The following is a 72,089-nucleotide window of genomic DNA, read 5'->3' as shown; positions in this document are numbered from 1 at the left end:
TAAAAACACCAACTAGATAAGTGGCAGCTGCCTGCGTAGTCCAGGATATTCAGTGCTGGTGCCTGGACATGGCCTGGCATTGAATATCCAGGCATAATGCTGACAGTGACCCCCCAAAAATAAAAATACCCACTGAATGCTGTTGCCTGACTATTTCTATATAGATAGATAGATAGACAGATATAGATATTCTGTAGATATATAGACAAATACATTTCAGTGATTATTTAAAATACAACTTACTTTGTTTTCTTTCAGGCTCGTATTCCTTTCCCAGCATAATATAACATTTAGAGATCTTGAATGTTCTCCATTTTTAGTAGGTTCTTACCACACTATATCAAATGCATGCTTATAGATTAAGAAACTGAAGTGTAGCTGATGAAATGGAGTTCATTTTAATCAGGGGGTGGAGCTACAAGTGCAACAATACACATATAAGTTTTAAACAACAAAAAAGGAGAACCAGGCTTCATAAGAAAGGAAACCAAATAATTTGTTACTCATATTTTGAGGAAAACAGAATAGGTGTAGTTTAAAAATGCTTTTGAAACAGTTTTCATTTCTCTTTATCATGCACATTATAGATTACCTTGTTCAAATAAGGGGCGATAGCTAGTTTACAGCATTAAATTTAGGGTTAGTACACTACTTTTAATTTTCATTGTGTATGATTTCATTTTAATTATGAAATTCAAAATAATACAATCAAGTAACATAATTCTTACTTGCTTGTTACTACTGTATATCTTTTCTGAGATATAGCGACCACAATTGAATGCAATACTCAAGGTGAGGTCGCACCATGGAGCGATACAGAGGCATTATGATGTTCTTGGTCTTATTTACCATCCCTTTCCTAATAATGCCTAGCATTCTGAAGGCAATGTTCTGGTAGCGCATCAATGTTTCTGACCTGTACATTTCTCTTTGTAATCAACAGCCCATAGTATAAGTGCCAGGAAAGGAATCTTACCTTAAAACACAGTCTTATCAGTTTTAATAGCTGTTCTACAGCACACATGGCAGAAAAGAGCATTGGTTCAACAGCACAGGAGGGCATGAGGTCAGCGATTCTGTTGTTCTGAACCACAGGAAGGTGTGGGGTCGATGATTCCTGTTTGTGCCTGGGCTTAGGTTATTTACATGCATTCGTGTCCGGGCTTGGGTGAATTTGCATACATTGTGGCGGCAGCTTTGAGAAAGCTAAAAAGCGGAAGTAAGATTGGTGCTGCCAGGCTGCTGTGTTCATGCCTGAATACTGCTATGGTAGGGGCCGTAGGCATCTAAGCTAATGAGAGCCTTGGGCCCCTCCCCGGATGCGCCAGTGAGGGGCCTAAGGTTCTGATTGGAGCAGGATGTTTAAGGTCCCTCCTATGGCAGGGGTCATCATAACAACATAAGAATAGCCTTACTGGTTCAGACCAATGGTCAATCAAGCCCAGTAGCCCGTTCTCATGGTGGCTAAGCCAGGTCACTAGTACCTGGCCAAAACCTAAAGAGTAGCAACATTCCATGCTACCAATCAAGGTCAAGTAGTGGCTTGACCCATGTCTTTCTCAATAACAGACTATGGACTTTTCCTATAGGAGATTGTCCAAACCCTTCTTAAAATTAGCTACGCTATCTGCTCTTACCATAACCTCTGGCAATGTGTCCCAGAACTTAACTTTTTTCTGACTGAAAAAATATTTCCTCTCATTGTTTTTAAAAGTATTTCCCTGTAACTTCATCAAGTGTCCCCTAATCTTTGTAATTTTTGACAGTGAAAAATCGATCCATTTGTACCCGTTTCTATTCCACTCAGGTTTTTATAGACTTCAATCATATCTTCCCTCAGCTGTCTCTTTTCAAGCTGAAGAGCCCTATCCTTTTTAGTCTTTCCTCATACGAGAGGAGTACCATCCCCTTTATCATCTTTGAACCTTTTCTAGTGCCACTATGGGCTCCTTTTAAAAAGCTGTGCTAGTGGTTTTACCTCACGCACCAGATTAGCGCATGTTAGCCAGAAATCTACCGCCTGCTCAAAAGGAGGCGTAGCGACTAGCATGTGTGGCTATTTAGCGTGCGGTATTCTACGTGTTAAGGCCCTAGCGCAGCTTTGCAAAAGAATCCCTAATCCCTATATCTTTCTTGAGACCAGAATTGAACATAATACTCCGGGTGAGGTTGCAATACAGAGGCATTATAACATTCTTAGTCTTGTTAACCATCCCTTTTTGAATAATTCCTAGCATCTTGTTTGCTTTTTTGGCTGCCGCCACACATTGGGTGGAAGGTTTCATCATATTGCCTACAATGACACCCAGTTCCTTTTCTTGGGCGCTAACCCTCAAGATGGACCCTAGCAACTGGTAACTGTGATTTGGGTTATTCTTCCCAATGTGCATCACTTTGCATTTGTCCACATTAAATTTCATCTGCCACTTGGACGCCCAGTCTTCCAATTTCCTAAAATCTGCCTGCAATTTTTCACAATCTGCAAGCATTTTAACAGCTTTGAACAGCTCACTCATCATTCCAATTTCCAGATCATTTATAAATAAGTTAAATAGATCCCTGTGGCACTCCACTCTTTACTCTCCTCCATTGAGAAAAATGACCATTTAACCCTACTCTATGTTTTCTATACAATAACCAATTCCTAATCCACAGGTACCGGGGGTTGTCGAAGGAGGTTGCATGGTGGCAGGATGAAATGGGCATCTTTCCCACTTTCGGGGGGGTGGGGGTCGAGGACAGGTCACTTTATGGTGGTGGTGGGAAGCAGTGGGCATCTTTCCTACTGCCAGGGGGGTTGACAGGTTGTTGCTTGGCAAAAGAAGGGAGTAGGCATCTCTCTCGCTGTGGGTGGGGGGGGGGGGGGTTGGTTAGCAGTGTTGGGTGATTGTGCAATGTGGCAGCAAAGAGTGGGCATCTCTCCTGCCGATCTTCATTTTTAAAATTATTATTATTATTTTAATTTGCATGGGGGGTTAGCAGTGTCAGGTGATTATGTGATGCAGCAGTAGAGAGTGGGCATCTCTCCTGCCGATCTTCAATTAAAAAAAAATAAATTATTTTGATTTGCATGGGGGGGTGGGGTGACACGGGTCTGAGCTATCAAACTTTACTTTCCTGTCAGTGCCTAAGCCAATCAGTGCTAAGGCACTAATCGGAAAGTAAGGCAATGACAGCTCAGACCTGTCGGCAAATTTTGGCCGCAAATGTGACACAACGAGGTTAGAGAATCACTTGGCAATTATAGAGAATTGCTTGGAGTGATTATTGTAATATTAATGACCTGACTGTTCTACATTTGCACGGCAGTATCAGAGACTGCTAGAAAACTTGGAAAAGTCCATGGTAAGCTGTTTTGATAATCCACCGCTAAAATACATGCTTGCTACAGCAGCTGGAACCAGTTTAGTGAGCACGTTAAAGGCAGATTTTAGTTTTGAGAATCTATCCCTGAATCTTTGGGAAGGTTGTTCTAAAACCAGATAGAAATGGAAAGCTCTATTTGTGATTTATAAACAGTTGTATAGGATATTGTCCTTGTATATACTTTAATAAAAAAAATTTAAATATAAAATCATAAGTGTTCAAGGCATGTGCAAATGAGGTCAAAGGTGTTGGAGTTTGGAACGGGGACAGAGCTCACGGAGATGGGGCAGATTCGGAGATGGAGCCTGTGGGAGCATGGCGGGGATGGCGATGGATTCTGCGGAGATGGGATGGAGATGGGGACAGTGCCCATGGGAATGGGGGCAGAGCTTGCAGGGATGGGATGGGGGCAGGGATGGGGACAAACCTTGTCCCCATGCCATTCTCTAGACACCATAATCAGTGGCAAGGGGGGTCACTTTGGAAGGAGACCATGCAGACAATAAAACAGTGTGAGCACATGGAACCCTTGCAGATTTTGACATGCCTGCCTCATATGTGGTGCTGTACATCCAGCATCATAATGTAGAAACTCCAAAGACAGATGATTGCAAGGTTCCCAGAATAACCATTACACTGAGGGAGCTGGCACCATCCCCCGATTAAGCCATGATTAATTAGGTATCCCAAACGAGATCAGGCAAAGGCCATATGGTGTTTAAAATTCCATAGCTATATTTCAGTTGTTACCAAGCCAGGCAAAGGTAAATTTTACCTTATTTACAACCTTTCACAACCAATAGATAATTCAGTGAATGTTATGTTCCATGCAATATGCTTCTCTAGACCAGGCCATTCAACTAATAAAGCAGCATGGCAACCAGGCAAAAATTGCAAAAGCTGATATTGAGTTGGCACCGACTTCTCCTAGTACAATACATCCTGACTCTTTCCCACTGTTAGGATTCTCATTGGACAACCAGTTCTACTATGACAGGTGCATCCCAATGGGGTGTTCTATATTATGTGCTTACTTTGAACAGTTCAGCACCTTTGTCCACTGGGTAGTTGAGCAATTGGTTACCACGGGGAAGGTGGTGCACTATCTAGATGATTTTCTTTTCATTGGCAGCAGGCAACAAGAATGCGGGAACATACTACAGACATTTACCAATCTGGCAGCTAATTTTGGGATTCCCCTGGCAGCAGACAAGACAGCGGGGCCTGCTAGTGTGACCACATTCCTAGGCATTGAACTGGACATATTCAGTCAAGTCTCTTAATTACCTCAAGATAAACTTGATAGATTAATTAAGTTGATGCAGGAGAAGGGAATGTGCAATAAAGGCACCTTACAACAATTTCAGGAACTGTTGGGGTTATTATGTTTCGCTACAAAAATCATACTTATGGGGAGAGTTTTTTCCAGGAGGATGGTGAAGGCCAAAGTTCCCTCTAAGCTAAGCAGGAGTCTTCCAACTGCATTGCTTCCAGTAAGGGGTAGTGCTTCAATGTTTTGTTTTCAATTGCTAGAGATAGGCAGGTTCCCTGGAGTCCTGCAGAGCTCACTATGAAAATGTGATAATGAAACAGCACCTACCATTGGCAGGATTATAGGTGGAAAACTCCCTCAGCTTAGAGGGAACCATGGTGAAGGCCATGGTAGGGGTTGATAAGCCTCATCATAATATTAGAGTAACAAGGTCCCTCAAAAAAGAACTATCGGTGCCTAAAAAAATGCACCTTCATCACTGATATGTAGGTGCTTTACAACACCTAATGCCACTACAAGCTCGGTTAACGCCAGAACTGGCGTTAGACATCTTAAAGCGCCTCCATAACCATGATTCATGTGAAAGGTATGTGCCGAAAATGTAGGCCTGGAAAACTCTGGCCTACATTTCCGACACCTATCTTTCACAGAGACTTGATTGATTCTCTATAGGGTGCCATCGCATGATTGATATGTGATCAGCAGCTGCTTTTTAAGCGGCCACAGATATTGGCACCCTATAAAGAATCTGGGCCTATGTGTTTATCTCCAGTAACTAAGCATGAATGTTTATACCAGTTCCATGGCTGGCACAAGTGCTCATACCTAAACACATACACATGTATACACCTGCTTATGTTAGTATTTTATAAAGGAAACTAGGCATCTATTGGTGTATTATTAAAGAATTGCCCCTGAGCAATGGAACCCTTTACATATTTCTTGGTGGGGGAGAGTTCAAACTATTAAAATGATGATGTTGCCTGTAGTTTGTTACCAAATGAGTATGATACCTATTTATTTTCAGGGGTCCTTTTATAAAAAGCTTAATAGCATTTTAACAAAATTTCTTTGGCTTGGTAAAACACCTAGAATAGCTTTAGTAACTTTGCAAAAATCAATTAAGGAGGGAGGGGTAAATTTTCCAAATTTTTATAGGTACCATCAAGCCTATATTCTACGTCAGGATATGTATTGGATCCTCCCAGAACTTATAGATAATGCACCAGATTGGTTGTATTTGGAATGGCGCCTTATGTTTCCCCTAAATTTAGTTCATCTTCCAAGTATTAACATACCTAGAAGATACAGAGAAAATAAAATATTAATGGATACTTGGAAAACATTGAGGTTTATAAGTAAATTAACACCTATCCCAATAAACAAATCAACTAATCAATCTCTATGGATAAACTCCAAGATCAAAATTGGCGGAGCTCAAATCCTTTGGAAGAACTGGATTATTGCAGGCATTAGATCTCTAGATGATGTTATTTCAGAAGGTAAACTGCTGGAATTTTCACAATTGCAACATAGATTTGGTCTTAATAAAACACAAAGTTTTAAATGGTTGCAATTGAAGCAGGCCATCCAGGTTGGGTTCCCTGAATGGAAAACATTGAATAATCAATATAGTTTAAAGTTCTTATGTTTTCAAGCAGACTTCCTAGGACATCAAGCCGCATTGTGGTATAAATTAATATCTGGATATTTGAATAAAAAACCAAAAAATGGTCTAAGAGATATTTGGAGCATTGAGATTAAGCATCAAATTAATGCATCTCAATGGCCACTAATTTGGTCTTGGAGAATGAGATGTACAGTGTCAGCATCTATGAGACAAACTTGGTTCTTTTTATTACATAGAGCTTTTTGGACCCCTACACGTTTGCAAAAATTAGATAGTTCTAAGTCCAATAAATGCTGGCACTGTAATCTGGAACCAGGGACGTTAGATCACTTACTGTATCATTGTCCCTACATCAAAAGTTTTTGGAATGCAATTTGGCCACAAATTAATAAATTGATGGAAAATTATATAGCAATATCTTATGATACAGTGTTATTTGGAATGATGATGAGAAAAAAAAGTCAAATTTCACCAGAAAATAACAAGCTTTTATTAATCATGACAGGGGTTGCCATTCAGCATATAACCAACAATTGGAAGAATTATAAAAACCTAAATTATACATTTTGGTGGAATACAATATGTCATATATTCAAAATGGAAAGAACAATAGCAATACAAAGAGGGACATATACTAAATTTATAAAAATATGGGGGCCATTGACAAAATATTGTAATGAATAAATAATTGGATTTTTCTTCTTCTTTTCTTCTTTTCAATATCTTTTAGGTGACACATATAGAGGGGGGTAGTGAAAATAATTTTTACATAATATGATTTAATATAATATATAATATGTAATATATGATAGAAAAGTAATAGAAGGGTGGGGGGTGGGAGAGGGGATAAAAATATATTTAGAATATGATGTATTAGATATAAAAGTGATATTGTGTATTCATCAATTGTATTTTAATATTTTGTACACTTTATGTAAAACTTGAAAATAAAAAATAATAACATAAAGAATTGCCCCTGTTGTGACAGGAAGACATACATAAGTGACACTGTGAAATTTAGATATAAAGGGAAGGATTTTGAAGACGCTGATGAGCAAATAGTGGAATTTCTGTTCTTCATTTAGTACGGAAGGGTCTGAAGTAAGACCACAGAAAGTGTTTCAAAAAGGAATAGAAATAAAGATCCTCAAATAATTCTCAGAAGACTGTGTTTGTGATGAGCTAACTAAACAAAAAATAGAACTGTGGAAATGGATAAGATACACACGGTATATTATAGGAACTTAAGAAAAGTTATCTCAACTTCACTGTCTGACCTTTTCAACATATCTTTGAGTCAGGAGTGGTTTCTGAGGATTAAAGATGGGCAGATATAGTTCCTCTTCACAAAAGAGGAAATAAGCAAGATGCTTAATTTTGTTTTTACACTATGCTTGTCGTGGTGTTTAAAAATATGTATGGTATATTCAGTATCACTATCTGGACAAATGGCAGTACTGAACATAGATACATAGAAAGAGCTTGGGGCTGGCTCTATGTTTAGAAACTATCCCCCTGTTTTACTAAGGTACGCTAACTGATTAGCGCACGCTAAATACTAGCGCGTTAGCGCGCGCACAATAAATCGATTTTTGGCTAATTGGTTAGCGCACCTTAGTAAAAGAGGGTCTATAATTAAGCTATTCATACAGCTTGCTTTTTGCATGCCTAACTTGAACCACTACAGATAGGGGGTGAATATTACAATTATACATATAGCTAATAGCTAGTTGGAATGCCCTTGTTCTGTTCTAGCACTATCCAGATAGTGCTGTGATGTTTAGCAGGAATTTTTGACAGCACCCAGGTGAAGGGCAATTGTATAAAGAGTGCCTACATTTATACACCACTTGAATGCATAAATGTAAAGAATAATAGCCTTCGCACAAGTATGTTACACTTAAGTGGCTATGTAACTGGTGTGGAGGGGCATTTTCAATAGGACATCTGTCTGAGTTTGGACATTTTTGGGAAAGATGTCCTGAAATCCAGTAGAGAAAATGTTCATTTTCAAAACTGCAAAACATCTATCGTTTTTGTTTGAAAATAAATTATCTAGACCCTTAGTATGTCTATCTTTTTTGGCCATTCTCAAATATAAAGATGTCCACATGAAAAACGCACAAAATAAGTTTTTCTGACATCCAAGCAGTCAGCATTCATAGCAAACTGTTCACAGACATCTGAGCATTTCTGAGTATAGCAGAGGGGCACTCTAAGAATTACTGCAGTGAATGTCGTATTAAAAGTCTCAGATACAGATGTCACTATAACGTGCTTATATTATATGGTGATCTGTCCAAAACGCACCCAAAACTTACTGTACCCAGCTGTACACCACAACAATCCAGTTTCAGGAAATTTCATTCCACTGATATGACATTAGCATCTTTAATGAATGATTGTTATACTTCTCTAGACCAGGGTAAAATGGTACTGTTAATATTTCTAGACTTTACCACAGCTTTTGACTTAGGGGTCCTTTTACAAAGGCGTGATAGCGGTTTAACACGCGGAATACCGCGCGTTAAACCGCCTGCCGCGCTAGTACCTAACGCCTCCATTGACGAGGCATTAGTATTTTAGGCTGCCACGGGGGTTAACGCGTGATGACATGTCCGACGCGCTAACCCCCCGTAGCGCACCTTGATAAAAGGAGCCCTTAGTAAGTCACTCTCTTTTGTAATCTCAACTTGAATCTCGAGTTTATCTGGCACTCTGCTGATATGGTTTGAATCCTTCATAAATGACAGATCATTTAGAGCAGTGGTTCCCAAACCTGTCCTGGGGGTCCCCCAGCCAGTCAGGTTTTCAAGATATCCCTAATGAATATGCATGAGAGAGATTTGCATATAATGGAAGTGACAGGTATGCAAATCTCTCTCATGCATATTCATTAGGGATATCTTGAAAACCTGACTGGCTGGGGGTCCCCCAGGACAGGTTTGGGAACCACTGATTTAGAGTATCATTTTCATCTTCATTTTCTCATTCTAGTAAATTTACTAATGGTGTACCTCAGGGGCTGGTACGTTCCCCATTATTATTTAACATTTTTTTAGTCCCTTGGCAACTAGGGTTCAAGAATTCCAAATTAAGAGCTATTTCTACGCAGAGGATATCTTATTAGTGGTTCTCCAAAGATTAAATAATCATGATCTAGTACCCTTACAACAGTGTATCTCAAACTGTGTGCCGAGGCACACTAGTGTGCCTCCTGAGATTCCAAGTGTGCCACAGCACACTGAGGAGGAAGAGACGTGCCAGCCAGTTGTCTTCTCTATGTGGTACATAAAAACATAAGAATTGCCGCTGCTAGGTCAGACCAATGGTCCATCGTGCCCAGCAGTCCACTCCTGCGGCGGCCCTTTGATCAAAAACCAGTGCCCTAACTGAGTCTAGCCTTACCTGCGTAAATTCTGGTTCAGCAAGAACTTGTCTAACTTTGTCTTGAATCCCTGGAGGGTTTTTTCCCCTATAACAGCCTCTGGAAGAGCGTTCCAGATTTCTACCACTCTCTGGGTGAAGAAGAACTTCCTTACGTTTGTACGGAGTCTATCCCCTTTTAACTTTAGAGAGTGCCCTCTTGTTCTCTCTGCCTTGGAAAGTCTGAACAACCTGTCTTTATCTAATAAGTCTATTCCCTTCATTATCTTGAATGTTTTGATCATGTCCCCTCTCAGTCTCCTCTTTTCAAGAGAGATGAGGCCCAGTTTCTCTAAATCTCTCATTGTATGGCAACTCCTCCAGCCCCTTAACCATTTCATCCGCTCTTCTCTGGACCCTTTCGAGTAGTACTATGTCCTTCATGTATGGCGACCAGTACTGGATGCAGTATTCCAGGTGTGTGTGTGTGTGTGTGTGGGGGGGGGGTACTATGTCTCGGTACAGTGGCATGATTACCTTCAACGATCTGTTTGTGATCCCCTTCTTAATCATTCCTAACATTCTGTTTGCCCTTTTTGCCACCATCACGCATTGCGTAGACGGCTTCATTGACACCAGTGCTGCCGATTCGCTGAAGGCCTCCATGTTTCTCCCTTCTCTTTAGCATCCTCCGGCCTCTCCCCCTGGCCTCCCAGTCTCATCTTTAAAGCTTTAAAGGATCGCCGGTAGGTAAAATGATTTTATTTTCAATATAGTGATTGAAATGTGTCCGTTTTGAGAATTTATATCTGCTGTATATATTGTGTGTATATGAAAAATGAATGGAAAAAATTGCATTACAATTAGTAAAGGGGATGGGATCTGGGGCACAGCTTGGATGGGCCTAGGGAGGTCTGGTTGATATTTGTTAGACTTAGGGGGTACTTAGCTTGAAATAGATGAGAAACACTGCTGTAGGCAATCAGCTGGCACCAGTACCTCTCTTTCTCTCCAGCCCTTTTCCCAGCTTGCACCTCCTATTGGCGTCTCAGGGCCCATCTAGAGGACCTCTGCATATGCGCAGAAGTCAACGTGATGTCATCACAGCGACGTCCACACACTTCTGGGTGTCTCAAGTCGTGGCCACTACCTTTAGTGTACCCCGGCTCGAGAAAGTTTGAGAGACACTGCCGTACAGTCATGTCTCGACATGATTGATAAGTGGACTATAGACAATAAGCTTGTCTTGAATCCTCAAAAAACTACTGGAATCTGGATTACAAGTACTTCTAGCTCACCTACTATAGCTCCCACACTTCATGATCAACCAATTAAACTTTTAGATAATATGAGATATTTGAGTGTACAATTAGATATTTCTTCATCGTTCAAATTCTAATTAACTTCTGTGGTTAAGTCATACTTTGTATCGTTACATCAGATTTGATTGATACGTCCTTACATAGACAAAACTTACTGTGAGTCTTTGATACACACTTTGGTTATCTCAAAGTTTGATTACTGCAATATTATTTACTCTGGTCTTCCGAAAAGAGCTCTTTAAAAATTGCAGACTATCCAAAACACTGCCCTTAAAGTATTAACAAATACCCGAAGATAAGACCATGTCACTCCGCTCCTAAAAGATTTTCATTGGCTTCCGATAAAGTCAAGACTAATGCATAAAACTTTGACCCTAACTTTCAAAGCATTATGGGCAGAGCAACCAGAATATTTAGCAAAATTTTTTGATCCCATATAGATTAAGTAAAAATTTATGTTTTACTAATGGTCATCAATTATCCTTACCTTCAGTTCACTTAGTGAGATTAACCTTTACACATAATTGTGCTTTTTTTGCTTCTGTCTATGAAATTCGTTGCCATTAGAATTACATGGTGAACTCTCATATATTAAATTTAGAAGTCTGTTAAAATTCTTTTTCAGATTGGCATACTCTTAATTGCTTTTTTTTCAATCAGGGGATATTTAGTATCATATTGGTATGAACTTTGGGGGAGAGATTTGCTGTTGCTGCATTTATAATTGTATTTTATGTTTTAGAATCTTTTTTTCGATTTTCTATTTTAATTAGAATTTACTCTGTAATTTATTTATTTATTTAATTTTTTATTTTCCTATTGACGATGGAGTTCTTTTCTTTTTGTTTAGTACAATATAAACCACTATGATGATGTATCGAATAATGGTCTATAAATACTAATAAACATAAATAATAGCCCTTATGCCTGCAGGTGTCATCTTCACTCAACTATAAATTTATCCTACAACACAAACACTGCTCACAGCCAGCAGTCTTCACAGAAGTTTAATCCTTCATCAAGGATTACCTTTGGACTATTAAAGATTTTTCCACTCAGAACACCAGATACATCGTAGCCCAGTTCCCCTATTTTGAGGGTAGGTTTTCATATATTAAGCCCGGATTCTGTATAGAGCGCCCGGTCTCAGAAGCTGCCTAAGCGGCTTTTGAGAATCGAACACGGACAGCCTATACAGAATCTCCCTAAGCCGCCTAACCACTAGGACTCTCTAACTAGCACCCATGTTACAGGCGTCGGTTATAGAATCATATTGCCACAGAGCTGATTGAGACAAGGGAATCTACCTGCCATGATCAGTTTAGCGGCTGCAGCAACCCATCTTTCCCCCCCCATGAACCCCACCCCCGAAAGATCATAATAATAATAACTTTATTTTTCTATACCGCCGTAGTCAGGTGACTTCTAGGCGGTTTACATTGTAAGAAGGCTGGATATTCAGCGAATAACAAAAGGACTCAATACAATACAGTAGGTCAACATACAATACAATACAATGAGTCTGTATACAATACAGTACCGTACAATACTACTAGTTTAAATACAGTACAATATAATAAGTCTGAATACTATATGATACATAAGTCTAAGTACAATACAGTACCTGAGATTAAATACAGTACCATACAATAATTCTCAATATGATGCAATATGATGCAATCGTGTAGAAGGGGAAAGTTACATATAGATTGGGATCCATGGGTCATGAGTATCTGAGTATATCTTTAGAATTTCCATTTGAATTGGAGTTCTATGGGTAGCGAATAACTGAATATATGAGGAGCATCTTGAGAGAAGAAGAAAGGCGTTTACAGGGAGGGGAGTCCTAGTGAAGGGAGGGGACAGATTTATTCAGTGAATTTTGCGAATAGTGCGGTTTTGATCGATTTGCGGAATGCATTGTAAGACAGATTGGGTTTGTTTATGTAGTTTATCAGCCAAACTTGCTGTCTGTTCGCTTGGAACTTAAAGGTTCTGTCCAGGAATGATTTGTATCTGCAGCCAGACATCTTAGGGTATGCAAAGATGTTTTTGCTTCTGGTCGCTCTTGTGGGGTTGTGTAGGATGAAGTGAGACTGTAGGTATGAAGGTGCTAGACCCCAGGCTTGCCTGAAACAGGTGCAAGCAAATTTGAATAGTATTCGCGCTTCGACTGGAAGCCAATGCAGCTTTTTATAGTAGGGGCTGATGTGGTCGTTTTTTCTTAGTCCGAAAATTAGCCGAACGGCGGTGTTTTGTATTAATCTCAGTTTTTTTATTGTTTTTTGTGGGATGCCCAGGTAGATGATGTTGCAGTAGTCAAGAATGGATAAGATCAGTGCCTGTACCAGCAGCCTGAATGATGTTGGGTCAAAGTATTTTTTTATGGTCCTTAGTTTCCATAGCGTGTAAAAGCATTTTTTCACTAGTGAGTTTGTGTGGTCAGTCATAGTTAGGTGTGTGTCTAGAGTGATACCGAGTATTTTTATGTTTTTGGAAATTGGGTATTCGTGGTTGTTTATTGTTATCGATGTTCTCGTAATTTTGTCATTAGGACTAGCCAGAAAGACTTTTGTTTTCTCTGCGTTTAGTTTTAGTTTGAAATTAGTGGTCCATTTGTTGATTTCGGTCATTATGTTTGAGAGGTTGTCTACAATTTCTTTTGTGATATCGTTTAAGGGGATTAGAATGGATATGTCGTCAGCGTAAATGTAGTGTATTAAGTTTAGTTTTTGTAGAAGGTGACCTAAGGAGGCGATATAGATATTGAAAAGGGTGGGCGATAGGGGGGAACCTTGAGGCACGCCTGATGGGTTTTTCCATGGTTTGGAATAATTTCCATTGTTGATTACATTGGCAGGAGGGATGCCCAGTCCCTCCTCCCGGAATTCCCCCCCCTAAAAGATAGCCCACCCAGACCCCCCCCAAGGCCACCTCACCTGGAACCCCCCTACCTTATTGAGATGGCCAGCCAGAGGCATCTTTCCTGCCTCCAGCCGGCTGGCTCGCATTCACTAGAATGGCAGGCCTGCCCCTTTCCGGTGCATCATGCCTTAGGAGGGGCCTTAGGCACCTGGGCCAACAATAATCTTAGGCCTCTCTCGCAGTGCATTCTGGGATGCACTGGTTGTGGCCTAAGATTCTGATTGGCCAGATCCCTTAGGCCACTCCCATGGGGCTTGGTGGGGGGAGTACCAGGTGGGGGGTGGGCTTGGAGGGGGATGTACGGGCTATTTTTCAGGGTGGAGGGTTCCGGCAGGAGGGACTTGGAATCCCTTCTGCTGAAGATGTTGGATGGGGGGGGCTTCCGGCAGGAGGGACTGGGCATCCCTCCTGCCAGTGATCTTTGCGGGAGAAACGGGGAGGGTTCTGGCAGGAGGGGGGATGGGTTGCCACTAAAATTATCGCGATAGGGAGATCCCTTGCCGCAATAAGCTCAGAGGCCGCACCTGCTTTAAATGTAGGCCAGCATTTTGCTGGTCTACATTTCAGGCACCTACTGCAGGCTTAGGGAGGCACCTAGGGCCACCTAAGCTCACCTAAGGCCACTTCCGGGTGAAACCACACCCATGCCTAGCTTTAGGCGAGCTTAGGCAGCTCTATGCATTTCCCTAGGTTTACGGAGGAGCCTGCTTGGGATGATTTTTTTTTTTTTAAACATGCATCCTAATTGGTGGTTAGACAGCAGTAGGCTGCCTAAAATTGGGGTGCCATTTATAGAATTTGCCCCCAAATGTCAGTATTTTAAGTGGATTTTAAGTATTTGACTGGATTTAATATTTATTTACCTCAACTGTACAATTCAAAGCAGTTAACACATTATACATATATAATTAACATCCACATTATACATCTCCATGAGATAAAAACAAATAAATCAACGAAGATTTGAGAGGTATAGTACAAAAAGTGGGAAGGCTAAAGGATTTGTGACCCTAACTAAAATGTACATCAACATTCAATGCTCACAGAAGCATGAACACAGACTGTTCTCTTTTTCAACAGCAAACCAGCTATACATTTTTGTTCCTTTTAGTTGGGATTGCAAATGCTTTAGCCTTCCCACTTTTGTACTATACTCCTAAAGCAGCCCTAGAGTGGGTGAAACATGGACCAAGTCGGGTGATAGTTTTACTATAGAGATTTTGTTTTGGAGCAGTCCATCTGGGATCTGTTTCTTTTGAATCAATGCTATAGCAGATCTGAAGAGTCTCTCTATTGTTTTCTGATTTGTGATAGAACACAAAGAGGGAGATAGCACTGAATAATATGATACTACTGCGTGATGCACTGAGAGAAAAGTGAAGAACTTACTTAATATCACTTTAAAGTTGTGAAGCTAACTGATGGAGTTATCAATCCATTTGAAAAAGCTGGTGATTTCCATAAATTTTGGCTTTCGTTTACAACTCTTTGCAATAATTAATAACCTCATAATTATATTTCATCTTCCATCTTGAATCTTACTGTTTTCAGTCTTCTTAGAATTAGATTTGGTTTTCAGAGAAGATGCTTCCCATACTTCTTCAGAGAGAAAGTAATAACAGAAAATATCCAAAAAACAGTTACAATCAGATAAACATGTGGCCAGATGTACAAATGTATGAACATTTTGTATGACTGAAGAACACACATTAGCTGATTCCACAGCAAATTTAAGAAGGTATCCAAGATGGACAGGAAAAAAACAAATTATAAATACTAAAAGATTTGTAGAAATGATCTGGATAACTTTCTTGATAGATTTTGTATCATGTAGGCTCCCATTTTCTTGTTTCTTAAGACTTCTGATAATTTGTAGGGAACAATAGCTCAGAACTATGAATGGTAGAAAAAATCCAACAACAGTGAGAATTACAACTGGTGTCAGGGGGTGGGTTGTTGTTTTTTGAAAGCAAAATGTGAATTTTTCCATTCTAGCTATCAGTGCTCCATATAAGCACAAAGCAATTATTAATATCCAAAGAAGTCCACAAAGAACCACTGCTTTCATCGGGGACCTCAAGTATTTTGCTTTAAGGGGGTGTCTAATTGCAAGGTACCTATCGACTGCAATGGCAGTGATCATTGAGATGCTCATGTACATATTAACAAAGTATACAAACATTAATGCTATGCAAAACTCATCTTTTAGTGACCATTCATTTCTGTAGGAATAGAACCTGAATGGGAAGGTGAAGAGCAAACAGCAGTCTGCAACAATGAGATTTGTTAGATATATTCGTGCCTCTGTCCATATTTTCAGCTTGTAGCAGAATACCCATAAGGCTAGAGAATTAAAAATTATTCCAAGGAAAAACACAGGAATATAAATAATCATCTGGAAAATCTTAACAGTATCATTCACTCCTACTTTGGTGTCATTGATTTTGTTGCTGCAGTTCATTCTTGCACTGAGGTTCAGAGACTGCAATTTAAAAATCTAAAAAATAATAATGTAATTGTCAAATGTAAGACAAGATTATATCCTGCAAAAATCTAATTTCTTAGCATTTGGGGTCAATTAATGAAAACTTGTCAATTAAAAAGCTCCACTATACAAGTCAGTACAATTTAGGAGGTGATTCTATAACATTAAGCCTATATTTAGTCACCCGGAAGGTTTCTATGTGGCACCTATTCTTCAAAGAAAAGTAGGAGCCCCTTTCCTTTATAAAATACTAGACTAGCCAGGTATATATGCACATCTATGTTTAGACACGAGCACTTAAGCCAGCCAAAGAGTTCTATAAATGCATCTGCCTAAGTTCTTGAGATAAGGGCATAACATACATACTATTCTATAAGTTACCTGCTCAAAATTCAGCTGACCACCACAAGCAGACTAAGGCTATGATATTCTGGGTCATGTCCAGGCATCAACATCAAATATCTAGTGCCATGTCAACATATGCTGGCTAGTGCAAAAAACATGTAGAAGTAGCTATGTTGGCTTGATATGCTGTTTAAACACACATTCCCCCTTTTCAGGTGCTCAGAATGTCCTTAGTTGTCAGAGCAGACAAACGGGACAAGCCCAAAGGTGTAAACCATCTGTATATTAAACTTCTATCATCGCACTGGAATTGTTAATGTAATCTTATATTTTCAGTCCAAAAACTTTGAAATTACTTTTAAAAGATTTCAACACTTATCTGAAGTGAAAAAAAATGTTTGAATAAATTTCTGGGTCTTGACGCGTTTCGCAACGGCTACTTCAGAACACCCACCCAGCAGAGGCTTCAGCGTTCAAAAAGACAAATTGGTCTGTCCCCTCTCTCCACTCCTTGAGTTCAACTCTGCAGACCTTCGGGCTTGTCCCATTTGTCTGGTCTGACAACTAAGGACATTCTGAGCACTGTTGAAGAGGGAGAAGTGGAGGGGCATAATTGAAAGGGACTTCTAAGTCCGTTTACATCCATCTCGCAAGTTAAAAAGAGCCTAAGACACATTTTCAAAAGAGACGTCCAACTTTTTTTTTACTTTAGAAAATCATCTAATTATACGTCCTGCTGATCTGATCGTCCAAGCCGCTAAATCGTCCATCTTTATACCACATTTCCGTCCAACTTTCCCTCCAAATCCAAAACGCCTAGAACAAGCCCTGTTGGATGTGGGAGGAGTCTACAAAGTGATGAATTGAACACCCAGACATGTCACCTAAATAGTGGGGTACCTTACAGGGCACTGCTGTGAACTTCACAAAAAGGGTGCCATGGTTTCTGCTCCCTACAGCTCCCTTATAGGTCACGGTGAGCCCCATAAATCACCTCCAGAATCCCCTAGACCCACTTATCTACCACCCCAATAGCCCTTATGGCTTCAGGGAGCCACTTATATGCCAGTAAAAAAGGGTTTTGGGGGTGTATAGGGGAGTGTACATGTTTAAGTATCAATGCAGTGATTACAGGGGCTTATGGGCATGGGTCCTCTTCTCTATGGGTCCCTAACCCACCCCCAAGATGACTTAAGCTGCCTCTGGGCTGGACGACTAGGCTTTCCTATGCCAGGCGGCCAGGTGATGGTCTGGAGGCTGAAATTTAAAGTTGTGAATAAAATTTTTATGGGGGGGGTTGGGGATCACTGGGGTAGTGTGTGGGGGGTCTGTGTTATGTGTTTGCAGTGCTTATCTGGTGATTTTAGGTGGGTTTTTGTGACTTAGACCATGTTTTACATGGTCTAAGTCACAACGTCCAAGTTCCGTCTAAGCTCTGTTGTAAAACTTTTGGTTTTACATGCTATACGACTAAGTCTAAGCTGGCCCACGTCCCGCCCAACTCCCACCTTCGACACACTTCCCAAAATGCCCCGTTTAGCTTTGGACATTGAGCGGCACTATGAAGGCCTAGGTCGTTTTTACATACGTCCAAAACCCGGTTTTATTGTCGGCGCTTGGATGTTTTTGAGAAATGTTCGTCCAAGTGCCGACTTAGGCCGGTTTTTGGACGTTTTTCTCTTTCGATTATGAGCCCCTGTGTGTTTAAACAGCATATCAAGCCAACATAGCCACTTCTACATGGGTAGTCAGATAATATACTTCCTATTTTTGTGAGCATATGCTGGCTGCCAGGTCTCATGTGGGTATTGGCTGATATTCAATCATTACCAATATAAGACACTTCTATGGGTCCTGCTAAATATTGGCTGGGACCTGCATAAGAGAAGAGGGTGTCCTTACTACCTCTGAGTCCTCCCATCCCTCCTTATCTGGATTCTTCCTCCCTCCCACCCCTGATCACAGGAAGCCTATGACGGAGCCCCTCCACTTCTCATAGGCTCCCACAAGCCTACCTTGTATATTTCTGGTGGTCTAGAGGAAACTATAGGCAGCTCCAGTTTCTAGAATGACCTTTAGCAATAACCCTGCAGTCGTCAATACCAATATGGACATTAATTCAAAAAGGGCAAATCTATAAATTAGGTGCTAACATTTTTGTGTGCATCATACAGGTAAATGTTTAAAATAATAACACAATGTGAACCTAGGCACTACTATAATTAATTTGAATGAAGAATATTATCATATATCAGTCTGCATCAGCAAGATGTTATCTCACCAATTTGCCAAACTTCATTCTATATGGTTTAACAATGTTTTCAGGTCCTCAGCGGGCCACCACACACTCAAACCATTTCATTGTGCAGGGCTTTATGCTCCCACTCTTCATCGGACCCAGTATACGTTTTACTATGAAATTTTATAAATATTTTAAAGAAATTTTTAAAATATATGCTAAAAGTACTTAGCTTGTAAATTCGACGCTTTTCAGCAATAATGCTCTTACCATTCAAACCGCTATCTCTAACCATTGCGTCTGAAACGAAATGGCGGTCACGCGCTTAGTCAGCTGATTTATACTTTCCCCAGACGTCAACGTCCCAAACAGACAGGGACGTCAAAGTCTGACATCAGAACGAACAACAAAAACTTATTTTATATGTATATATATTTTCTTATTTTAACTTCGCGGATGATAAAAATAGTTGGCTCCTGGAGCCAGCTTCTATACTAATGAAGCCCACTCGAGCTCATTATTCAATCCATTCGGGACCACCGTATTCAAACGATAGATCCAACGTTGCTCTAATACATTGAGACTGCCCTCCCAATCACCTTCTAATTCTTTTTCATTTATACAATCAATAACTCTCCATTTAAGATGTTGAATGCCATGGCCCTTGTCTATCCAATGTTGGACTATGGGGGCTTGGACAGCTCCGGTATTAATTCGTGACTTGTGCTCGTTTAAGCGTATGTTAATAGCCCTCTTAGTTCGTCCGACATACACGAGATTACATGGGCAGACTATAATGTACACAACCCTAGCTGTCTTAGAGGTCGTGTCAGCCCTAGCCCTCACCATATAACCTGATTGTGGGTCAGTCCATTGGGGGCCTTCCAATGCTAGGCTACACCACTGACATTGGTGGCATACAGTATGTCCAGTAAGTACCTCCCTCTCAACTTTACTATCTGGTTTTCTTAGAGCTTGTCCGATTGTCTTACTCCTACGGTATGAAAATAAAGGGAGCTCTGAAAAACCCTCATGCAAGCTTAATATATGCCAGTGTTGTTTAATCAGGGAGATCAAAACCCCTGAAGCTTTAGAATAGGGCAAAACACAAATCAACCAGTCTTCTTCCTGGACTCGAGGTTTATCAATAAGTAACAACTCCCTATGAGCATACCGCGCCCGTAAATAGGCCTGCCTAGTAGAACTTTTGGGGTACCCTCTTTCTTGGAACCGCCCTTCCAAATCCTTCGCCACTTTTTTAAATTCATCTAGCGTGGAACAAACCCTTCGTGCTCTCAAATATTGGCTTATGGGGAGACTATGTTTTAAATGATAGGAGTGTAAACTATCGAAGTGAAGTAGAGTGTTACGAGCTACCGGGATAGCCTGTTAGAACCACTGTCCAAATTTTTGGATATTTTCTTGAGAGATGAAGCTGTAAAGGTTAAATCGTATCTTAAGGACTCTTCTCACCTCCTTAGGACCCTCCAGGATGTAATTGTCCCCCACAGAGATGTATTTTTAGTCACTCTTGATGTGGTATCGTTGTATACTAAGATACCCCAAAATGAAGCACTATCCATTATTGAAGAGGTGATGAATAATAGGGTGGAACATCTAAGAATATCTACTCCTTTTTTGTTAAAGCTGGCCCATTGGGTCTTAAAGAACAGTTTTTTTTTAATATAATGGGACTTTTTATCAACAAATAGAGGGTGTGGCTATGGGTGCCACTTTGGCACCCTCAATAGCCACGCTATATATGGGTAAATTTGAGATGGAGATAGTGTATCCCTCTGAATTTTTTCAATTCATCACCTTATGGAAGAGGTTTTTGGATGACATTTTCTTTCTATGGGAGGGCACAGAGGAGGGTTTGAATAAGTTCTTTATCTGGATTAACACTATGAATTCTAATCTGCAGTTTGTTCCTCATTTTAGTAAAAATGAGATTGAATTTCTAGACATATTTATAAGAAAGGAACACACGAAAATTGATACGACTTTGTACAGGAAACCGGTAGCTCGTAACACTACTTCACTTCGATAGTTTCCACCCCTATCATTTAAAACATAGTCTCCCCATAAGCCAATATTTGAGAGCACGGAGGGTTTGTTCCACTCTAGATGAATTTTTAAAAAGTAGCGAAGGATTTGGAAGGGTGGTTCCAAGAAAGAGGGTACCCCAAAAGTTCTACTAGGCAGGCCTATTTACGGGCGCGGTATGCTCAAAAGGAGTTGTTACTTATTGATAAACCTCAAGTCCAGGAAGAAGACCGGTTGATTTGTGTTTTGCCCTATTCTAAAGCTTCAGGGGTTTTGATCTCCCTGATTAAACAACACTGGCATATATTAAGCTTGCATGAGGGTTTTTCAGAGCTCCCTTTATTTTCATACCGTAGGGGTAAGACAATCAGACAGGCTCTAAGAAAACCAGATAGTAAAGTTGAGAGGGAGGTACTTACTGGACATACTGTATGCCACCAATGTCAGTAGTGTAGCCTAGCATTGGAAGGCCCCCCAATGGATTGACCCACAATCAGGTTATATGGTGATGGCTAGGGCTGACACGACCTGTAAGACAGCTAGGGTTGTGTACATTATAGTCTGCCCATGTGATCTCGTGTATGTCGGACGAACTAAGAGGGCTATTAACATACGCTTAAACGAGCACAAGTCACAAATTAATACTGGAGCTGTCCAAGCCCCCATAGTCCAACATTGGATAGACAAGGGCCATGGCATTCAACATCTTAAATGGAGAGTTATTGATTGTATAAATGAAAAAGAATTAGAAGGTGATTGGGAGGGCAGACTCAATGTATTAGAGCAACGTTGGATCTATCGTTTAAATACGGTGGTCCCGAATGGATTGAATAATGAGCTTGAGTGGGCTTCATTAGTATAGAAACTGGCTCCGGGGGCCAACTATTTTTATCATCCGCGAAGTTAAAATAAGAAAATATATATACATATAAAATAAGTTTTTGTTGTTCATTCTGACGTCAGACTTTGACGTCCCTGTCTGTTTGGGACGTCGACGTCTGGGGAACGTATAAATCAGCTGACTAAGAGCGTGACCGCCATTTCGTTTCAGACGCAATGGTTAGAGATAGCGGTTTGAATGGTAAGAGCATTATTGCTGAAAAGCGTCGAATTTACAAGCTAAGTACTTTTAGCATATATTTTAAAAATTTCTTTAAAAAATTTATAAAATTTCATAGTAAAACGTATACTGGGTCCGATGAAGAGTGGGAGCATAAAGCCCTGCACAACGAAATGGTTTGAGTGTGTGGTGGCCCGCTGAGGACCTGAAAACATTGTTAAACCATATAGAATGAAGTTTGGCAAATTGGTGAGATAACATCTTGCTGATGCAGACTGATATAAAATAATAACACATACATGTATGTGTACATACTTGCAGGTATATCACTAATAATAAAACCCTAAGTGTGCATGTGCACTCCTACCTGTGTGATCCGTAATCCATAGCTCCGTGGCCGGCAGAGAATTTGTAAAGCATGTGGCAAATGCGCGTTCAGCATGTGTGCACGTTCAGAGCGTGCGCACATTCGTCGCAAGCGCTCATGACTTTTTGCTATGAGTGGCAATTTGAAGAGGAGGGCAAACGCAACGAAGAACAGCGGCGGCAGCGGTTCGTGCCAGTAGGCCAGAAGAGACCAGGAAGCTGGGATGGAGGGAGGGTAAGAATGGCAGTTTGGGAGCAATACAGGTAGGCAGGGGTATGCTGGGGGGCAGACAGCAATCATGCTTTGCTCTGGGAGGGGGGGAAACAGAAGGGGGGCCACAGAGCAGGCAGGCATGGCACAACAGAGAAATACAGGCAGGCAGGAGACCAGGGAGAGACACAGACAGAAAGAATGACAGACAGATAGGGGACCAGAGAGACAGACAGAAAGGAAGACAGACAGACAGACAGTGTCCAAGGAGAGAGAGAGACAAAAAAAAAGACAGACCGACAGCGTCCAAGGAGAGAGAGACAAAGAAAAAAAGACAGACCGACAGCGTCCAAGGAGAAAGAGAGAAAGAAAGACAGACACACACATCTATTCTAGCACCCGTTAATGTAACGGACTTAAAGACTAGTATGATTCTGCTTAAATACTATTCTGTAAATACAGTCTATCTTTCTTAGAGCGTATTTGCAAGGGGGTGTACACAGCATAGCTGGGATTTAGGTGCATAACTTAGAGAACTTATGTAACTTATATGTGTTGCTCCACATTTAGGCATTTAACTTATATCATCTGTAATGCTAATATAAGGGTGAGTGTCTAAATATTAGGTGAACAATAACTGGTATCCTATAGTGGAACTTAGGCACCTGTTATGAAATAGGCTCTTATCATGCACTCTCAAGCACCAAAATGGAAGTACCCAGTTATAAAAGTACCTGGTAATTCAAGGCATCATAGCGGAAAAGATATATAGGTACCTAGGTTTTATGTATTTTATGAATGTAATATATGCATGTATGCACCTTTATAAAATTGCCTATTTGAGTGCTCTTGCTTAAAGTTATACCTGCTCCACTACAAGAAAGAATTTCTGCTTGAATATGACATAGAAATAGGTACTTACACGTATATTTTATAATACACAAATAAGTGCCAATTCTACTTCTACCCATTCTCCTCCCTCACAAATGTTCATCTATCTAGCTTTATATCTCATAGAATATCATTAGAACAATTTTATAAGTATTACACTTGTATTTTAATTTCTTGTATAAAGCCTACAAGATTGAAAGCTATCAAAGAGGTATACATTCGGGTTTGGTAGGTATTTTTTCTCCCTTGAGGACTCACAATCTAAGTTTATACCTGAGACAATGGAGGGTTAAGTGACTTTCCCAAGGTCACAAGGAACAGTAGTATGATTTGACTATATGAGTGCTTAAACAATGTTCTAGATGCTCCATCAAAAATTACAAGGACTAGGGAACACTTAATGAAGTTACAGGGAGATATTTTAAAATCAAAAGGAATGTTATGATATGATATGAAATGTGCTCTTCCTGCCATTTCTTAATCAGCTTTACTGAACGAAAATGAGTTCATCAACAATTTGATGAATATGAGCACCAATCTTTAAAATTGTCAGGAATCCATGTCAACTTTCAAGTGTTTGTGACAACCCCCTGCAAGCTACAGTTTTTGCCATTGAAACAAACTACATCTTTTGAGAAAGCCAATAATTTTCATATAAATAGCTGTTGATTTAAAGCAATTAAAACTGGTGCTGGATTTTGTAGTCATATCTACTTACCCCCACCCCTCCCTAACTTTTCGAAACCGCGTTAGGCTTTTTTATTGCCGGCCACAGCGGTATTAGCTCCAACACTCATAGAATTCCTTTAGCGTCAGAGCTAATACCGCTGTGGCCAGCGATAAAAAAGCATAACACGTCTTTGTAAAAGGACCCCTTAGTTAGCTTCTTAAAATACCTTTCTCAGTAAGCACATTTGCTGCCCAAAGTCCAGTTTGAGATTACTAGAAAATATGCATCTCGTCTGATATTGCAGGTACCACACAATAAGTGAACAGATATATAAATTGAGCAAATCCAGTATGACTTAAAGCAGTGTTTTTCAACCTTTTTACACATATGGACCGGCAGAAATAAAAGAATTATTCTGTGGACCGGCATCAGTCTGTGGACCAGTGGTTGAAGAACACTGGGCTAAGTTGTGGGCCAGACCCTGCCCATCTCTACCCAATCTCCACCCCAGACGCCGCCCCCATAATAATACTAATTGCACCTTGCACGTCCCGTGCCTCATCTGGAAGCCTTCCCTCTGACGTTGCAACATCAGAGAGAAGGCTTCCGGTTCAGGCGCAGGATGCCCTTAGGAGCCACTGCCCATGGCTTTGTGCACTGAATCAGTTAGGAAGAGGGAGCTGGCTCGAAGATAACGCCGCATCGGACGCACGGTGGACCGGCGGTTGAAGAACACTGTTTTGGGCCTGATGCACGTGCTGGCCCTGTGGACCGGCAGGAAATTTCTGTGGACCAGCACTGGTCCATGGACCGGTGGTTGAAGAACACTGACTTAAAGAACTTAGCAGAAATTCCAATGTAGCCTAAGTATCTCAAAGGGATCCACAGTATATAAAAATGTTTACACTACTGGCATTTATCTCAGTCCTTACCTTTTCTTTTCTTTTGGCACAGTGGTACCATCTCAGCTATATTAGACGACTACCTGCTTCTGATAGTATCATCGTTTGTTTGATAAGTGGAGCTACTTATTTCATTAGTAATCTCTTGGCTTGGCAGGATACTGGATACAATCAGATAATTTTCTTAAGGTTAATTAAATAAAGGCCTCCTTTTTTTATACTGCGCTAGCAGTTTTTAATGCAGGGAGCCGCGCTGCTCCCGACGCTCATTGAGTTCCTATGAGCATCGGGAGCAGCGCGGGCCATTCAGCGTGGCTTCCTGCACTAAAAATTGCTAGAGCAGTTTAATAAAAGGGGGTAAAAATCTTCGTAAGGTTAATTAAATAAAATTAGGAGTCAATGAGTTAAACCATTGTTTTCATAACCTTTCCCCCCCCCCCCACCATGCAAACTGATTAACTTACATGCCTAAAACAACGCAAATGAATTGTAGGCTCAAACTTTGACTAACTAGATTTCCAATAATTCTCAAATGTTAAATCTGTCAAAGAGGCTCATTTTCAAAGCACTTAGACACACCAGTGGCGTACCAAGGAGGGGGAGGGGGGGCGGTCCACCCCGGGTACAAGCCATGAAGGGGGTGCTTCCAGCCTTGGGGTCATGGCCTGGGAACTTCCCTTCTCATGGCCCGACACCAAGGCTTTCGCTTACCCAACTGCAGCAGAAAGCAACCTGCAGACAGGATCGCAGGTACTTTAGTGATCCTTGCAGGTTGCCATAGACCTCCGGAGTTGTCCCTCTGCCGCGGTCCCGCCCCTCCTCTGACCCGCGATCCTTTCTGCAAGTTGCTTTCTGCTGCAGTCGGGTAAAGGGAGGCTAGAGGGAGGGGGGAGGTACAGTACTTCGGGTGCAGCCTTCAGGGGACCTTCGGGGGGGTGGTGCAGTCCTTCGGGGGAACAGGCTTTCAGGTGGGGGTGCAGGCCTTCAGAGATGGGGTGTAGGCCTTCAGGGGGGACAGACCTTTGGGGGGGAGGTACAGGCCTTCGGGGGGTGCAGGCCTTCAGGGGTGGGGTGTAGGCCTTCAAGGGGGACAGACTTTTGGGGGAGATACAGTCCTTCGGGAAGGTGCAGGCCTTCAGGGGTGGGGTGCAGGCCTTCAGGACAGGTGCAGGCCTTTGGGGGGGACAGACCTTTGGGGGGAGGTGCAGTCCTTCAGGGGGGTACAGGCCTTCAGGGGTTCAGGGAGGAACAGGCCTTCAGGGGGCACAGACCTTTGGGGGCAGGTGCAGTCCTTCAGAGGGGACAGGCCTTCGGAAGGGATGCAGGCCTTCAGGGATGGGGTGTAGGCCTTCAAGGGAGGATAGACCTTCGGGGAGGAGGTACAGTCTTTCAGGGGGGACAGGCCTTCAGGGGGGTTCAGACCTGCAGGGGAGAGGGTCCTGGTGTAGAAGTACACGGAGGGAGGGAGGGAGGGAAGGGGGGGTTCAAAGATACGTGCATATGCCAGACTTTGGGGGTAAGAAATAATGGGTCTAAAAACAGAGGAGTGGGAGAAAGACGGTGGATAATGGGATTTAGGGAGGGAAGGAACAGAAAGGGAGAGAAGTTGGACACAAGGGATGGTGTGGAGGGGGGATAGAGATACTGGATAGGAGGATAGTTGGGAAGAGAAAGGGAGAGATGGTGGATCCTGGGGTAGTGGGGAAGGAGGGAGAGATGCTGGATGAAATGGTAGTTGAGAAAAGGTGAATCTGTGGATAGAAACGAAAAAAAGGAAAGATGCCAGACCTCCGGGTGAGGGAAGGGAAACGGAAGTGGAGGACAGAGATGGCAGATGGATGGTTTAGCAAGAAGAAAGAAGGAGACCCTGGCAAGCAAGACAACCAGAGCCTGGGACCAACAAGAGCCTGAGACCAACAAGATTTGAATATTTACCAGACAACAAAAGGTAGATTTTATTTTCTGTTTTGTGATAATATGTCAGATAATATGTCAGATAATATGTCAGATAATATGTCAGATTTGAAAAGTGTATCCTGCCAAAGCTGGTGTTAGGCCACAAACATGAGCTAGGATTTAACAGAGAGGGGAAAAGTCTTTTTTGTTTGTTTACACCACAGCGCCAGTGTGGTTAGGAGAAGGTAAAGGGGTTGAAGAGACTATAAAAGGGTTTCTTTATTTTGTTTATACCACAGTGCCAGTGTGGTTAGGAGAAGCCAAAGGGGATGAAAAAACTATAAAATAAACCCACCAGGATGTTTGAAAAAAACGCCCAATTGGGCAGGAAAATCGAATCGAAAAACCAATTCAATAGGCTGAATCGAATCGAAATATTTTTTCCAGAATCAGGCGGAACTAGTTTGTTCTACTGTCTTAGACTTTAGGACCTGGGAATGGAGAGTGATGACATCCTCAATATTTTATAATGCAAGTGAAACGAGGATTTGGTCAGACTTTTGAAGGATCTGCAGAAGAAAAATATTGTATAGGCCGGGGACATGAGACAGCAGGAAATGGGAACTTTTCTTCCTTCTATTTTTGTGAATGGAAAGGCTGAGGATGTCAGAGAGTTCAGTTAAAATATGTGCTTTATAAGAAAATATAATAATGTGTTTTATAAAGTTTATAAGCATTGCTGGCCTACCCGGTGAGGTTTTCCTAGTGGTGGTGGTGGTGGCGGCATGCCAATGTGCTGAGAGGAAGAGGTGGTCTGGGAAATTCTGCTGAGCAAACTCCTGGCCTATTTCCACCCCCCAGTTAGTCCACTCCTCTCAACTGGTTCACACACTGAGTGGGTCTTTGAGTGTTGTGCCTGGGTAGTTGTTTTGGGATCTCTTCCAGTGGTTTGTCAGTATCTCCTTGTGGTCCAAGTAAGGAAACTTTGTTAACCTTAGCATTGACCTTAGAATATGTTTGTAACAGCGCTGCTTGTGTGGCATTAGGCTATGTAGTAATCGAAAGAAAAAACCCAGACCTTTGTACATTTTTGCACTATATGGTGGGTGTATGAGGAGATTCACATTTCCTGCACAGCTAAGTCTGTGTGAAGTTACCTTGTTCTGTATTTGACATCTAGCAAGGTCTCTGTTTGGAAGGAAAGATCTAAGCTTAAAAATGAAGTGGCCAGAAGTTATGGTAAAAGCAGATAGTGTAGCTGGTTTTAAGAAAGGTTTGAACAAATTCCTGGAGGAAAAGTCCATAGTCTGTTATTAAGACACTAGTCTTTAAGCACGTTACATTAACGGGTGCTAGAACATATGTATGTGTGTCTGTCTTTATTTCTTTCTCTCTCTCTCCTTAGCCGCTTTTTTCTTTCTGCCTTTCTTTTTCCTTGGCTGTCCATCACCACCCCTTGCCTGCTCCCCCTGTCCATTTTCCCTTCCTTTTACCTCCCCTGTGTCCACCACCACCCCTTCACTGCTCTCCTTATGCAGCAGCAGCCCTTCTCCCTTTATTTTACCTCCCCCCTGTCCAGCAGCACCTGTTTCCTTCTCCCCCTGTCCAACATTAGTCCTCCGTTCCTTTTTTCTTCACCCCCCCTGTCCATCAGCATCTCTTTCGTTCTCCCCCCTGTCCAACGGGTGTTAGAGTAGACTGTTTTTTTTTCCTTTCTCTCTCTGTGCTAGGATGCTGTCTGTCTGTCTGTCATTCTTTCTGTCTGTGTCTCTGCCTTGTGCCCTGACTTCCTGTATTTCTCCATTGCGCCATGCCTGCCTATCTCTTGGTGTGTGCCCCCAGCACACCCTTCACCCCAAAAGAGCCCCGTTTTCCAATGCCCCTGCCCCCTTTTGTGCCATGCCTGCCTGCTCCGTGGCCCCCTTCTGTTTCCCCCCTATGATTGCTGCTGGCCCAGCAAACCCCTCACCTCAAAGCAGCCCCCTTTCCCTCTCCCCTTGTTGAGCCATGCCTGCCTGCTCTGTGATCCCCTGCCCATGATTGCTGTGTGCCCCCAACACACCCCTACCCCCAAAGCAGCCCCTTTCCCTCTCCCCCTGTTTGCCTGCCATGCCTGCCTGCTCCCTGTGCATCAGCATCAGCATTTCCCTCCCCTTCACCTGTTCCTTCGTAGCAGCATGCAGATAAAACGGCTCCCTTAGTTATTTGCTGGATTTTTTTTTTTTTTTAAAGTTTAAAGATGCCGACGCGGCTCCTCTCACGATCCCGCCTGCGTCGGAAGCCTTCTCTGACACAGGCCGGGATCGTGAGAGGAGCCACGGCGGCAGCGTTAAACTTTAAAAAAAAATCGAACTAAGGGAGCCGTTTTAAAAGCCGCCGCCGCAGCTTAAGGGACAGGATTGTACAGCTGGACTTGCTCCTGGGCCCGCGTCTGCCCTCCTCCGACAGCCGGCTCCCTCGAAGCCCTCCTCCCCTCCCCCTTTCCCTTCCCGCGGTCCGTCTGGCTGCGGTCCGGCCTGTGGAGGCGATTGGCTGGTGACGTGCAACCCGCGCATGCGCACTAAAAAAAACGGGACAGCTCAGGGAACACGATTTTTTTAGTGCGCATGCGCGTCCTACCATTTTATTATATTAGATGAGGGAAGCATCTGCTTTGCCCTGGATTGGTAGCATGGAATGTTGCTACTTTTTGGGTTTTGACTAGGTACTAGTGACTTGGATTGGCTACCATGAGAATGGGCTACTGGGCATGATGGACCATTGGTCTGACCCAGTTAGGCTATTCTTATGTTATGTTTTCATCTGTAGGGGCCTTTGTTTTCACTTCTTATTTTAATGTATTTTTTTCTGGGAACTTATCAGTGTTTTTTATAATGGGAACAAAAATGGAAGAGAATTAATGTGTGTGGAATGGCGGAGGGGGGGGGGGGTAACTAATTTCTTCAGCTAAATAAGTTTACTTTGGTGTTTAGAAGCCAGGCCATCAAAAATGGATATACTAACAGTATAGGATCCCTAGAATAGAAGTTCCCAACTTTTTAATGTCTCCTTTTTTTTACCTATCTTCCTCTTTCTTTCACCCCTCCCAGTATCCACTTTCCTCACATGTTCTTAAGATAAGCCATGCTATGTCAAGCCAAGTTCCTTGGACAGTCTGCATCACAAGTAGCTGGCAAATACCAAAGAGTAGATCATATTTTTCACAGTTGATCTGAAACAATGTGATGGCTTTTACTGGTCTTTTCATTCAGCCATCTCTGTTCTGTTCTCCATACTCTCTCTCTCGTTTGTTCTCCTCTGCTTGGGCTATCGGTCCCAATCCTAATTCTTTAAACTCTTATCCAACTGGTTCAAATTGCCACCTTTCCAATCTTATTCCTATTCCTCCTCTCTTTGAAGTCTTTTGTCTCCAACAAGTTTGCCTACATTCATCTTTCTCTCTCATACTTACCAACTCCCAGAGCAATGAACTACTTGAAAGACAATGCAGACAACTAGAAAGAAAATGGAGGAAAAATAGTCAAGATTCCACAACCATGATAAAACAACTACAAACAATACAAAACACAGCCCTAAGACTGGTCTACTCACTGAAGAAATTCGACCACATCACAGAAGCATGCCACAACTCACATTGGCTCCCAATACAAGCGAGAATACACTTCAAATTTTCCTGCCTACTATTTAAAGCAATAAACGGAGACAGCCCAGCCTATTGGAACAATCGTCTAGTTCAATCCACCTCAACCAGACAGGAGAGCCCACACACCATTCACACACCCTCCAACCAAAAATGTCAAAAGAAAAAAAATGTACGACAACCTCCTAGCCATTTGAGCTGCAACACTCAACCCCCAACTCTACAACCTATTGACCTCGATCACAGACTACAAAACCTCCAAAAAAGAAATAAAAACCCTTCTATTCAAAAAATACATAAAACTGAACTAACTCAATCAAAAATGTCCCAAGCATCACCTGCAACTACTCCATATGTACTTCTAATGTCATGACAATTCAGACATAATTTATGTTATGTTATATTTGGAATAATGGTTACATATATGAGGTTCAATAAAAGAAAATTTTCACTGCCTGTTTCTATTCTGACTATTTATTCCATTTCATGGTTATTACAAAAAATATTTTTTTTACATGAGGGGGTGTCAAAAAATGATGGGCCCCAGGTGCTACATACCCTAGGTACGCCACTGAGACACACAAAGCACCATGATACTTTGTGTGTCTAACAACCTGTTTTATAAAGCCGCGCTAGCGGCTGCCACGCAGCAACAGCCCCGAAGCCCTTTAAATTTCTATGGACTTTGGGGCCGTTACCGCACAGCAGCTGCTAGCTCGGCTTTGTAAAGCAGGCCCTAAGTGCTTTGAAAATAAGCCCCTAAACCAAACTAAAAAATAAACCTAAGGATAACTAGTCATATAAATGAGAAGTTGTCTGAAAATTTATCCTATTTTCCTTACTAGATTTCAGCATGAATTCTAGAGTCTGTCCTCACATTTGCTCTTTTGGGAACAAGTTCGCTGAGCTCAGAAGTGACTCACAGTGCAGCATAATTCAACCATCTACTAGTCTCAGAAATGAATGCACAGAATAGCCTTTTTCAAATGCACTACATATATCAACATGATTAGGAATAGATAAGTTATTCTTTCTTCGCTACCTATTTAATGCTCTATTGTATAGGAAATGTCAAGAGGTCTCTTACCTTTCAAGAGATTTGTCATTTGTCTGAAATGTATTGCAGTAATTTAGGTATGTTAAAGAAAATACTGCATCTAGAGCAAGAGAAAGGAAATATATGGTTTACCAACAGATTATATGAGTCATGGAAAGATTTAATGATACCTATGTGCATGTGAAGCAAGTCACTCGTTTTGTTTATTTATTGTATTTGTTCCAAGCTTGATCACCAAAATACACTACCCCCCCTCCGAATTCTGCAAATGGCACCCTAAGTTGCATGCAGTCAGTGTGTACAATTTGTGCATGCAGTTTAATTGTTTAACAAGACCCATTGCTGTTGATAATCAGCAATTACCACCTAATAACTGGCATTAATTGACGCTAATTAGAATTTATGCACACAACTTGGAAGGTACATTCTATAAAGTGGTGTGTGTGTCATTTCTAGCGCGCAAATCTGAAAAGGGAGAGTGCCTAGAGGAAAAGCATGGGCAGATTGTGGGCATTCCTAAAAGTTAGGCACACTGTTATAGAATATGCCCAATCTGCGCACAACTTAGGCACAGACATTTAGGCCTGGTTTTCCTTGGCTTAAGTGGGTGTACCCAAATGTTATACCACATAAGGCTACTAAGCATATATAGTGGGAGCCATTTATAGAATCACGTTAAGTGCTGTGCTGATCGGTACATATTTTTTTGTTACAATATATAGAATTGGGGCCTAAAGGGATAATTCTATTAAAAAATTGCCTAGAAGGTGCATAAATAGTGGTATACCAGTCATCTATGTATACAAGTGGCCATCTACACACATTAATAACCATTTTTAGGATACCAACTAGTGGAAGAGTATATGCCATGCTTAGATGGAGGGTACATTTCAGTGCAGAGTTTTGGTTAAACATTGGTAGAACACAAATTTACATGTGCCAGTTACAGAATACTATAACTACCATACATTCATATATCTAGGTGGGGGCTATAGGGTTAAATAGTATATATATGTGTGTATTCTCTGCTATTTGTGCTAGTATACTATAAAGAAAAGTAGAAGCTCATTTTCTTTATAGAACAGAATTAAAATAGACACTATAACAAGCACCTATAGTAAGTTCCTTGTTATAGAATTACTCTCATGATATAGATCAATATTAATGGAAAGAACAGCGAAGGCGACCTTTCTGATCTATAGTTTTTATTCATTCACTTAAAGACTCGACACATATGTGTTTTGACCTAAAACGGCCTGCATCAGGATTCTTAACAGAAATCTAGATCTTATTAAATGAGCCTCTATTGTCTTGAAGTCTAAATTCACTCAATGTAATGTAGCGGTTAAGACTCCTGTTGCAGGCCGTTTTAGGCTGAAACACATACATGTCGAGTCTTTAAATGAATGAATAAAAAGTATAAAACACAGAGGTCGCCTTTGCTGTTCTTTCCATTTCTCCAATGTGAGAAGGTACTTTCTCGGGTAGTCCAATATTAAACATTTCCAAAGATGAAATCAAACATTCAAAGCCAAAAAGATACCAACATATCAAACTATTAGACTGCATAAAAGTGGCAATTTTATAAGGAACTGACTATTTATAGGATTAAGGGGCCCTTTTACTAAAATAAGATAAGTTTATGCATTTACCTCAGATTTAAAGCAAATAATAATGTAGTAAGTGCAAAGCCTGCTCAGTAAATGCAAGAGGCATGCCCTGCTACTGCCCTGCTTTAGCATACATGGCACACAGTTAATGTATAGATACCAGATTACATGCCTGGGCCAATAGAGCAGGCTCTCTGCAATATTGACTGAGGCATATAACATGGTGGCTGATCATTACCCCTCTAAAGTACAGTATTTGCAGAGGTGCTACCTGATCCCACTTTCCACCCATTCCCCAGGACTTGGATCTGCACTGTTTCCTGAGTTCACCCTTGATGTCAATCCCCCAATACATCTTCCCCCATCTGATACAAGAACCCTGACCCCCAGCTCATAACCCTGACAATCCCACACCAAACTCTGATTCTCCACAAGACCTCACCCCAACACTAAACTCTGCTCACCATCACATAAGTCCTTCCCCTAGCCAACAAGCCATGCCTTTATAGCCCTACCCTCTTAAGATTCCATGGGACCTACCTGGGTATCAGCATCTGTGGTGTAGTTACTCCTGGGCAGCAGTGGTCCTCCTCTCCCTCTAGAGGCCATTGGTGCCACTGTGGATTTTGGTGTGCTCCGGAATGGCAATAGACCTATACTATTTGATATAGAAGCTGCTATGACACATAATAATTCCAATATAAAATTTATAAAATGTACATATTTAGTTGTAAAATGAACTGAATCAAAATGTTTCAAATAATTGTTTTAAAAAGTGATATTGCTCCCTTATCACTCAACCCTACTATACTATCACTAATGAAGTCAAGTGTCAAACAGAACATTTCAAAAAGTTGAAAATTCAAGGCGTGGGATAGGCACGTGAGATCTTTCAGAGAGAGAAAGAGATAATGGTTACTGCGGATGGGCCATTTGGCTTTTATCTGGCATCATGTTTCTGTGGCAGAATGTCACTAAAATATAATAGGAACCCCTGCCTAAATGAAAGCTCCTGTAGCTCAGTGGTTAAATGCACTTCTTCCACAGGTCATAGGTTCAAATATACATACTCCTCCCCCCACAAGTATCTTAACAACTTCTTTTTGGTCTCTTAAGAGAGTATGGATTGTGAATTTTGCCATTTACATTTGCACACTGTCATTTCCACTTATTTTTTTCTCCTGAAATGGCTATGATCTCCTAAGATATCATCTCACAATGCAGGAACCCCTACCTAAAAGAAATCTCATGTGGCTCAGTAGTTAAAGGCACTTCTTCCATCTTTCCAAGGTGATGGGCTCAAATCCCTAGTATGGTCAGGAACCCCAGCACATGTTCCTATTATTATATAGTGACAATTTGCCACAATGATGTCAAGATTGTGCATCAGACATGTCCACTTGTTCTGAATCACAGCCGTTGTGAGTAGGGATTCTCTTCTTATTTTCTTAGCCTTTTGGGAATGAGGTTTAGTATGATATATATTTTTCATGTGCTTTGCTTGAGTAATGCATGATTAAAAATATGTTTCTATTATTATCAAAGAGGAGTCTTCTATACCTCCCCCCCCAAAAAAATAGAAGGTTTAGTATGCAATATATATATATATTTTTGCATGTGCTTTGCTTAAGTAATGCATTATTAAACATCTTTTAACCTTAATATCAAATTGGAGTCCTCTATACCCACCAAAATAGAAGCCATGTTCACCTATATGGGGACACCTTCAGTACGTCTTAGTGACGCCTAAATCACATACACCCAACTCAAACCTATCTAGCGTCCAACTCACGCTTAAAAGTAGACCTACTTTTACAAGGAGTCCTCTTTTCACCAAAAAATAGAGGATTTAGTATGCAAAAAAAAAAAATATATATATATATATAATGTGCTTTCATTGAGAAACATAGAGGCTAAAAGAGGAACTGGACAAGTGTTGAAGATACATATTTGATATTTATCCTAGAGAAATTACTGCTTATTTTGAGTTTGCTGCTTTTCGACTATTAGTACAATCACTAATACTGAGTCTTCTCGATTACTGCAACATTGTCTATGAAGACAATCACTAAGAAAGAATTAGGGAGACTGATACTAATACAGAGCACAGTGATCAGGCTGATCTATGGCCTGAAGAAATATGACCATGTCACATTTTATTACTGTGAATTACATTGGCTTCCTATGGAAGCCCTGGTGCTATGTAAGCTGGGTTGTTTTTGAAATAAAGTACTGTATGGCTCAGCTCCTTCTTATTTGGTCAATAGATTCTCCTTAGCTTCATATAAACACAGTAGAAAAACTCATCCCTTGTTTAACTTTCCTTCAGTCCAAGGCTGTAGAAGTAAAAAATATGCTAATCTTACACTAACGTACCAAGCAGACTCTCACGATAAAGAATTTCGAGTGTTATTGCTCACAGCCCATTATTATAAACATTTTAGAATACAGCTGAAGACCTATCTTTTTTCCAAGTATCTGATTAATTAACTCATTTTGTACTATGCTGTTGTTAATAGTCTTTTGTAAACCGCATTGAACTTGTAGTTACATGGTCAACAAGCACAATGTAATGTAATCAAGAGGATATAAGCTTGGCTTTGGAATTGACATGCATTTTACTATCTGAGTTGTATGGTGCAGTGGTTAAAGCTACAGCCTTAGCACCCTGATGCTGTTGGTTCAGATCTCCCACTGCTCCTTGTGTCCCTGGGCAATTGGAACAGAAGAGAAATATGATAAAGGAGCCAAATTTAAATACCCCATAGGATATAAGTGGTATATAAATAAATAAACTATAATAGTGGTGTCAGAATTTTACTGCATACAATTTTAATGTATAAAAACAGCATTAAATCACCATTCTAATGATGTCATATCGCTAACACGATAACATTATAGACGTTACTAGGACGTCTATGCAACGCCTAAAAGGCGATTCTGCAAAGGACATCTAACAATATACTGTAGACGTGCTTAGATTCGCTCAGCACCGCTAAGTGCGATTCTCTATACAGCGTCTATGCATTATAGAATTGCGCTCAAGATTCTGCTGCTGGACATCTAAACGCCTAACTTTTAGACGTCCTTTACAGAATATGCCCCCTGGTGACCACCATAGACAGTGAAGCAGGACCATATACCCGCATTCACATCCTGATAAACAATAGACAGCCAGATATTGATAGATAGCAGCTAGCAGTGGAAAGGGGACAGATAAGAGACAGACATACACAGAGATGCTATTGCACAGGGAGATGGGGTGGAGAGGCAGAGAGGAAACTAGGAGGGGGGATAGTGGTTCAAGGGTTGAGGGAGGCACCAAGGAGTAGGTAAAAGTGTGGTTGTAGACAAGGGTAGAAAGAAGGACAATTAAGGGATAAGTAGTATATGAGCAGATACGGGGATGCCAACATACAACAAAACATACCAACACACAACTTCTCAGACATCTATTTGCCATAAATAGCAGGTGTACAATTAGGTGCACCAGTTACATTCCCTCACTAAGCATGATATATGTTAAATATGTGTTATGCACATGGTTGCAGGTTCCACCCAGTATCTCCCCAGTCTCTGCTCCAAACATAACCCCTTATATAGCATGGTGCACATGTACATGAAAGGTATGAAATTAGATCATACTAAGTAGCATGTACCTTACATTTGGGTACCAAAGTCAAGCACATATATTAGAGAATGACATAGGGACAAATTTTTCCCTGTCCTTGCAGGAACTCAATTTCCCCGTCTCTGCCCCATTCCTGTAAGCTCTGTCTTAACCATACAAGCCTTGAGCACTTATGATTTTAAAGTGTTTGAGGCTTGTGCAGATGAGGACAGAGCTTGCAGGAATGGGGCAGGGACAGGAAAAGAACTCGCCGGGACGGGAAAATGAGTTCCTGCGGGGACGGGGAAAAATTTGTCCCCGTGTCATTCTCTAACATATATTATCAAAAAAAGGGCACAATGCTCATTCTTAGTTGCAGAAGGGAGATTTTAGGCCAGTCCTGGATTATCTGGAGTTGGGAAACTTGGCAGCTCTGCAATTCTGAAATAAAGCCTAGAAGCTATTCTGTAAACATGCTTATGTGGAAGGTCAATAGTATAGGAATCAGACCCACAGTGTTATAATTCATGTAATCAGGGGTGTCCAATGTCGGTCCTTGAGGGCCGCAATCCAGTTGGGTTTTCAGGATTTCCCCAATGAATATGCATGAGATCTATTTGCATGCACTGCTTTCAATGCATATTCATTGGGGAAATCCTGAAAACCCGACTGGATTGCGGCCCTCGAGGACCGACATTGGACACCCCTGGTGTAGATGATCCAGTCAAACTGTTATAGAAGCAGAACTATTTCCTGTTTATTTCAGATTAAAACTAAGGAAAAGTGGATAGTTGTTGAATATTCAAAAGCATGCAGGTGGTCAGCAGAAAGTGTTGATCATATATGCTTGTTTAAAAATTGTGATGGTATATATCTATGGACAACTTTTGGCAACAAGAGATGCTAAATGGCTAAAGATCTCTGTTTTTAAATTGGGCAGCTATAAGATAAATAGAAAGTGATGAGACATGCAGAAATACGGTAACTTTAAAACAGTAAACTATCCTTTTAAAATTATGTTGGCATTTCAGCTCTGGTGAATACTTTCATAAGTTTAAAAGGAAAACTTATTGTTAAAATTATCAGTTTGTTGTTTTGCTGAATAATGACTTCATTGTGTGTAGTGTGTGTATGTGTGACCTTTGTGTGTGTGTGTAGGTGAATGTTCTGCTGAGGATCCCTATGATTTCTTCTTTTGAGAACTGTTTGAACTATTGTTGCTGGGGGAAATACATCCCTAAAGTTCAGAGATCCCTTCAAAAAGTTAAACTAAAAGATTTTTTAAAACTAGCTATTGAGACAGACATCATAAGACAGCGGTCTCCAATGCGCTCCAATTTTTTGTATTTCAAAGACCATTTTGTTCATAGCACTGGTCAAGGGTTCTCTGAAGCAGCTTTCCAGTGAAATGTGTCAGAACCCGACGCCAAGTATTTAGATCACACAATATGAGACGTTCCAACATTATTCAGCAGCACAATATGGCAGACATAAATGCTTATGTTTATAGTTTATTTGATATCCCGCTAAATCCAAAAGGTTAAAGTGGCTTACAAAAACCAGTCATTAGAAAAGAGCATCATTAAGAGACAGGACAGAAACATTCATTCCGGTCTAGCATACATACAATCTAAAAGCATCATAAAAGACATTATAAAAACATTAAGATCATTAAAAGACTCATTAACATAAACTGTACTGTTTCTGTTGAGAATTAAAAGAGATATATAGTCGGCTCGATTCTGTTCTCTGGTCTCTTTAGGTCTGAGTACCTCTGAGCATATTCATAACTTAATTGTACTAATTGAGGTTGATGTAGACTTTATATAGGATTTATATAGGGTTGCCAGATGTCTTGGAAAACACGGATATGTTCTCTTTTCAGAGGACTGTCTGGGTACCTGGAGGTTGATGTAGACTTTATAGTACCTTAGTGCTGAGAGTTTTTCTATTAATTGCATATATATACACCGGAAAAATGGGGCATGTCAGGGGCAGAGTGAGTGTGAGCAGGGAATGACTGACAAATAGCTACGCAAGCCATCTACTTATACAGTAGCATCTCTTATTTATTTATGTTTTTTCATATACTACTTATATCCTAAGCAGTTTACATTGAATAGTACCGTATTTTCACGTAGATAACGCGCACCCGTGTAAAACGCGCACACGGGTATAGCGCGCGGAAAACACAAATTTATGTACAGAAATTTTTGTATACCGCACACACCCGTATACCGCGCATGCTGCCCGACTCTCCAGTCGCCCGCCCCGACTCTCCTCTGGCCACCCCGACTCTTCTTTCGCCCGCCCCGACTCTCCTCTCCCCCTTGAAGTCCTGTCCCCACCCTGAAAGCCTGATGCCCCCCCGACGTCCGATTCATCCCCCCCCCCCGCAGGACCGCTCGCACCCCCACCCTGAAGGACCGCTCGCACCCCCACAGCCTCCCGACCCCCCCCATCATGTAGAAGCTCCTACCGGTGTCCTGCTGCTTCCCCTCTTGCCCCGCCGACTCCCAGACACGATCGGGGCAAGAGGGAGCTCAAGCCCTCTTGCCTCAGCCAACCGCGGCACCCCCGACACGATCGGGGCAAGAGGGAGCTCAAGCCCTCTTGCCCCCCCCCCGACTCCCCCACACGATCGGGGCAAAAGGGAGCCCAAGCCCTCTTGCCCCGCCGACTCCCCAACTCCCCGACAATATAAGGCCAGGAGGGAGCCCAAGTCCTCCTGGCCCTGGCGACCCCCCCCCCCTAGTTGTTCGGGCCAGGAGGGAGCCCAAATCCTCCTGGCCACGGCGATCCCCTACCCCCACCCCGCACTACATTACGGGCAGGAGGGATCCTAGGCCCTCCTGCCCTCGACGCAAACCCCCTCCCCCCAACGACCGCCCCTCCAAGAACCTCCGACCGCCCCCCTGGCTGACCCCCACGACACCCCCACCCCCCTTCCCCGTACCTTTCTGTAGTTGGCCGGACAGACTGGAGCCAAACCCGCCTGTCCAGCAGGCAGCCAACGACGGAATGAGGCCGGATTGGCCCATCCGTCCCAAAGCTCTGCCTACTGGTGGGGCCTAAGGCGCCTGGGCCAATCAGAATAGGCCCGGGAGCCTTAGGTCCCTCCTGGGGGCGGGGCCTTGGGCACATGGTCGGGTTGGGCCCATGTGCCTCAGGCCCCGCCCCCAGGTGGGACCTAAGGCTCCCGGGCCTATTCTGATTGGCCCAGGCACCTTAGTCCCCACCAGTAGGCGGAGCTTTGGGACGGATGGGCCAATCCGGCCTCATTCCGTTGTTGGCTGCCTGCCGGACAGGCGGGTTTGGCTCCCGTCTGTCCGGCCAACTACAGAAAGGTACGGGGAAGGGGGGTGGGGGTGGCGTGGGGGTCGGCCAGGGGGGTCGCGGGTCAGCTGGGGGGGCGGTCGGAGGTTCTTGGGGGGCGGTCGTAGGGGGGAGGGGGGTTTGCGTCGAGGGCAGGAGGGCCTGGGATCCCTCCTGCCCGTAATGTAGTGCGGGGTGGGATTAGGGGGTCGCCGTGGCCAGGAGGGTTTGGGCTCCCTCCTGGCCCGAAAAACTAGCGGGCGGGGGGGTCGCCAGGGCCAGGAGGACTTGGGCTCCCTCCTGGCCCGATATTGTCGGGGAGTTGGGGAATCGGCGGGGCAAGAGGGCTTGGGCTCCTTTTTGCCCTGATCGTGTGGGGGAGTCGGGGGGGCAAGAGGGCTTGAGCTCCCTCTTGCCCAGATCGTGTCGGGGAGTCGGCGGTCCTTCGGGGTGGGGGTGCGGGTGCGTGCGAGCGGTCCTACGGGGGGTGAATCGGACGTCGGGGGGGGGGGAACTATGTAAAAAAAATTTTGTACAACACGCTCACGCGTATACCGCGCAAGGGTATGCACGGTTTGTAAAAACATGTATAACGCGCGCATTATATGCGTGAAAATACGGTAATCTAACTATCATGCCTATCTGTCCCCTAAGTGCTGTATGGCGCCTGTGCTTACTCTACCTATCCGTTACCCTGACCTCTACCAACCTTTCTTGACCCATTACCACCCACTCTCTACAATTGCCTTTCCCCTTCCCCACCTCCCTACTCACTCTCTGTAATGGTCTGTGTGATTCCCCCTACTGCCACTGCATATCCCTGAGTGACATTGACCTTCCTTGTGTCAATGCTGCCCCTGCTCTCTCTGTTTCTCTGTGAATTTGGCAGTGTCTGTAGTCCTCAGTCTGTGTTAAAGGTGGTCGCTGTTGCTGGACCCTGTTGGTGGTTACATGTGGTGGTCACTGATGGTAGCTACAGCTACCAGAAGTACAATGAATGGCAATAAAGTACTGTCACTGTGAGCACTAGCGATCTTATGCAGGCTGATGGATTTAGGTAAATTTGATGCCGGGAGGCCAGGGGAGAAGCCGGACACTGCAGCACTTCCCGACTGACCCTCCCCCCTCGTCCTCTAAAGCAGGAGCGGCAGCGGCCAGCCATCAAGAGCAGCGCTGCTGCTACTGCTTTAGTGGGCAAGGGGGAGGGTCCGAATCAGGAAGCCGATTTTTTATTGTTTTAAATCGATTTGAATCGGTTCACCCGAAGTGAATCGGTGAACCGATTCAAATCATGAATCAGGCAGCGCTACTGAATACTGACATGCATAACTCTGGGCTCCTCTATAATGCCTCCCCCATCCACCCTGACCTGCTCACTGTTTTTGTGAACAATCAGAGGCCTGGTTTAATGCCACTGAATATTGGGGGTTAGGTGGCACCAGGGGATTTAAGCAAGCAAGAGTCTCTCTTGCCTCTTTAAATTGCTTTGAACATCAGACCATTACATTTTCTAGTTTTATTAATGTTCTAGACTAGGTTTTCCATACTACAGAAGAAATACTGGCTTCTTTAAATTGCAATATAATATTTACACCATCTAAGATCTGGCAACAAGTGGTGTCTATATCGTCAAAAGATTTTCATGAAACTTTTAGAAATATAGTCCTAAAAATTCAGGGGGGGGGAGAGTCTTCAATATAAATGTTTACAAGCTGAAGTTCTGGAGTGTTTCTGTGAATCATGACTTTAAATACTTTAAATTTCCACACAGTCTTTACTTGCTTCATGAGATTTGTACTCCAGTTAATCTGCTTAATGGAAATTGCTCAGGGGTTATCAAATTCCATCTTTATTTACCTTATGTTTTTTGGTTAGTGAAAAGTTTATTCAGTCATTTTACAGGTCTGTCCCTCCTTACTGTGGACTAACTATATTTTGGAATGAATAATTTAATTTGTAAAAAACAGTCTACAAAGTGGCCTAAATGGGTACTTGGACGATCAAAAACCTGCATCGTCCAAGTACACATAACCAAAGCTGATTTTAGATGTATCTAAAACCAGCTTAGGCCTTACCTTGCCTCTAAACGCATAGAGCGAAAAGAGGCATTTTTAGAGGACGGGAAAGGGCAGGAGGTGGGCCAACCTAGACATAGGCATACAGCAAGTATGACCAAAGATTTTGACAGGTTGCCTAGTTGGCACTTATATATTTTGACTTAGACCAAGTCAAAACAGGTATAAGTGCCGAAAAAGAAGCCGCCACCACGATCGCAGCAGGAGAGATGCCTCATCTCCCCTGCCACGATAACGATTCCCTGAACCGGGGCACTTTGGATCGCTATGGCAGTAGGAGAGATAGCCAATCTCTCCTGCTGCGATCAACCCTCCCCCGATCGGATCGGGCAGGAGGGAGCCCAACCCCTCTTGCCCCGGTGCCCCAATACTCGCCCCCCAACACGATCGGGGCAGGAGGGAGCCCAAACCCTCCTGCCCTGGCGACCCCCCTATCCCCCACCCCCACTAAGATATGAGCAGGAGGAATCCCTGGCCCTCCTGCCCTGATGCAGCCCCCCCACAACTGCCCCCCCTGAACCCCTGATCGATAGTTTTTTTTTGAGAATGGACATTTCCCTGCTTCTACTTCCAGCGTTTAGGGCCTAGGCCAAAAGGGGACTTACACTTTTTTTTATTATGCCCTCCACATTTCTGTTTACATTGTATTTTTTCTTTTTGACTTGTTTTATTGTCAAATTTAGAAACTGCAATAAATAAATAATTGAAATGACTTTAAATACTTTAAGCAGATAGTGTTATTTTCTGTAATGCTAAGTTATAGGAGATTATATAGCTTGGTGAAACAGGCATGGGTATATCATGTCATCCCCATCCTGATATCATGCCCAAATCAGATATCCTGAGGATTACAGTATGCAATGACCTGTTAGTGTTAAAGCATACTGTTAGGGTGATATGTGGGACGTTACATTGCTGTTGCCTGTACTATATATAGTTTGTGGACAAATGGAATATTTTGAATTCTTGTGCTGTCACCTTGTCACCTTTGAGTAGTGCTATAGTACATTCACAATAAAATTTTCTTTAAATTGTGCAATGAAACTTTGCTCTTCCAGAGAAGGTTTTCATTTGTTCTTCTACTTTTTTTGGGTGGGGAGGGGGTTGGAGGGGGGTCAGAGAAATTAGGGGAAATTAGCTATTCAGTGTTTTGTTTTATTTAATTAAGTTCAATTAAAAGCTAATTTTAAAAAGGTGTTGATACTGGGAAACAGATGGATGGGGGGCTATTTCATAGTAATCTGAAGTACAGTGGAACCTTGGTTTACGAGCATAATTCATTCCAGAAGCATGCTCGTAAATCAAGTTACTCGTATATCAAAGCGAGTTTTCCCATAGGAATGAATGGAAGCTCGCTTTGATTCGTTCTACCTCCTCCTCCCTCCCCCCCCCCCAGAGGCTACCGGCACTGCTCCATCACCCCTCCCCCCTCTTACTGGCATCGCAACCCCCGAACCGGCATCGCACCCCCTCCCCCCTGCGAGAACCGCATCGCACCCCCGTGCTGAAAGCGGCATCCATCCGCCCTTCCTCCCAAACATGCTCCTTACCCCATCTGCCGGTTGTGTGACTGAAAGAAATCTCCCGCCTCTTGCCTGGGCTGGGCCTTGAGCATCTGCGCATGCTCAAGGCCTTCTGGCTCTCGTTCTCTCCAAGATCTCGGAGAGAACGAGAGCCAGAAGTGTTTTGCCAGAAGTGTTTTGCTCGTCTTGCAAAACACTCGCAAACCGGGTTACTCGCAAACTGAGGTTCCACTGTATGTTTCTAGGAATAAGGAGAAATGTTATTAACAGGGGTACTGTTAAGACAGGTTAGTATAGATCATTTTTTATGCATTTGTGACCCCCCATCCCTAGAAAATGCCTCTGCTGGCACAGCAGTGGTGTGAGACTCTGCAGGGGGCACTAAGTTGGTGAACTAGGCTAGAAGAGATTAGTAAGAGAAGTGGGAGGTTCCTTTTTCCCAGGAGGAAGGGGGGAAGTTATAAAAGAAAAGGGGGGGGAGTGTAAACTAGGCTTTTGGTTATCCTTTTCACCCGCCAGAGCCCATGTACCAAAGGAGCCTCCTGGAGTAAGGAAGTTCTAAAGGGGGAAAAAAAATCTAATAGCAAATGTTTGCAGGAGGCAGACACCTGGTGGGGAGATAGAGGGAACCCTGGGTGGTTCAACAGAGGAAAATTGCAGAGACTTCACTTTCAGAAAGGTTTCTCAGGAGAGAACAGAGACTTATTAAAACTCATTGAGAATGACTGCTGATCTGAAATATTTGAAGCATTCTGACTAAAGCTATTTGTAAATAGTCTGGAGTTTCTACTATCAACCGTTCATTAAATGTTTCAATTTCAATTGCAAGATAAACTCGGATATGTGAAAACTCAATAATGTTCCAATACACACTTTCACAAGAAAGATGCAAGAAATGTCATATACAACGTAAACAGTGCTACTTTGGTTTGAATAGGATGTGTTTCAAACAATGGAGGAAAAGCCTCAGACTGAAGCCCTCCCACCACCACAATAGTGGTCCAAGGTGGTTGGGTGATAACCTCACTGGCAAAAAACCTCCATTGCACTCCCAAAGTATAAAAACCTTAAGCAGGGCTGTCTATGCAAGGTGATAGAAGAAAGAAACTTTCAACTTATCTTCAGTTGATCGGTACACTGACGGTGGCCAGCGTTTCACGAGATGCCTCTCGGCGTCCCGTTTAAAAGTTTGATCGGATTGTTTTACACCCTGAGGCAGCAGACTCGTGAAACGCTGGCCACTGTCGGTGTACCGATCAATTGAAGATAAGTTGAAAGTTTCTTTCTTCTATCACCTTGCATAGACAGCCCTGCTTAAGGTGTTTATACTTTGGGAGTGCAATGGAGATTTTTTGCCAGTGGGGTTATCACCCAACCACCTTGGACCACTATTGTGGTGGTGGGAGGGCTTCAGTCTGAGGCTTTTCCTCCATTGTTTGAAACACATCCTATTCAAACCAAAGCAGCAATGTTTATGTTGTATATGACATTTCTTGCATCTTTCTTGTGAAAGTCTGTATTGGAACATTATTGAGTTTTCACATATCCGAGTTTATCTTGCAATTGAAATTGAAACATTTAATGAACGGTTGATAGTAGAAACTCCAGACTATTTACCACCTTGGACCACCATTGTGGTGGTGGGAGGGCTTCTAAATGACAATGCCAGCATCTATTAGAGATGTCTGCTTACTTTCAAGTTCATAATATTTAAAACCCCAGCAATCATCCATAAAGTTTTGATTCCATATACTACATCGAGAGTACTACAGTCAAATGACCAACATCTATTGGTCGTCCCTTCTTTAAAAGTTATTAATATACGGTGTCAATCTATCTTCTCGGTTATGGCTCCTCAAGCTTGGAATGCCCTTCCAATTTATTTAAGAGAAGAAAGGGTTTTGTATAAATTTAAGAACAAACTTAAGGATTTTCTTTTTAAAGATGCATTCAAGGATTAAATGAATTGCCTATGCCTTTAATTCATCCTTAATATTATGAGTGTCTTTCCCCTTTCCCAATGTGTTATTTACCTTAATCGTTTCTTTTTGAATTAAATTGTATTTCTTCTCTAAACTCTCCCTATGTTTGACCTTGTATGTATTTATTGAATATTAATATGTTTAGTAATAGTTTTGTTAGTCATGTCTGTTTCCCTCGACTCTGTAATTTTTAATTGTACATCGCTTAGAATTTAGAATAGGCGATTAATCAAATTTTATAATAAACTTGGAAACTTGGACATTACTGTTTGTGACTTTTTCATTTGGGGGTATGTGAAAGACAGAGTGTACGTAATTCCACTACCCTCAACTATAGATGATCTGCAGGAACGCATCACTGAAGCTATAAACACGAACATGCTAGATATGCTTCTGAGAGTCTGGTCTGAGTTCGATTATCGCATCGATGTTTGCCGAGTAACAAGTGGGGCGCACATCGAGTGTATATAATCAACAGATACCATATGAAACTTTATGAGTTTATGAAACTGTAGCCTTAAAGGTGAAAGAATATTCCAATAAATTTTGGTTTTGTAACCATTTAAAATCAAGGAGTGTTTTTGTGGGCACCATGTATATTTAGGCATCTATCTCCCATTAGATGTTTAACTTACTGCTTTGAAAATTTACTAGAAGAAGGCAACCTTTTGAAGACTCTATTAATATCTATAACTACAGATGGAAAAAGTGACGTGATTGCCAGGTTAGACCATTGAAACCACAAAAATAAAGGTTAAATAAAAATAAAGGAACATATAAAATGGCTCATTTTTATTGGACTAACTTAAAAATATGTTGCTTAGTTTTCAGGATCTAGCAGCCCTTTGCTCAAGAAATGAATAATTGTTCCAATATAAAGTTATCACCTAACATTACTTGTTATTAATGTTATTTGGTTACTTAAAACATATGTTTATGTCTGTAGAATCAATATGCTTAAAAAAGCAGAGAGCTTAATAAAGAGAAAATTACTGACTCTCCGTCCCCCCAGCTTTACAGTGTCTGTGTTTCCTGGGTTTGATTCTTTGGAGACCTAAACTTTGATAGCAGAGAGGACCCTTCCCAAAATTCTTTGGCCACAAAATAATAGCAAATGGCATCCAAACAGCAGTTTGAATCTGCAAGAATTCTGGCCAGCTGAACAAAGAAATTAATGCCATCAGATACAAAGCAGGAGATAGACATGTATTCTCCTATAAACCTGATAATGTTTCCAACATGAAGAGGTAAAAAACAGACAATAAAAACAATTAAATTTGCTGTCACGATACGTATCACTTTCTTTATGGATTTTTCTCCCTGTGGACTTGTGCTTTCCTTTTTCTTCAAAGTTCTGATGATTTCCACTGTACAGAAGCTCAAGATAATGAAAGGGATGAAGTATCCAAAAATGGCGAAATAAACTGGTCTTGCAAAATGAGGAGGGGTTTTCATAGTAAAACACACAGTTTCCAAATGCCCCTTGTTTGAGCTTGTTTGCAGATATATGCGGATTGCAGTGTGTATTACCCAGCAAAGTCCAGAAATAATAGCTGCTTTCAGAGGAGATCTTAAAGTTGCTTTCATCGGGTACTTAATTGCAACATATCGGTCTATAGCTATGAGGGTGATGATTGAGATACTCATATACATGTTTAAAAAATAAATAGTCTTTACAAAGGTACACAGCTCTGTTCCCAGCTTCTCTCTGATATCATATAAGCGGAAAGGTATTGTGAAGAGAAGACTGCAGTCAGAAATCACCAAGTTTGTCATGTAAACTCTCGTCTCTGTCCATTTTGTCAGCTTGCAACAGAATATCCACATGGCCAAAACATTAAATATGGTTCCAAAAAGAAATATAGGAATATAAATAACCTGTTGAACAAGCCGAATGGTCTCCTCCCCTGTGATGGTAAAATTCATTCTTGACTGACTGCTAAACAAATGCTGGAAAGGAATATTTTACAAAGATGAACTTGTTATACAAGTCTACAAGTATTCAATGTGCATACTGATTTATCAGTTACAGTATTATCTAAAATCTTGTTATATTCATTTATATTCTTGTTATATTCATTTGTATTCTTGTTATATTCAGGTTCTAGCTGAAGGAATAAAGCATATGGGAAAATGTGGAAAAATAAAGGAGATTGCAAAATAATCTTGCCTGCACAATATTGAGTCGTCTTAGGTCCAAGATGTTAGATCTGGAAGCTTCTGAAAGGGAAAATATTACACAGAATGCTACATTCCAATGTTTTTCTTGCTATATTGTTACTGTTTCATCAACACGTACTCCCTCCTTCTTATGGATGGATATGGCTCTTGAAAACATTTACCAGACCAATTACTGGAGCAAACCCTGCTCTGAGGTACTTGGCACACCCAGACCCAATTAGCCCTGAAAATGGGGGATTTGAGCACCAACTCTCTGCTTTCCTCATGCTGCAGTACATTAACTAGAGCCTGAACTAATGGGCAAACCTAAGCTGTTGATTTTTCTGGTAGCTAATGCAAAGAGATGAAGTCTGTGTTACCTTGCTGGAGAGCTTCACAAATGTCTCTGTGCTTTGGGGGGTGTTAGATTCAGGTTTCAGCACCATATCATACAAAGGAAATGAAGTGTTGATTGTTTGCAGCTGATAATGTGAAATTAGAAACTATTAGGAAGAAGAAGTTGTAGTACTATTAGGAAGTAGAACCAGCTTAGACAAATACTTGTGTGGCTATTTTGTGAGAAAAAAGGTGAAGCAAAAAGCAGTGTATTTTACACAAACTTTTCTTTCCCTATCATAACATTAGCATTCACATTTCGTCATCTTCAGTCAACCCTTAAGACATTTACTCTAATAAGTCACAGACACTGTTTTACTGGAAAATGTTTGGCCACAGCTTTTATTTAGAACCCCCAACTTTAACATTTCAACAATTAATTCTTATATTGGTAACATTACACGACAGTAAACTCGGCTGTACCAGAAACCCCTCTTTCCCCCCCTCCCCCCATGAGCCATTCGGTGACGAAACTAGCTCATCCCCTCAGGCAACTCCTTGCCACTTTACCCCATAGCATGACCCACGGTTTCGTCAGGTCACACACACCCCAACTCATGGCGGTGACGCCCATGAGTAATTCCTTTATTTCCCCCATCACATGTATTCAATTCCCCTTTCAGCCACATCAAACAATATCCCCATGTTATATGCACATTTCCCTTTTTCCAGCTGCGACCACCCCACCCCCCACCACATCACTCCCTCCCCACCCCTTTACACTATCCAAAATCAGCAGCTAACCCAGACCATCACAGGGAGGGAGGGCGGGAAACATTCCTTCCACCCCTCCTCCCTCACATCCACCCTCTCCTATCAAAACCCGAAAATGAATTAAACCACCAAAAACCTTTTTCCTCAAGATTCCAATCTCTACCCCTGTTAACCAATCCCTATGCTTCATTCCACTATCTCCCTTTCCTAACAACTATTTCCACCAATCCCACACCTCGCCTATTTTTCCTATTAGTTCACCCTCCCCCTTCCTCCCCCCCTAACCATACCCTTTCCTTCTCTTCCTCAGTTCAGCTAATGTTATGACCCTGCCAGCTAAATCCAGCAGGGTACTCTTAAATCATTTTCAACAATGTTCACTTTCCTGCTTCTGAACTCCCTTTATATGAGGAAACACACACTTGGAAAATGTAATACTTAAGAGTACAGGTACTGAGTTCTTTATGAGCATTAAGTGAATATTTATTTATTTAAAATGATTTATAACCTGCCTGTCCACAAATCTAAGCGGGAAACAGAATAACATACAAAATGCGCTAAAAACTCTGAACAAATACAAATCAATAAGACAAACACAATGTAAAAAAGAAACAGAATAACTCAAGCATTCACATGGCCCAAACCAAAGGAGTGCTGAAACAGCAAAGTTTTTACCCCTTTTCTAAAATGCAAAAGCATATTAGATTGGCGCAAAGACATAGGTAGGGCATTCCACAGCATCGGGCCCTGGACAGAAAGCATCGACTTGCGGTTCCCCGCAAGCCTCACCACTGATGACAGAAATGCTGTCGGAAGACTGTAACTCGCGTGACGGACAGTGCTACTGAAAAAGAGAACGAACACTTGTCGGACAGTTGAGCTGAATCACCTTGAATATCAACCAAAGAACTTTAAACGTGACCCGCATGCCAGTTGGCAGCCAATGGAGCTCTTGAAGGATCGGTGTGATATGGTTGAATTTTGAGTCATGAACAGTGAGGTGTGCAACTGCATTTTGTGCCAGCTGCAACACCCGCACAACATATTTGGGCAAACCCAAATAAATGCAGTTACAATAATCAAGCAAAGAGGTTATCAATGTGATGACAGTGCGAAAATTATCACCAAAGAGATAGTCCCTCAACCTCTATACTAAACGCAGCTTGAAAAACACACCAGATATCACAGCCTTAATTTGCGCCTTAAAGGACAAAGAGCTAGATTCACTAAGCAAACCGATCGTGTACCGATCAGTTAGCGAGCCCTTTGCGACCAAATTTCCCTCCAACCCCATTCACTAGCGCCTGTAGCGATCCTCCCATGCAAATTAGTAAAACTCCATGCAAAATAGCCAAGCGATTGATTCACTAACAATTGCTTGGCTATTTCGAATCAGGTCACAGGAGGCATTGGAGCAGGAGGGATTGAGCACCCCTCCTGCTCCGTGAAAGGTACCGAGAGGGGGGGGGGGGGGGTGGCAAAGTGACCAGGAATGGGGAAGGGGCATCCGGGGGGGGGGGGGGTGGCAGGAAGAAGTTGGCATTCCTCCTGCCCTTAGTTTTTGGGTGGGTGGGATTGATGGAATATGCACGAGATCTATTTGAATACAATAGAGGCAGTGCCTGCAAATAAATATTGTGCATATTCATTGGGGAAATCCTGAAACTGGTTTGATCATGGCCCTCGCAGATCAAGGTTGCCCTCTACTGCCCTAAAGATTGCCCCTCACCTATTTAATATGGTGGCTGGGCCCTTTAAGAAATGCCCCAAAGCATCAGATAATAGCTCAGTAGCCTGATGCTCCAGAGTGGTAGAATGTGGTTTTCATTTGGCTTCTAGGGGCTGATTCTATAAATGACGCTCAACAGTGAACTGCATTGTTGTTAATCAACTGCTAGGCGTCCATTATAGAATTACACCTAGCAACACCTAGGCATCCTTAGGCATTGCTAGGCATAGTAAAGGTAGGCACCGATATATTAGGCCAAGTTTTACCTGGTCTAATTTACTGGTACCTAACTCACATGCCTAGCAACGCCTAAATTTACCATTCATTATTATTCTCCACCCCCTAAACACACCTACTTTTCAGGTAGGAATCATTAAGTGTTGGAGGGCACCACAACATAGGTGTCGCTGGGTGTTAGAAACATAGAAACATAGAAAAAAGCAGCAGAAAAGGGCTATAACCCACCAAGTCTGCCCATTCCAAGTATCCCCTCCCCTGAATTTACTCCCTTAAAGATCCCACGTGAGTATCCCATTTTCTCTTAAAATCCGTCACGCTGCTGGCCTTTATCACCTGGAGTGGGAGTCTGTTCCAATGATCCACTACTCTTTCGGTGAAGAAGTACTTCCTGGAGTCGCCATGAAACTTCCCTCCCCTGATTTTCAGCGAATGCCCTCTGGTGGTCGAGGGTCCCATGATCCAGAAGATATCATCTTCTGACTCGATGCGTCCCGTGATGTACTTATATGTTTCAATCATATCTCCCCGTTCTCTTCTTTCCTCAAGTGAGTACAGCCACAATTTTTTAAATCTTTCTTCATACGTGAGATCCTTGAGCCCCAAGACCATCCTGGTGGCCATTCGCTGAACCGACTCGATCCTCAGCACGTCCTTTCGGTAGTGTGGTCTCCAAAACTGAACACAGTACTCCAAGTGAGGCCTCACCATGGCTCTGTACAACGGCATCATAACTTCAGGTCTCCTGCTGACAAAACCTCTGCGGATACACCCCATCATTTGTCTTGCCCTGGAGGAAGCCTTCTCCACTTGATTGGCAACCTTCATGTCCTCACTAATGATCACCCCTAGGTCGCGTTCCGCCGTGGTCCTAACCAAGGTCTCACCATTTAGTACATAAGTTCTACGCGGGTTTCTCTTACCCAGGTGCATTATCTTGCATTTTTTAGCATTGAAGCCTAGCTGCCAAGTAGTTGACCATTGTTCCAGCAACAGTAGGTGTTGCGTTGATATCCATGTGCAACCTCAATTGGTAATAAAAAAAATTGGTTTTTAATGATGTGGTTAATTACCATGCCATTTAACTATCTAAAAAACAATTGAGCTGCACACAAATGTTAGTTAGATGCCGCTAGGCTTTCGTGATTAGGGCACTTAGTAGTGCCTAACCTAAGCACCATTTAAAGAATCATCCCCTAGTGTTCATTGCATGTCTTGTTAACGTATTTACATAGTAATAATCTGCTTTACATGCTTTTGCATGTTTTGCATTTCATTGCTACGTACCACAGGATAACTCAATTAACTTTGTGTTAGGGCACCTAAACGTTTAGATTGAAACTAAACTCAGAAAAACCAAAATTCTTCGTAGCCTCGCCACACTCACCAGACACCAAAACATCGCTGCACATCAGCAAACTCAGTTACCCTATCCAATCTACTATGAAGATACTGGGTGTAATATTAGACCAGGGCCTAACCATGAAAGACCAGGTGGACTCTTTGGTCAGAAAAGGTTTTTTTACTCTATGGAAGCTCCGGTCCATTAGAGCGTATTTTGATGCTTCATCATTCAAAATTCTGGTACAGTCGCTTATACTGAGCCAACTTGACTATTGTAACATAGCCTACCTGGCAATTTCCCAGAAGAACCTCCAACGATTACAACTGGTGCAAAATGCGGCGATCAGGCTGATTCGGGGTCTGAAGAAGTTCGACCATATAACCCCTTCCTACTGACTCCTGCATTGGCTGCCGATGGAGACACGTGTGAAGTTCAAATTCGGATGTTTCTGCTTCAAGGTATTTTTCGGCCTAGCCCCCAGATATATACTGACCTTTTCTCTTTCTCAACCAATCAACTTAAGAGAAGCTCAAACTTGAATTTTGTTTCTCCTCCGGTTAAAGGATGTAAATTTAAAAGACACCACCAACTTCTCTTCTCTTATCAGGCAGCATTATGGGGTAAAGACCTGAAACAATTACTCATGGCTTGCGAATACTTATGGGGAATTTAGGAGACACCTAAAAACATATTTGTTCCTAAAGTATTTAGGCAGCCACACTGAACAATCCCTCCCCACGTTACTAGGCACGCTAAATGATAACACGCCCATTATATTCTATGGACGTAATAACTGACCACTAAATCTTAACACTGCGGTATATAAACTGCGGTATATAAAGTTCAAGTTCAAGTTTATTCGTTCTTAATGAATCGCTTATTTAGATTGCTAAGCGATGTACAACATAATATAAATGTGCAGATAAAATATTGGTGCTGACGTACAAAATGACTTTTATATTGTGGGTTAAAACTTACAAGAATTGTGTGGGAAAATGGGGAGAAAGTTACAATCTTTAAATAGGAGAGAAAGAAAAACATAAAAGGAATGAACAAAAGGGGGGGGGGGGTAATTTTGGCTACTTAAATAAAAATTGTTAATTTGAAAGCTAAGAATCATATGCATCTTTAAAAAGATATGTTTTTAAGGTTTTTTTAAATGAGGGTAAATCTTTTAATTCTCTAATGTATTGAGGTAGGAGGTTCCATGATTGGGGGGCCATTACAGAAAACATGTTGTGCCGTCTAATTCCTATAACTTTCATCGAGGGAACGGAAAGAAGATTGTGGGAAGTCGAGCGGAGAGATCGTGAAGTGCTGTATGGGATTAACCACCTATTAATAAATTGTGGTTCTTATAACTCAAAGCTTTAAAAACTAAAAACAGTAGTTTAAAAGTAATGCGGTGGCTTACCGGAAGCCAATGGGATTTAATCAGCAGAGGGGTAACATGATCATATTTTTTCGCATTGTGAATCAGTTTCACGGCAGTATTTTGGATTAATTGCAGCCTTCTTTTTTCTTTTTGAGTGATATTAAGAAGGAGGGAGTTACAATAGTCTATTTTGGATATTACCAAGGAATGTATTAAAATATTAATAGATTTAGACTCTAGGAATTTGGTAAGTGAACGAATTAAACGTAATTTAAAAAAACATGATTTAACAATATTGCTGACATGATCATGATAGGTAAGTTTATCATCAATGAAGACGCCTAAAATTTTTATAGTGGTGACCAATTCCAATTCGGTGTTGTTAATAGAAAACGGAGTGCTTAATGCTATATCCCTTTTCCAAGAAAAAAGCATCGATTTCGTTTTTTTTGAGGATTAATGCCAATTTATTTGTGTTAAGCCAGTTTTTTATGATTACAAGTTTATTGTTGATAGATGTAATGTCTTCTTTGTTTTTATTATTATTATTATTATTATTAATAAACAAGTGTTTGAGCCCTTTAACATTCACTAAGGAAAAAATAATTCAGGTTAGTGTCCTGATGCAGTTTGATAACTCCTTTCCTCTATCTCTCTGTGTTCTTTATTTCTTTACTCTTTGCCATCTTAGTTCATTATCCATGATTTTCATTAATTTGTGTTTCTCTACAGCTTTTTCCTCACTTATTTTACTTTTCAAAATTTCTTATCTTTCTACACTTCAATTACTAAGGCACGCTAAATGATAACACACCCATTATATTCTATGGACGTATTAGCATTTATCGCATGCTAAATCGTCTAGCACGCTGTAGTAAAGGACCCCTTTAGCTTTTCTTGCTTGTCTCATGTCTTTCCTTTCACCCTTTTCCCACTATAACATGATTTGTTTTCTGTTGTGTCTCTCTCTGATCCTTCTTTCTTCCTCTATGTTTCTCTCGGTTTTTCCATTTCTGGCAGCCTTATTTTCTACTCGTCTGCTTCATTCACTCCTTGCTACCATCCTGTACTCTGACCCTCCTTCTCAGTTCTGGCATTTCTTTCCTCATTAATTAATTCATTTTGCTTCCTTTCTTCTCATCACTTTCTACAGAATACAGTTCTGTAGGGCTTGAGTTCATGCTGCAGTAAGTTTTCTCAGCTTGCAAAACAGTCTAACATACTAGATGCCTTTTTTTTTTTTTCATCTTGACCACATTCAATTATACTTCCTCTCTATAGACACGGAATCATGTCATTACCCTTTAAATAGGATGCCAAAGTTTTCTGATCTTTGTTGGCTAGTATTCTCTCATTTTCTGTTTTAGCTGGGGGATTTTTTTGTGGTTCACTTGTTGCTCAAAGTCATCTTTGAAGATCTGAAGTTCAGTTAGGCATTGTCTAGTCTTCAACTTTGCTTGAACTTGCTCAACTCTACTTATATGTACTTTTAAACTAAACTAAACTAAAACTTAAATTTATAGACTGTGTCATCTCTATACAAATAGAGCTCGACTCGGCTTACAGTAAAATCAGCCATAAAAAAAAAAAATAATAGAACGATGAAGGAAAGTTTTACAATTTTGAGAATAGCCAAGTTGTCAGATGTTTGTGAAATATTTGAAGAGGAGCCCAGATCTCGCAACTGTAAAGGAATATTGTTCCATAGATCAGTTATTTTGAAAGATAACGATTTCCCCACTTTGCCAGTAGAGGTGACACCTTTCACTGAAGGGAAGGAAAGTTTAAGGTTTTGAATGGTTCTAGTAATACCACATCTTTTTGAATTCCAAGACAAAGAGTTTAGTAAAGGGCAGATGCCAAACAAGATCTTAAATGTTATACAGGCATATTTGAAGTAAACCCTAGAGATTATTGGAAGCCAATATAATCAGTTCCTTTTGAAACTGTCTCAGAAAAATTGTCAGTGTCTACTGTTCAGTATTTATTGGCCAAGAGCTTCAAACTACTTCATATCTTTTCTTTATTATTTTGTATGAATAGAGCAATATCCATTTATAAGACAATTTTCAAATCTAGGTGTTTTCATACAAAATTTATGGAGATTTTTGCATATGGGATTTGCATCGATTCTGAAGAGGAAATGTATATATGTTCTTTCCTTTCAAAACTGCCATGAGATAAAAATTTGCACCTGCTTTTCTGTATATATTTTCCCTGCAAAATAGAATCCAGAATTCTGAAAATGCAAAATTATGCATGTAGTTGTCTCCTCTGACCTACACTCTGTATCCTGTTTTCCTATGGCTAAAAGTAAATTCACTATTGATTCCCATACAAGATACACAATTTTAATATTGACCTAAATGCTTCTTTCTAACCAGATGTACTGCATATTTGAGTATTTATGTGGTCTATTTACTAACCAGTGTCAAAACTGGCATGGTAAGAAAAAATTTCCTGCTAATTTAAACTGTGATGTTAAACTGAGTTTCAGTTGCAAATGTACTAATGATATGAAGACACCGCAGCAGTATCATAACCACATTGACAACATAGTGCCTCTAATACAAACATGCTCTACATGTTAGCTCTCAACTAGAGAATTGCATGGGGACAGAAATCCCCACCTATCCCATCCATCCCCACCAGTATCCCACCTGTCCCCGCCCATCCCAGCCAGAATCGCCTCCATTCCCGCCCATCCCCGCGAGGAATCTCCTCTGACCCCACCCGACCCTGCGAGGAATCCCCTCCATCCCCGTGATGAATCTCTCCTGTCCTCTCCCGTTCCCCCATAAAAGTTACCTGTCCCCATAAAAAGCAGCAATTAAGAAAGACACCAGAGTAAACTGGTGGAAGATAACATTAGCTTAGCCTAGTCACCTGTTAGGAGTAATTAAAGATTATTGGGGGTAGGGATAAGAAATGAGTTAGTTTAGGTGCTGAGAGTCAGGGGATTAAGAATTGCAGGATGTTTGGAAAAAGGAGAGAAAGGGTTAAAGGTAGTTGTTATGAAACAGGCAATTGGTTGGTGAAGGTAAGTGAGGAGATTGGGGGAGGGCGGGTTTCTGAGTGTGAGGAAACAGGGAAGGATAGAGTAGGGCTAGGGAAAATTATTATTGTTAAAAAATTATTCTTCTAATGATTAGGCCAACTTATTTTGGGTGGTAGAAGTGAGGGTTTTGTATTAATATTGGGGTTGCGGGTGCATTTGGGGATGATACTAGAGTGGTGGTATAGAGGTTGGGTAATGTAGGGGGCCTTGGTTAGGAGAAGGATAGGCACTTAATTTTTTCACTTACCGTGCAGGAGCGAGGAATCAGTGTATTTTCTCCGCCTGCTGTTGAAGCCGGCGGATTTTGAGCTCTGGTTGTCAGGGGGTTCGTGTTCCTGTATGTTCAACAGAGCCGTTGAGGCCTATTAATTCCTGCACTGTTTTGGCGCCTGGGGGGGGGGAAGGATTTAAGCTGGTATTCAGTTGGCACATTGTCGGGAGGGTGTGGCTGGCGTCGGGACTCCGGCTTCACACTTTTTTTTAATGCGCAAGGTTTACTGTATTTGAGGTTACTTTACTAAAACACAATTTCAGTTATTGAGATAAGCTCTAATATTGAGTATACTTGACTACTGGACTGTTATTTATCTGGTCTGTTTGCAGCAACTGATTTTTTCCTTGAAGTAAAGGAATCACATTTCTACTTGTTATGTAACATTTCACTGGCTCCTAGTAGGGCTGTTCCCTTCTTATTTGGTGGGATATTTTACATTTACATCTTTTTTGCTTGTGTCGAGAAGTGTTGTTTTCCTTTCCTCTGTATTGAGGTACAAATCACCTGCGTTATAAGGAGAAATTATTATCTTTTCAGGCAGTGAGATTCGAAAATGAAATATCTGTATTGCTTTTACATTCAAAGTCTTATAGAGTATTCAGGTACCGCATTAAGACATTTTTTTCATAAATTTGTTCTAAATCATGGTGATTTGTTGGAACGAGGTGTACAACCATACGGTCTTGTTGTATTTATGATAGTATTAATGAGTAAATGTTAATTGTTTGTATTGTTTCTTCTTTCTCTCTTTTATATATACATATGACTCATGCTATAATATATTGTTCTGTATTTTGTGCAAATACTAATAAAAAATATTGAACTAAAAAAAAATTGTTTTAAATCAACCTCTCTGATTGCCCATTGTGATGTTTATTGTTATATTGTACTCCACATTGAATTGCAGTGCTATTACAAAATATGGATAAAGCGTTATGTTATGTTAGATCTTAAAATTGTGAGTCAAGCAATTATCAACTCAGTTATAAAGTCAACCACTTTTATCTGAAGGAGATCATGTTGATGATACTATTCTATTTCATTTCTATTTTTGGCTCATATATTCTTCTGAAAAAAGAAGTGTAAAGTGATTTACATAAAAGGCATTGTATCCCCTTAGCAATGCAGTCCCACAAACAAGGTCTATAACCAATAAAACCTAATCAAATACAGTACATGTCACATTGGGGATAATTTTATAAGAGGGTATCTAGTTTATGTTTATTAAAATGATAAAGTCAACAATATTTAATAATATGTAAGTAAGCAATCAGAGGCCCATTTTAGATAAGTCATGAAGATCAGAATTACATTTAGTACAAAATACTGCAGAAAGATTACTTTATGGTTGTTCTAAGTTTGATCATGTTACACCTCTTTTTGTATTAGTAAGGCGAGTGAAGCCTTTGTAACACAACGTTAGTATGAGCTTAGGCGCTGCTTACAAAACTTTATAATTAAGTGGTGAACCTCAACCCTGAGGAAGATGGACCTGTTGGGAGAGGTGATACTCACAATGATTTAAAGAGCAGATAAGTGATTTTGTACTGCTATATAACATATAAGTTATTATATGGTTAAAAAAAAGATAAAAAGCAACAAAGAAAAAATATAATAAATAAGTACGTGACTTATAGAGAATGACACGGGGACTGTTTACCATGGTAAACCGCGAGTCACCGCAGTAAATCCGCAGGAATGGAGAGATTTACAATTGGTTTACCGCAGGAATGGGGACAAGACCTTTCACCGCTCCGCAGGAATGGGGACAAGATCTTTTACTGCCCTGTGGGAGCGGTGAAAAGTCTTACTCCTGTGCTAAAAACAATTGCGCCCATGTCAGACTCAACATCTTCTCCCCAGCTCCTCTTGCACCGATTTTACCTTCAGGAGCCAGCCATGCCACGATGAAGACAGAAGGAACCTAAAACCAAAGCCTGAGACCAATGTAATTTGATAAATAAAATTACCAGACAACAAAAAGAAAAAAAAAATAAATTTATTTTATATTTTGTGATTAGAATATTTCAGATTTTGAAATATGTATCCTGCTAGAGCTGGTATTAGACATAACTGGGACCGCAAAGTCCAGGCTGTGCTTCTTTAGCTTCCAGCTGGCTTAGGGCTCTCTCTCTGACCAGGGGTCAGTTGCACTAGTTGCACTCCCCTAACATTATTCTTGCCATGTGTGACTAAAGTATTCTGTTAGCTTGATTTTTCTATGTAGCATTCTGTAGTAATTTGGTTTGTTCAGTTTTCACAATAGTGAAGGGGATATTTGTGATAGGGAGGATAGATGGGTTTTGTTGAACCTTGCTCTGTTTTATTTGTGTTTATAAAATGACAATTGTCAGAGGAGAAGCTTCCACCCACACACACGCAACTGCAGGGTGGCACAGGCAGGCTTCGCTGGCATCAGTTTCTTTTCTAAAGTGCTGCAAAGGTAAGGGGGTGGGAGGGAGGGAAGGGGCTGTGCGCACGATTGATGACCATGCACCTTCCGTCCCTTAAGTTTCTTTATGCCATGAAGGTAAAGAGGGAGGGAGATTCTCATGCTGCTGAAGGGCGGCGAGGTGGCGAGAGGAAAGGGTAGATGCTGTGGGGACGGCGGCGATGGGGACATGGCGGTGAAGGGGACGGCGGGTTCATGGATGGGGCGGTGAAAGGGATGGCGGGTTCAGGGATGGGGCGGTGAAGGGGACTGTGGGGACGGTGGTCCGGTGACGGGGCAGTGACAGGGACAGATTTTTCCCCTGTGTCATTCTGTAGTGACTAAGTTCAAATGTGATCCTATGAAGACGTTGACTAAATCAATGAGTATACAAATGGCTCATAATAGCATAGCGAGGATTCATTATGTATATAAAAGAGCTGATGTGAATTATAACTTAGGTAGAATTTGTTAGTATACCTCTTTTAAAAGCAGAACATATTCTTCTCATATTCTGTCGAATTCCATTTAAATGTAATATTCTTTCTTTTCAGATACTGTCTAGTGGTCTTCCTTCTTTCTTATTTAGGCCCCTTTTTATCAAGCCACATTAGGGTTCTTTATCGTTGGCCACATGTTGTAAAGGCTCTGACGCTCATAGGAATTCTGTGAGCATCGGAGCTTTTAACGCAGTTGCCAGCGATAAAAAACCTTAACACGACTAGGATGCCATATAGGAGAAGCTATTTTACAAATCTACATGTGGTCAAAAACAGCTAATTTATTTAGGGCTTTTCATGTGTAGGTACTACCATGTCATACGTAGGTGGTGGATTTTTAGATATCTGCATATGCAAATGGAACAATTTAAGAATATGTGCAAATTAACTTTTTCTTCCCAGTTCCTGAAGTAGTAGTAGATACCACAGAGGTTTGTGCTACTGCCTCTTGATTCACTGACACTTGTGTGTCCCTTGGAGAAGGTTCTAACACTATCAGAGAAATTTCTAAACATATATGTGCATTGTACAGTAGTTTGCAGTGACATTTATGCAGGGGATTCAGGAGCTAAATCAGGGGTGACCAACTTCGGCCCTCACCAAGTCAGGTTTTCAGAATTTCCACAATGGATACGCATGAGATATATTTGCATACAATGGAAATGGTGCATGCAAATAATCTCATGCATATTCATTGGAGAAATCCTGAAAACCAAACTAGAATCAGGGTCACAAGAACTGAGGTTGACACTCCTGTGCTAAACATTAGTGCGATTTGAACCCTTATCAAGATTAATATGCTCACTGTGCTGAACGATGTCATATCTTGGTCTCTTTCTAAGTGTCACTTATAACATTTGCTGCTTCTTTTGACTTCTGTATCGATGTGAAGAAACTTAAGTTCTGTATCACTACTACCCTTCCAAAATCAGTGTTATACACAGATTAACATTATATGGTGTAGAACTGCTGATTCTATTAAAAAATATTTTGAGCAATACAGACTTTGTGATATTTTGAAGCTGAAGCAACAAGTTACTGTAGACCAGCAAACAAGAGGCAAAAGAAAAGCAGCAGACATGCCCTCCAAGGTATATACAATAGAATAAAATAAGCTTTGTCTTGTCACCCATTCCTTCTTCAAGTCATACTTAAATAGGAGTGACAGTAGACAATGCAAAATCATTGTCACTATGAGTCAAAATGATGGTACAGTTGTCTGCAATATCCATGAAAATGTCCTTAACACTGGAAACAGAACTACTTAATAAGATTGCAAACCCTGTGACTTTAGACTGGATTGATTGTACAGCTGCCTTTGACATTCATGAAAAATTCCTTAACACATAAAACAGAACCAGTTAACAAAATCTCAAAATATAACACCTCCAGAGAAGCAAAAGAAGGGGTTCAGCAGCCCCAGCATATCACCTCTCACCCTCCAGAGAAACAGCAAGAGAGGTCCAGCAACCCAAACATATCACCTCACACTCCCAGAGAAAATGGCAGCTCCATCACATCATCTATCAAGCCCAGATTGGAGGCGGTAAGAAGAGAGAAACGCCCTTCAAGAAAGGTTGGAAAAAGGGCAGAATCAAAACCCAAACCCCTGAACCCAAAAAGGAAAGGAGAACAAGGGCATAGGGTTTATTTATTTATTTTTTTTAGGCATGCTAATGTAGCACCATAAGCATGCTCAGTTCATGCATGAGACCTGCACATGCCTATGGTGCCCGTGTCAAGCTGCTGCTTACTACCATCTATTTTTGAGACAGGACAGCAGATGGGCTCTACATTCCTTCAGCTGGCAGGAACTGGGGATTCTTGCCATCTGAGGTATTGTTGCCTCCTTCCCTATGCCTTTTTGGCTACACTGCTGGTAGAAATGCTCAGTAATTTGATTCTGTCTTCTTGTTATACAGCTTTTCTGCAAAAAGAAAAACTTAAATGTCTTTCAAACTTCAAAAAAACTATAGGGGGTGACCTGCACTGAATGGTAATTACAAACCTAAACAAAAGAGGTTAACCTTTGTTTAAGGTAATTACAACCCCAAACAAAGATGAGGTGGGGGAGGTAATCCCCAAAGAGGGACACAGGTACATTTTTAACTACCTTACTGGGCAGACTAGATGGGCCATGTTGGTCTTTACCTATCATCAGTTACTATGCTACAGTCAGAAGAAAGTCTGACCCTTCAGGAGACAGACAAGAAGTTATGCCTACAGAGCAGAGAGACCTCAGTAACAATTTACCCAGAATCCCAGAGGGTCCCAACCGAGAGTCTAAAGATAAAGAAGTGGAGGGGCATAATCGAAAGGAACGTCTAAGTCCGTTTTCGTCTAAGTCACAAGTTGTCCAAAGTAAAAAACAGCCTAGGACACATTTTCGAAAAATACGTCCAAAATTTTTTTGTTTCGAAAATCGTCTAACTATACGTCTTGCCGATCTGGTCATCCAAGTCCCTAAATCGTCCATCTTTATACCACATTTTCATCCAACTTTTCGTCCAAGTCAAAAATGCCTAAAACAAGCCCTGTTGGACGTGGGAGGGGTCTGCAAAGTGATGGACTGAACACCCAGACATGGCATCTAAATAGTGGGGTACCTTACATGGCACTGCTGTGAACTTCACAAAAAAGGTGCCATGTCTTCTCCTCACTACAGCTCCCTTATAGGTCATGGTGAGCCCCCCAAACCACCTCCAGAATCCCCTAGACCCACTTATCTACCACTCAAATAGCCCTTATGGCTGCAGGAGCCACTTATATGCCAGTACAAAAGGGTTTGGGGGATGTATAGGGGAGTGCACATGTTTAAGTATCAATGCAGTGATTGCAGGGGCTTATGGGCATGGGTCCTCCTCTCCATACGTCCCTAACCCACCCCCAAGACAGCTTAAGCCGCCTCTGTGCTGGACGACTAGGCTTTCCTATGTCAGGCTGCCAGGTGATGATGGTCTGGAGGCTGAATTTGAAAAGTATGATTAATATTTTTATGGAGGTGGGGGGTCGATGATCACTGGGGTAGTGTGTGGGGGTCTGTTTTATGTGTTTGCAGTGCTTATCTGGTGACTTTAGGTGGGTTTTTGTGACTTAGACCATGCTTTACATGGTCTAAGTCACAACGTCTAAGTTTCGTCGATCCTGGGCTGTATAACTTTTGGCTATACATGCTGTACGACTAAGTCTAAGCCGGCCTACGTCCCGCCTAACTGCCACCCTCGACACTCCTCCTGAAACACCCCATTTAGCTTTGGTCGTTCAGTGGCACTATGAAGGCCTAGGTCATTTAGAAATACGTCCAAAACCTGTTTTTATTATCGGCACTTGGACATATTTGGACAATGTTCATCCAAGTGCCAACTTAGGCCAGTTTTTGGACATTTTTCTCTTTCGATTATGAGCCCCGTAGAGCATAGAGAGCTGCGGTCACTGCTAGAGGGAGCTCATCCTTACAATGAAAACCTCACATGGGATTTGAGAGAAGCACAATAGAGAGGCCAGAGGCTGCAAGAAGAGAGAAGTGCCCTTCAAGAAAGGTTGGAAAAAGGGCAGAATCAAAACCCAAACCCCTGTACCCAGAAGGGGAAGGAGAACAAGGGCATAAATACAGAAGTCCAGAACCAGGGTCCTGCCAATTCATAGTTGATAGTGGAACAATTGATGGAGGAGGCAATAGTCTTCCACTTCAGGTTATTGGGGCCAGAAGCGTGCCAGATTTTAAGGCCAAATGGGACAAACATGTGGGATCTATCTAAACCAATATATTGAGGAGGTGGATCGATATATCGCAGCTCTATTAGATGACCAGAACTTGGGGGGATAACTATGTGGCTCAGTTAAGAGCGGAGTTGAAAGACTGCCTAAGGCAGATGAAAGATAGTAATAATCTGTTGTAGGAAACAGAAGTGAATGGGGCACTCAGAGAAGCCCTAGCTCAAAAGGGCCAGGAGATATCCCACCTGAAAGTCCAGATGACCCTGATGGGTGTCTCCCTGGAGAAACTGATAATAGAGCTGCAAGAGAAAAGATGGATAGAGAGTGCTGAGAAGCAGGAGCTACAAGAGAAGAGGGCAGTGCTAGAGAATACCATACAGATGCTGCATGGCCAGTTGATCCAAAGCCAAGCCCAGCTGACCCAGAGGAAAGTCTCCAGGGGAGAGACTTTAAAAGAATTGGACAATATGGTTACCCAGCAACCAGAAGGAAGTTCAGATAAGAATGCGGTTGGAGAACCAGCTTAAAGGTATCTGGAAGAAGATGATGTAGAAGGAGTGAGTACAAAGAGCCCAGACTCTGGCCCAAACCTAAGACATGTTTCTACAGGTGACAGACTTGTAGAGATGGCTAGACAAAGAGTCTGAAGTTAAGGAGACAATGGTGGGGCTTTACAAATAGTCAGCCAAGCCCTTCAACAAGACAGAATACGGCAAGGGCCAGAGGCTAGGACTAGGCAACAGGAGATGCTAGCTCACACAGTTATAGAAGTGGTTCAGTGGCAAACCACGTGAGACCCAAGTGAGCGATTGAGAATGGCCACATTGGACACAGAATGGCATACCCTGTTTTGAAACAAAATGACAGTCCAGTGTCCCACTAGGAACACAGAATACCTACAAGAAGAGAGAAACACTCTTCAAGAAAGGTTGGAAAAAGGGCAGAATCAAAATCCAAAACCTTGTACCCAAAAGGGGAAGAAAAACAAGGGCATAAATATAGAAGTCTAGAATCTGGAGTTGCTGCATGCCTATGAGAGGGCCACCATGAAGCAATTAACGAACATTACCTTGAAGTACTTATATAATGGGGAACCCATGGGCTTTGTGTTGGTTCACCCAGAGCCTGAATAAGAGATGTAGGGTAAAGAAGGGCAAATAGAAGAGGCACAAGCTGCTAGCCCAGAGCTTTTGCTGACTCAGTAATGCTGTACAATACAACCCAGAGAGCACCCAGGGGTGCAGACCCAGCATCAAGGATACCCAGATGATGGGGAACAGTCGGAACATTCTTTGCTCAAGAAGTTATCAGACAGTGGGACAGTGATTGCCTCAGGTTCCTGGGAACAGAAGAACTGGATTTGGAAGAAGCTACAATATTCCAGGCAAGAGTGCCTCAAGAACAGACAGAAGAGTCTACAACCAAGATAGCAGAGAATTTTGGGAAAGACTGGTACCCAAGGAGGATAGTTCCAGAAAGAGTATGGATGGTCCAATTTCTAAATTGCAAGGCCATTGGTGTGATGGGGCCCAACGGCTGCTGTGCTTACCGTGCCCTGTTCACTTAAGTAAGCATGAGGAATATAGTGTGAATGATAGGGTTGTGGTCCTAGAGATTTCTAATAGTGGCTAAGGTCCTTGGTACCCTGGGTGTGTCTTACCCTCTATATTTGGGGAAAGTGCCCCTGGTAGAAGCATAAGAACATAAGAATTGCTGCTGCTGGGTCAAACCAGTGGTCCATCGTGCCCAGCAGTCTACTCCCGCGATGGCCCTTAGGTCAAAGACCAGTGCCCTTATCGAGTCTAGCCTCACCTGTGTACGTTGGGCTGAAGGGGAGGGTATATGAGAGATTCAGGGATTTTCCCTCACTGAAGCTGTAATTATATCCCTGGACAGCAGGGGGCATTGGACAAATCTGTGGGAAGACTTGGGAGTACTGGTAGACAAGTCAATGAAGCCGTCTGCACAATGCATGGCGGCGGTGAAAAGGGCAAACAGAATGCTATGAATGATTAAGAAGGGAATCACAAACAGATTGGAAAAGGTTATCATGCTGCTGTACCAGGCCATGGTACACCCCCACCTGGAACACTGCGTCCAGCACTGGTCACCGTACATGAAGAAGGACATTGTACTACTCGAAAGGGGCCAGAGAAGAGCAACTAAAATGGTTAAGGGGCTGGAGGAGTTGCCGTACAGTGAGAGATTAGAGAAACTGGGCCTCTTCTCCCTTGAAAAGAGGAGACTGATAGGGGACATGATCGAAACATTCAAGTTAATGAAGGGAATAGATTTACTAGATAAAGACAGGTTGTTCACCCTCTCCAAGGTAGGGAGAATGAGAGGGCATTCTCTAAAGTTAAAAGGGGATAGATTCCGTATAAGCGTAAGGAAGTTCTTCTTCACCCAGAGAGTGGTAGAAATCTGGATCGCTCTTCCGGAGGCTGTTATAGGGGAAAGCACCCTCCAGGGATTCAAGTCAAGGTTAGACAAATTCCTGCTGAACCGGAACATAAGTAGGTAAGGCTAGACTCAATCAGGGCATGCAGCCCTCTAGATACTCTAAACAGGTTCCTGTAACAAATTCATGCTGGAAAAAGATTTCTGTTGTGACATGCAGCTGAAGATTCGCTGCTGAAACGTAGTAACTTCTAAATCTTGGCGGTTTGAAGACTTAGAAGTTACTTTTTCCAGCATGAATTTGTTACAGGAACCTGTTTAGAGTATCTATAATCGGGTGCCCTGAAGCAGGGATCGAAACGGGGCCGCGTTGGGACCCCCTTAATCCTGCCTACAAGTTAAGTAAATCTTTTTAAATTTGCCACAGGTGCAGTGACATTTGCAATTTTAAAGGCAGTACCTGGTTTGGACATTTTTTTGAAGATTTTAGAGATGAATTTTTCATATATACCTTTGAAGGAAGTGATCAAAGATTTTTCATAAAAGGACTATGATTGGAAGGTAAACTCTTTCTCCAAGGGAGGTCTCATAACCTTCCCTTCAGAGTTTCGCATCTCTGAGCTTTTTTTATAAATATGTTTGATCACCCTTCATAGGTTAGTTATCTATACAGGCCAGTTCTCTTCGGTGTCTATCATAGTTTTTCTGGCTTTGTGTCTATTAACTTTATATCCCTGAATGCACTTTAGTAACCTCATATATTGAGCATATTGTGGAACTCAGTGTTGGGACTGAGTAAAGTCCTGTGATAAATAAAAACTGAATTGTGGAACTGAATTAATGCTCTAAGAATTGAGAAATTGCTTTGCCTTCCCTGAGCCTGTGAGGAAATAGGCTCAGGTCTGGAAAAGAATAAAAGTTTTGTTGCACTTTATTAAAGTGATTTGGGAGAATGTTTGGGTGAATGTTCACAGAGTTCCATGAAAAACCTGGACTGGACTCTGCCACACTGCACATTACTGAATTTTATGTTGGGGGTGTGGAATGGAAGCATTAGCCAGCCAGTGCATTATACCTACCAAACATATCTAACACACAGTTAACATGGAAGCATGTAGCATCTACTGAATAGGAAGTAGTAAGTGTCCCTGCTTTATCTGTGACTAATGTGACTATGCTAATTGTCACTTTATGTAGGGCCAAAATGAGAAAATGCTGATTTAGCCCCTACTGCATGCAGTATAAAATTTACAGCTACCATGAGGTATATTCAGGCATTCTCTACTCCAGGAATTTCCTATACATGCATCATATAACAGTAGAGGCTATATTGTCATAGCACCTACATTTATAAGCACCTATTTGAACATATAAAATGTCATCCTATATTCTTAAGTCAATTATAAAATTACCCCATTAATGATTAATCTAAGGCAGGGGTCTCCAAAGTCCCTCCTCGAGGGCCGAATCCAGTCAGGTTTTTGGGATTTCCCCAATGAATATGCATTGAAAGTAGTACATACACATAGATCTCATGCATATTCATTGGGGAAATCCCAAAAACCTGACTGGAATCGGCCCTCGAGGAGGGACTTTGGAGACCCCTGATCTAAGGGATTTATTAAATAGATATTTTTCCATAGATATGGAATAAGGAAAAGTCCTTTTTGAATAAGACTTATTATGAGTAATGAACACTTTAATGGCAGTGCATACATACACCTATGGCAGGGTTTAGAGACCATAATGCAAATGAGCTATAGTAAACACCATTAAAATAGACCTCTTACAAACTGTCATTTAAAATTCGGCAAATTTTAAGTATGGATAAAGTATAATATAGCAAGAAAAGCATAGTACTCACCAGATTCTGGATTGTTTTCTATGACTTTTTCCAGCCCAGTTCAGCTGTTTTTGAGTTGGTCTGCACCAGTGTGTTTTGCTTTCTATCAGGTTTTGCATGTGGTTGAATATTTGAAAGATAACATAGTTTGCATATTACTCATTTATATTGGTTGTATTCTGCTTCTCTTTTTCCACCAATGAGATTTCTAGAGCATCCAGGAAACCAAGAAAAAGATAGTGGAAGAGTAGCCTAATGGTTAGCATGGCTTGTTAGGAATAGTGGATGACAAGGTTCAAATGTTGCTGCAATTCCTTGCAACTTTGGATAAGTAAATTCACCTTCCATTGCCTCGGGTAAAAACAGCCTGCAAGTTCTCTGGCACAGCCACAGATATAACTGTTTTATTGAGCAGTTAAGAATTCTCCTGCAAACACAGATCTTCTTAGAATAAACTTTTCCCTGCTATGGTACAAACTTTCATTTCCTTTTAGAAATATTGACATAAGAACTGCCATACTGGGACAGACTGAAGATCCATCAAGCCCAATATTTCCAACATTGGCCAAACCAGGTCACAAGTAGTAAAAAATATTTTATGATTACTCCCCATTCCCCTCCCCCATAATCATACGATTGCTTGAAAGCACCCATTTAGATCGGCCACCTAAAACCCCTACCAAGCAACTCATAAAATCCTTATATCCTTTATCACATTCATATTTTTCCACCAATTTATCAAATAATTTAACAAGCTAGTATATTATCCTGAACTACCATTCATTCAGAAATTAATTAATTAACTAATGATTTATCTACAAAAGCATTAAAAATATTCATAGAACACTTTCACATTTAATAAAAAAGTTAAATTATTCTATGTAATATATTCTATACACCTAGACAATTTTCTCAACCCCTTACTAAGGGCTCCTTTTATCAAACTGCGCTAAAGGTTTAACGCATGTAATAGTGTGTGCTAAATCACTGGACGCACTAGCCACTACCGCCTTCTCTTGAGCAGGCGGTAGTTTTTGGCCAGCGTGGGGGTTAATGCGTGATGAAAAGTTGCACACGTTAACCCCGCTAGTGCGGCTTGATAAAAGGAGCCCTAAGCCTTTTTACTAAATTATCTAAAGCCCCAATCATGTAACCTACAAATTTTAACCCAAATCCATTTCATATCCCAATAATACTAGCATTATAAACTAATTCTTAAATTATACCTATAACAAATTACCTAATATCCTATTCTTTGGACAATTTAATCATAATATATCAATCATTCATAATTAATTAAGTAAATTTATTTAGCCTCAAGAGCAATTAAACATTCCTAGATCACATTAGCTTTACTAGAGAGAAAAACAAAAAACAAAACAAATATATTCTGTAATACATTCTATAAACCCATATTTTATCCCAGCCCTTTTATCTTCCCCAATCTAATTCCTTTTATCCCTTTAAATAATTTACCAAGAAGGAAGATAAACTTATTAATATATCCATTCAAATTATCAATTCATCTAAATATATAAAACCTCAGAAAGATATAATAAAATATATACTAAAAGAATAAAGGAAATATAAAGGAATATAATGTGATGAAGAATGCCCAACACTAAATAAGCACAACATAAATTAATAAACATATATAGAACAGATTAATTCCTGTCATTATTTCTAATAAGTTTATTGTGCTGTACTGTTAACATTTTATGTAAATGCATCATTTACTGTGCACCATTGTAGTTTTAAAAATGAATAAAGAAGTTTACTAGATGTAATTTACTTGGATTTCAGCAAAGCCTTTGATACAGTTCCTCTTTTGGAAAGAATAAACAAGCGATCCATATCTACACTTTCCACTCAGTATCATATCACTCCTGAGTCGTGTCTACTCCAAGCTGAAGAGCCCTAGCTGCTTTAGCCTTTCCTCATAGGGAAATCATCCCATCCCTTTTATTATTTTTATCGTACTTCTCTATACCTTTTCTAATTCCGCTATATCTTTTTTGAGATATGGTGACCAGAATTGCACACAGTGTAGGAGGCTATTGAACAAACTTGAAGGGCTGAAGTTAGGACCCAAAATGGTGAACTGGGTCAGAAACTGGCTGTCGGACAGACGCCAGAGGGTGGTGGTTAATGGAAGTCGCTCGAAGGAAGGAAAGGTGACTAGTGGAGTCCCTCAGGGTTCGGTGCTGGGACCAATCCTGTTCAATATGTTTGTGAGTGACATTGCTGAAGGGTTAGAAGGAAAAGTGTGCCTTTTTGCAGATGATACCAAGATTTGTAACAGAGTAGACACCGAAGAGGGAGTGGAGAATATGAAAAAGGATCTGCAAAAGTTAGAGGAATGGTCTAATGCCTGGCAACTAAAATTCAATGCAAAGAAATGCAGAGTAATGCATTTGGGGATTAATAATAGGAAGGAACCGTATATGCTGGGAGGAGAGAAGCTGATATGCACAGACGGGGAGAGGGACCTTGGGGGTGATAGTGTCCGAAGATCTAAAGGTGAAAAAACAGTGTGACAAGGCAGTGGCTGCTGCCAGAAGGATTCTGGGCTGTATAAAGAGAGGCGTAGTCAGTAGAAGGAAGAAGGTGTTGATGCCTCTGTACAGGTCATTGGTGAGGCCCCACTTGGAGTATTGTGTTCAGTTTTGGAGACCGTATCTGGCGAAAGACGTAAGAAGACTTGAGGCGGTCCAGAGGAGGGCGACGAAAATGATAGGAGGCTTGCGCCAGAAGATGTATGAGGAGAGACTGGAAGCCCTGAATATGTATATCCTAGAGGAAAGGAGAGACAGGGGAGATATGATTCAGACATTCAAATACTTAAAGGGTATTAACGTAGAACAAAATCTTTTCCAGAGAAAGGAAAATGGTAAAACCAGAGGACATAATTTGAGGTTGAGGGGTGGTAGATTCAGGGGCAATGTTAGGAAATTCTACTTTACGGAGAGGGTGGTGGATGCCTGGAATGCGCTCCCGAGAGAGGTGGTGGAGAGTAAAACTGTGACTGAGTTCAAAGAAGCGTGGGATGAACACAGAAGATTTAGAATCAGAAAATAATATTAAATATTGAACTAAGGCCAGTTACTGAGCAGACTTGCACGGTCTGTGTCTGTGTATGGCTGTTTGGTGGAGGATGGGCAGGGGAGGGCTTCAATGGCTGGGAGGGTGTAGAAGGGCTGGAGTAAGTCTTAACAGAGATTTCGGCAGGTGGAACCCAAGCATAGTACCGGGTAAAGCTTTGGATTCTTGCCCAGAAATAGCTAAGAAGAAAAAAAAAAAAAAAAAATTTAAATTGAATCAGGTTGGGCAGACTGGATGGACCATTCGGGTCTTTATCTGCCGTCATCTACTATGTTACTATGTAAGATTTTATGCTGCTTATCCTAGGAATAAACAGTGGATTTCCCCAGGCCGTCTCAATAATGGCTTATGGACCTCTCTTTTAGGAAATTATCAAAACTTTTTTTTAAACCCTTCTAAGCTAACTTATTTCACCACATTCTTCGGCAAAGAAATCCAGAGTTTAATTACACATTGTGGATTGTTTAAAATCTACTACTTAGTTGCATCATTGCATGCCTCCTAGTCCAAATATTTTTGGAAAGAATAAACAAGCGATCCATATCTACACTTTCCACTCAGTATCATATCACTCCTGAGTCGTGTCTACTCCAAGCTGAAGAGCCCTAGCTGCTTTAGCCTTTCCTCATAGGGAAATCATCCCATCCCTTTTATTATTTTTATCGTACTTCTCTATACCTTTTCTAATTCCGCTATATCTTTTTTGAGATATGGTGACCAGAATTGCACACAGTGTTTGAGGTATAGCCATACCATAGAGCGATACAGAGGCATAACATTTTCATTTTTGTCTTCCATTCCTTTCCTGATAATTCCTAACATTCTATTTGCTTTCTTAGCCACCACCACACATTGAGCTGAAAGTTTCAATGTATCCTCAACGATGACATCTAGATCCTTTCCCTGGGCAGTGACTCACATAGGTTCAGGTTCCTTTTCCCCACATGCATCACTTTGCACTTGCTCACATTAAATGTCATCTGACATTTTGATGGCCAGTCTC

At 41.5% G+C, this 72,089-nt stretch overlaps 2 protein-coding genes across 2 annotated transcripts in view; both read right to left on the bottom strand.

Annotated features, from left to right (window-relative positions):
• The window catches only part of LOC117367183 (G-protein coupled receptor 35-like), a 6,238-nt gene extending 5,865 nt beyond the window's left edge, over nt 1-373 (bottom strand). Inside the window, exon 1 of the mRNA XM_033959540.1 lies at nt 244-373. Within this exon, the coding sequence (XP_033815431.1) occupies nt 244-280 (37 nt within the window). The 5' untranslated portion in view covers nt 281-373. The remainder of the gene's footprint in view (nt 1-243) is intronic.
• Nucleotides 374-46,601: 46,228 nt separating this feature from the next.
• LOC117366476 (G-protein coupled receptor 35-like) lies at nt 46,602-47,691 on the bottom strand. The gene has a single exon (XM_033957820.1). The coding sequence runs from the start codon at nt 47,630-47,632 to the stop codon at nt 46,820-46,822; it is 813 nt and encodes a 270-aa protein (XP_033813711.1). The 5' UTR covers nt 47,633-47,691; the 3' UTR covers nt 46,602-46,819.
• Nucleotides 47,692-72,089: the final 24,398 nt, after the last annotated feature.

Source organism: Geotrypetes seraphini, chromosome 9 (assembly GCF_902459505.1).
Source record: "Geotrypetes seraphini chromosome 9, aGeoSer1.1, whole genome shotgun sequence".
Taxonomy (NCBI): Eukaryota; Metazoa; Chordata; class Amphibia; order Gymnophiona; family Dermophiidae; genus Geotrypetes; species Geotrypetes seraphini.
Note: the sequence above shows the minus strand (reverse complement) of the source record. Positions and strands in the feature narration are given on the sequence as shown.

What these genes read in the sequence shown, in the direction of transcription:
- LOC117366476 (XM_033957820.1), bottom strand. Translation starts at nt 47,632, where the DNA reads ATGTGGATATTCTGTTGCAAGCTGACAAAATGGACAGAGACGAGAGTT.